Raw genomic sequence first — 72089 nt, 5'->3', positions numbered from 1 at the left:
CGGGGAGTTGGATGCAATGCTCGCTCCCCATGAGGAGGAGAGCAAAACTGACCGCGTGCTCTTCTCGTGCGCGGCGGAGTGCAGCCCCAGTTCTGCTCCCGCACCAGTGAAGAGTAAACCTGCGCGTCGCATCCCATCTCCAGTACGAAGAGTGGAATTGCAATTGCATTCTTGTCCAGTGCGGGAGTAAGCATGGAGATGCACACCTGCCATCTGCGCACACCAACTCATCAGCGATGTTTTATTTGCATACGAATATATTATATAAAGCGGTTGTGTAAAAAGCGCCCGATTACTTCTGCCGCGCATTCTAAACGTGCAAGAATATGAATTCGTGTAACGATTGCGAGCAGCGTTCAGTGGCGGCAGGCGGCAAACCGAAGGAACTAATCTACGGACCGCTGCAGACGGTCGCTTTGGAAGAGTTTGATAGACGTACGCTTGTCCCGCGCCTAGTCGAGCTAAAAAAAAACGGATTGTAAATCTGAGATGGATTGAGAAAAATGGTGTTGCAAGAAGTGAAGTCCGCGCTCTTCTGATAGCTCAAGCTGCAAGCGCAACACGAACCCGACCCAACAACCGTGGCTAGTGTCGCCGAGATAGGCATGTACATACGATAGGTTTTATTAGATTAAATAAAGGAAATCCGTATACATAACTGGTATTAACAGCAATATGGGGACTGTCTGCAAGATCGGAGTGTGAGGAATAGGCGATATCACTGCGAGGGCATCTCAAATACACCCTCTACGGTGAAAACTAGCTCGTCGGCTGACGAGCGACGATAAAAGCGTACACACCGATCGGTTGCTGGAACTCAAGCGCCTTTGTTAAGCAAAGAGAAATGATGACCCGCCCCCCCCCCCCCCCCCCCTGCGGCGGCGCAGGCGTGGATCACGATACGTAACGCGTCATACATCCGGGGGATCAGGTAACGCGAACCGCCCGAGCAAGCGTGAGAAAGGCACCTTCAGCGAGCCACGAAGTGCGCGTGTTCTGCAAAAAACTACACAGGCGGTGCACCCGCCAAGGCCGGACGGGCGACTTACAGACCGCGCCAGACCGTGATGTCAATGTGCTACGAACGAAGTGGGCTTTCAAGCAGACGCTTCGTCACCCTGTTCTGTGGCTTCGTGCAACATGGGAAGTTGGACCTTATCGTCATACTTGCTTCGACACAGTATACGACGCGTGTTGGCTAACTGCTGGCCGCTTGTGCGTCAGCAACAGGGAGGATTTTAGAGAAGCAAAGGTCTAGCTTTGCCTGTAGTGCCAGAAAAAGCGTAGTGGCGGCGTCGTGAGCTACCGAGTATGTCCGCTTGATGGCGCTGTAAACACAACTTTGTAAACATGGCGGATGCTTTTTGCCATAGAGTTAATACTACTGACTCTTTTTGCACAGGCCGCTTGAGCTCCTTAATAACATGGCTGCCCTCGCACGGCGGCCGCCGGCTCACTGCTCCATGGCCGGACTCGACTCTCCTCCTCCCGCGCGCGAAAGGAGCGTCGAGTCAGGCCGTGGCTGCTCCTGCTGGTTCCTGGCTGGCACGATGGCCTCACTTGCGCCGCGCTAGTGAAGTGATGTTACCCCAGGTGACCAGATGGCCTCGACTGGCACAGACCACAGTGAGCAGCAAGTGAGAACAAATCGTTTATTGACATCCGCAAGTTTACAGAGGCCAGGACATCATTTCATTTCGATCGCTGCAATTGTACGTCGCTTTCGTGATAACTTTTTTTTTGGCCATAACAACTCGTTCACTTGCGCTAAGATTTCGAACGAAGGGCACAAATGAGGTATTGACGGCGACAACGGTTTCGTTTGCACCGTCTTTCTAGCTGAGTGCATAACACTCACCTTCTGTTAGAAGAATCAAATATTCTGGCCTCGACAGCTGTTCTCCGATGCGGAATTTCCCACATTTGTCACTCCACAAGCACTCAATTCCCGTGTTATGCCAGTCCTCTCAACAACTGATGGACGCAAAAGCACATAACAGCAATAACAGTCACGAAAACAGTGTTCCGCGCACATAGAAACGGTGGGCCGTTGCAGCAGTTTCAATTTGAATTGGCGGCTTTGTGGTTGCGAATTCAGAAACGAGGTGGTGCACCAGTCGGCTGTTCGTAAAAAGTTGCGTACATTTTTGCTCAACAGATGTTTGATGCGGAACTTGTTAATAATATTTTTAAACAACACATTTTAAGCGAACTTTGTTGGCTTTTTGAGTCACAGAATGAATGTTTTGTATTCTATACCAAAAGTAACTTTTCGCTTGCGCCGTCTGGTGGACTTGATGGTCGAAAAGTGCCTTGTAGGTTGGTCACGTGGGGCGTCGATTTTTACGCCGCCTATAGGGAAACCAGGGAACGTCCAAGCCATAGAGATAATATACTGACTCTAGAGGGAAAGCGCGCCGTTGAGCCAATGCATTGGAACCGTACGACACACGGTGGCAGACATGATACAACGATTTGAAGGTTGCCAGCTGAGCTTTTCCTTACTAAAAACGGCGAAAGCGACGGGTTGTAATCTGGCAACGTGCTACTGTGGCGTTTCCGCGTCCGGCTAGCGAAGCATGCCGGGAGAAATTGTAACATGGCGGACCGCTGGCCAGGCAGATATTGTGTAGGCGGCGTCGACAGCATTGCGTAGTTTATCTACTGTGGGTAGGTAACCGACGTGTTTTCGGTTTAGCGTACGTGCGAGTTGTATGTACTGAGACTATTGGAGCAAGATGTGGCAACGCTCACACAACACTTGCGCGCAAGCTCGAATGCGGCTGATCGCATGCGCGAGGACGCCAAGGAGTCAGCTGATCCGTACTGGGTGCACAGAATAATGAATCTCCGTATGATATTCTTGCATTTTTGCGCTGTGCCGCTTTATTTGCCATTCTGTGACATTTTGCGAGTGGCTCAATGCTTTTCAAACGAAGTGTAGTGAACTGTGGCTTTAGCTCAATGTAAAACCTTTATTGACACACTAAAAAACATGGGCCAACGCTGATATTGCCGGTGAGTCGCGGCGCTTTGAAGCGCAGGAACGAAAGAGCACGGTCGATCGCAGGCCAACGGAGTGGAAGAATGCATGCCAAGGTAGTATGCGAAATACAGCCGGCGGCGTGTCCCGTTTTCCATTCTGTCTGTATTCGTCAAGTTCTAGCTGCTTTCCACCGCTTCAAAGGGAAAGCTTGCGGGACTGAATGCGCAGTATTGAATGGGCAGTAATTTACCGCACAGAGCGCGCGAGGAGAGAACATTGACTGATTAAAAAAGAAACCGCATTTCGTTACCTATTTTTTCGTTCTACCTTCACGAACGTTTGCGCGAAAGTTCGAAGCACTAAAAGCTGCAAAAAGTACCATGAATAAAATAATTCGAACCGAACTATTATAAAAGCTCCTTTTATATCTCTTCCAACGGGAACGATCGCTGGCTGCCACTCCGTAGCCTGTAGTTAACTTGCGGTAGTCAAGGTCAGATCAGAATCGCTGTTCCGGCGTCAGTTCAGGGGCAATAAAGAATGACAGCCTCGCAAGCGCCCGGGGAGGCACTTGCTCAGCGCGTGAATTCGAGTTGTACCGGTTGTACACATTTTGTACGCACGCAGATCTGAGCTGGAGACTGCACACACACACACAGCGCAAGTCAGGCGCAAGGGCCTCGCCAGTTCCTAGCACATAGAAAATCGAAACCAAAACTGAACTACTCAATAACTCTTTCTCCGCTAATAAGAGCTTAATTACACTAAAAGTTTTTTTATAAAGCTAGTTTTAATTACTGAAGCAATTATTTGTAACTATTTTGGTTCAGTTCTTTGTTTTAATTAAATAATTACGGAACAACTTTTTAGAAAGCTGAATACAATTGATCATAAAACCATAAAAATTGTATCATGTCAGCGCCCATGATTCGTACGGTCTCGGAGCTCGCTTTACCCCCCTGGTCCAAGCTTGAGAGGCCATCATGCACACGCGAGCAAGTCGTATATTCGTTCATTCGTGCGTGCGTGCGTGGAACTAGTTTTTCTTTCGGAGGAACATCACAGCGGCGACAGCGCTGAGGCCGATTTCGGAACTACGGAACTATGCGCACTTTGTAACGATGCGCGCGCTATGGCCGGACTGTATCCGCGGCAGTCGCAGGCTTCGCGCCTTGAGCGCCTTGAGCTTGGGATCTTTCGCAGCTATTACGACCTTGAATTTATCTACCGGACGAAGAAACGCTGACGGGAAGTAGAGGTAAGCCATTAGTTAACCTCGTATTCTTGTCTTGTGTATTTAACGAAGCAGAGTTGCTCTCGTTACTTCGGTCCGCGGAAGCGGTTAGTCCTAACGTTTTCGTGACTGATTTTAACCGTTGTTTAGATTTGAAGGGCGGCTTTTGTACCCGTGTGCAAACAGCGTCGATTCTTGCACCGTTTCAATCCCTTTGATTCGTGAAGTGTTGGTATCCTTGCGGAATGTTTTCGCAGGTAGGAAGCATGGTCGCGCGAGTAGTCGCAGCGCTACGCTGTACTCTTAGCTCGGCGGCTAGGGTTAGAGTGGCGGCCGTGCAGTAGCTGTGGCTACCTGCGCGGCTCCAAAGAATTGCGTATAATAGGCTGAGTGATAGGAGCGCGTCTAGCGCGTGGTAGTCACGAAATTACAATAATTTTAGTGACCGCCGCGCGTACAGCAGCAGACTGAAATGCTGTTCAGACAGGTTTTTTACGTTGGGATTGAGGGCAGGATGGACGGAAATGGGACTTTTCGGAGCGTACGCCCCGCACTGTTAAGGGGTAATTACATGCGTCTAAGGCGATGAGCGACGCGAGAAACCTCACTCAGTGTGTACCGCAAACAGGTATTGTGTGCGACACCGACAAGCGAAAATGTTTTACACAGGCCGCTGACGGCGGTGACTGCGGCAGGCGACGGGCCGTCGCCGTCGCGGGTTTATTCCCGGACAGAAGCAGCCCACAGGCGAGCGGCAGCAACGACGACGAAGGGCATTGGCAGCAATTCATTACTTTTAAATGCATAGCATTTTAGTAACTCACAATGTCACGCGGCGTTGGCGTGCCTTGTCGTAGTCCGCAGGCGCGCCTTGTCGTAGTCCGCAGCCAGGCCACTACACTATAAAAGAAATAACAGTTTCCGGCGCCCGGTTTCGAACCCATGACGCCGCGGGCGGAACGCAAGGTGGCCGGCGCACTACCGACCGAGCTACGAAACCGACACAGATTTCGATACACCGAAACCGCCTTATATCCTTCACTCTGGTTTGTTTCGAAAGCGCCACAAGTTGTCCCGCGCCTCCGAAAGATGGCGACACGGGTCCCGCGATCGAGAGACACGACTTGCCGGCGCACCCCCTCGGAAATGCTGTGCATTTGATCGTGCCCCTCGCGAGGGGGATGTCTTTTTTTGCTAGGGTCAGGAGCGGACTGAGGAGAAGAGTTACCTGACCCTATTTTCGATTACATGAACGATGACAATGAGGGGAAGAATTTCGACAAGCATGCCACTCACGCCTTCGCTGGGAAAACTCGCCGTGTATCCGCTCACTTCGATGCAAACATCCCCGAAAAGTCTTCGGCCACCCCTGAGGAGTAAAGGCCTCTGTCCTTTTTCCCGCCCACTGGCAAGCTTTTTAATGCTTCAAGCATAACATTACCCTGCCGTTGTAACTTAAATGTTATGCTTATGTTCAGATTTATTATGTTACCTGACAGTATTACCTCGAGCATTTTAATAACGTTAAATTTCTAAAGTTACTTCAACGTTATGCCGTGAACATTGCAATACTGTTGCAATAAAGGTGTTACCTATAACGTTGCTGTGCGGTTGCTTCTTAACATTACAATAATGTTTACATTTTTACATCACATTAATGTTCTGCCGTGAACATGCTCTGAACGTTATTATAATGTTTGAATTTTTACATTACTTTAATGTTGAGTCCTGAGCATTGTAATAACGTTACCATTTCTAACATTGGTCATAAGTTGTTTCCTGAACATGCCCTGAACGTTGTTATAATGTTTGTATATTTACATTATTTTAATGTTGAATCATAAGCATTGTAATAACATTAGCATTTCTAACATTGGTTTTAAGTTGCTTTCTAAACGTTAAATAAATGTTGGGAACAAAACGTTTACATACATGTTTGTTTTCAACGTAAAAATAACGTTTCTAACATAACATAAACATTGTATGTTTTTTAAACGTTACATAAACATTGTCACGTAACATTTAACGTTATTTAAACTTTCGCAACTTCCAGATACCGTTATTCTAATGTTCTGTGCTACTTAAGTTACTCCACGATATGGGGTGCAGAAGAAATCCGTTCAGGACGAACGCCTGTTTGTAAGTGCAATAAATTTATAGCTTGATCAATTATTTTACGCCTTGAGGTCGCGACAAAATAGAGATATGCTTGCCGTGGCCGCACTTAGCATCGTGCCTTCGTTCTGAGATGGGCCGCTCACGCGTCTGTGTTGCTGGACAATGAACTTAAGGACTCAGTGAATGTATTCTTTTGTTGCGGGTCCCCGGCGCTGACGTATGCAGTTGGGGGGAAGGGGGGGGGGGGGCTGCACGGTCACTAAGTTTGACCACCCTAAAATAATGACTACCGATAATTATTGTACGTGCCACTGTCGCAAGCTGCTCACTAATCATTTGTGACTACTATGTGTACTCTCACAATGGCGATGAACCATTTAGCATTTTCACAGGCGAAGTAGTAGCAACACAATCGGTAACTTCAGTGGAGCACGACATCCTCCTGATATTTTTTATTTGAATAATTTTTGGCTTTGTCATTTTATATGTTTTGTTTTGTTGTCGCCTTTTTCTCATTTCATGCTTTCACGCTCGTTTCCTTTCCCCCCTGTGCACGAAATCGTGCGTACGCCGCTGTCTCCGGGCGACGGAAGGAAACCAAAAACAGCGTACACGCTGCCTGAGGCACCGCGTGATCAGTGTAAGCGTCCCTCAAAAACAAAAATGATTGGGCCTCCCTTTGTGTGTAGCCGACACATAGCATATCCTCTAAAGCATTCTTGGAACACTTCGCAAGAGCACCCACCCTTCAAAATGACCCCTTTTAGGTTGCTCTGTTCCGCGCATGGTCAGATCATCCAAATGATTTCTCGCCGCATACCGGCCTCGCCTTCTTCCTAGAGCACTTCAGGGGCCTGATTTGTTCGCCCGGTCACGGCCGGAGCCCGTTTTATGAAACCCGAGCCCGATCCCGGCCCATCGCACCTATCCCGGGCTCGGCACGATCCCGTCATCTCAAGCCCGGGCCCGCTCTGGGACCGGTCATTTTTTTTTTCTTTTGTCGCTGTCGCCCACACTGTTTGTTGTACCCATTACATTACTTTTTTTGTGTCGGTTGTCGCCGTCGCTCGAGCGTTCGAGCGTTCTGCTCGTTCAATAACGAGCCTATTGGTTCTCATCAAATGTTGCGATCTGCAGCGTGCATCCAACGAAGCGTACTCGAGAATGAAGAAAACAGTAGCTATATGACCCATTAGCAACTTTTCCACGCTGGTCTTGTGAACGTATAATTGGCCCTACGTTGCAGTCGGCTGAGGACAAAATCCAATGCAAATTATTCAGGGATTATAACCTTACAAAAAGAGTTATGTTTCCTAAAATTTTGTGCAATTTTTTTATACTGGGAACGATAGCGCGGTAAACAATTGAAGCTACGGACACGTAAGCACTAATGGGTTGGGGCGCAGTGCGTAGGCAGACAGCTGTAGCGCGCGCTGTCTCACATGACATTGGCCAAGTGGTACAATGAGCGTGGTGGCATCCAAGGTCACCACACATTCGCATCTAGACTGGTTACTGCGCCAAGCAGTATGGCATTCCAATACGGGTCAGTGGGTGCTCTCGGCGCAAAAACTAATCTATCACCAAATAAACTTCATTTAATGTTGTCAAACTCGTTAATATTTTTTCATTGTACAACTTATCTTTGCTGTCCCCCTCTTTCTGTCTATGTAGGAACCACGGGAAGACGCTACTTGCCCGAAGATTTTTTTTTTGAGAGAGAGAGGGAGAGATCCCCGAGGCGTCAGCAGCAGTGGCCGTCGCATTCAAGACACTTCTCCTCACACCCTTGGACATCGTGGATGGGTTCCCATTGCTGCTGTCTGTGTTTTGGCCGTTCATTGTGGAATACGCTTCAAAGGCGAAGCGCACCTTCTTGCTTCTGTAGACGTTACTTTGGCTCGAGCACGGTGCCCTGGTCGGTACTGTTCTGGAGGCCGCCACCAACATTATGAAGCAGTCAGCTCGAACGTGTTTGTTTTTAATACCAAGTTATGCCTTTTTAAATCGTACTAGTGCATCCTTATTTGAGAACCACCCGCATAAAAAACCCAGTGGGAATGTTTCCTGCGGTTTCCTATTGTCCCACCAAAATATATCTGTTGCAAAGTGCCGTGTCAATGGCTTTGTATCTTTGTGTTAATTGCACCTTGTAATGCGTTAATAGTAATCCACGCTGAATTGTTTTAGTCCCAGATTTTTTTTTCGCAAAATTTATTTATAAATATTTTTTGTGTGCTAAATAAGAGCTGGCTTTTCCAGTCCATGTGAAGCACTCACTGATGTACTAAGGCCATTTTGTTTTATGTTAATACTGTTAACTATTCTCCCACTGCTGTATTTCTGCTGACGCTTTTCGTGCTAATGCCAGTACCTTTTTATTTGTGGATGTTAATGTCATTTTTATTGTCATAATTTAATGTTTGTATTTCAGTGTTTTCACTTGCGTTGCAGCATTTTTGTTTGTGAATTTTTCTTGGATGTATCCTAAATAGGAGCTACGTCTCCTGTGTGCATGTGGAGTAGGAACCGTTTTTATGCCGTGATATTGTAATTCCCAATAAATTGCATTTTGTGTGAAATTGCAGAATGAACCGATTGTTGTGGTATTTTGAAAAATAAAATCTGAGCTTGTTTTTTGTTCTTTTCCATGTTTCAAAATAGCTTGTCCTGTTTTGTTTGCTTGTAACTGCCTATAGTACCGTCGTGGGGAAGGGGGGGGGGGGGGGTCTAGTAGCAGGCGGAGCGAAAACACGCTGCCTCGCGGGGAATAGCAGAACGCTCTTGAGGCGTAACGTGATGCTTTCCAAGAGAGAGTAGTAGTACCCGTCTGCAGTATCCGGAAACGCCGCCTATAGAGCTTATTCACGCCTAAAGGGAGTGACGGAACGCTGCCATGGAGATGGCATTGCAATTCTCTCGCAGGGTTCAAGTACTCCGCTTCGAAAGCACTAAGTAAATCCCACGGGGAGTGTTTCGCCTCTCGTTCGGCCGCCACGCGCTACTCCTCGGAAGAGTCGCCCAATGCTTCCAAAGGGAGTGAAATATGAGACAAAAGTTTTTATTCCTAGACAGAGTGCCCAGCACTCCTCGAGTTCTTCGAGTGCAGGCGTCGTGCTTAAGTCTCGTAGCGTGAGCGTTGCACTCAGTACCCCCCCTCCCACCACCCTTTTCGACAGTCTGACTCAGGTGACAGACGGCCTACCTTTGTTGCGATCCGGAGGTATGATGGACGTCGGTTTCAGGGGTGCGCGTCGAACCTGTGGAGGCGCCTTGGACAGCGGTTCCCCGGTGCTCAGCGCCTCGGTGTCTTCGTCGCTCACCTCTGCTCGGGGTCGCTTGCCAACCGAGGAGCTGGCTGCGTCGTCCCCGAGTTCCATGCACCCAGTCTGGTCTTCCTCGAGGTGGACCTTTCCTTCTTTCCCTGAAACGTGGGTACTTCTTCCGGCATTTCAGGCACCTCATCGATAGTTCCAGGTTCCTTGGGCGCTGGCTCGTGTGCCGCGTCTTCCGAGGCCATCTCGGTGGGCGTGGCCCCGCCCGGCGGTTAGTCGCCTCCTCCCTTCGCCGCCTCCTCGGCGTCCGCCGCATCCATAATAAACTCCGACTGCCGGTCGTCCTCCTCTGATCCCGCGACGTTGGCATATGTGCGTACGCACTGGCTCTCGTCGTAGCCGAAGCGACGACAAAGAACGCAGCGCGGCACCCGGCACTCGCGCGGCCGCGAAGACACAGGGGCACCCGCCAGGGCACCACCAGCAAGGCCACCTCGCCGGCGACTCGTACCTGGTGAGGGAGGTCATCCACGCTGAAACCCGTCTTCAGCCGGAGGGTGACCAGGCGCGTCCTCGAAGACTGCGCAGGGCAGCCTGGCACACGCCATCGGTCCTTGGTCACTTCAGTGACCTTTCGTAAAGCCGCAGGGCGCTTCGCACCTCGTCGTCGGGGACGTGGTGGAGCACCCAGTGGAGCTTTAAACGGACATCCTGGTTTCAATGATCGATGACGAGGCACTGACGTTCCTTGACTTGAAGTTATAAGGCGGCAACAAGTTTCCGAGCCCCTTCAGCGTCCTTGAAAGTCACTGCCCACAAATGGTTCATCTGGTACGCCCCCGAGGCGACAACCTCGGGGAGAAGCGCCAGATGAACCAGAATGTCACGAAAATCCCAACCTTGTAAGGTCTTCCTTTGACGTCCGCGTGCAAAAATATTGGGTTAAGGGCAGATTTTCCTGATTGTAGATGGGGCAGAATAACTTGGTAGTCCTGGGTATCGATATCGCGAACAGAAGACCTGTTACCGCTGGCCGAAGGGCCCGCCAAAACCGCTCCTTGCACGGAGCTTGCCATTCCCCGTCCGCACGGTACGGTGGCCGGAAGTGGAATTTAACTGAGCTAACCAGGAGGATAGTCGTCTGTAGCGCGAGAACGAATGGATCAACAACTCGAAGCCGTGGACAGGTGTTAAACGACCAGATTTAGGGGAAATCCCTAAGGTGGAGTAAGTTTCTGCGAAGGAAAGTTTGACACCTACCTAAATGCAGCCATACGGCTACAAAGGAAAGCTATACAGCTTCCTCGGAAACTTCGCAGTTGAAGAAAAATTTGTCCTGGTCAGGATTCGAACCCGGGACCACCGCTTAACCGGAGCAGTCGCTCCACCAACTGAGCTAACCAGAAGGCTAGTCATTTGTAGCGCGAGAACGAATTGATCAACAACTCGAAGTGGTTGACATGTGTTAAACGACCAGATTTAGGGGAAATCCCCAAGGTGCAGTAATTTTCTGCGGTGGAAACTTACTCGCGCTACAAACGACTGCGAAGGAAGTTTCTCGCGCTACAAACGACTAGCTCCTGGTTATCTCAGTTGGTAGAGCGACTGCTCAGGTTAAGCGGTGGTCCCGGGTTTGAATCCTGGACCAAGAGGAATTTTTCTTCAACTGCAAAGTTTCTGAGGAAGCTGTATAGCTTTCCTTTGTAGCCGTATGGCTGCATTTAGGTGGATGTCAAACTTTCCTTCGCAGAAACTTACTCCACCTTGCGGATTTCTCCTAAATCTGGTCGTTTAACACCTGTCCATGACTTCGAGTTGTTGATCAATTCGTTCTCGCGCTACATACGACTAGCCGCCTGGTTAGCTCAGTTGGTAGAGAGATTGCTCTGGTTAAGCGGTGGTCTCGGGTTCGAATCCTGGACCAGGACCAATTTTTCTTCAACTGTTCAACTGCGAAGTTTCTGAGGAAGCTGTATAGCTTTCCTTTGTAGCTTTATGGTTGCATTCATGTGGATGTCGATCTTTCCTTCGCAGAAACTTCCTGTACCTTGGGGTTTGCCCCTTAATCTGGTCGTTTCTTTTGACTTACAGCAGCACCTACAAGTGCTCCACTTTGTATTGTCTTCACGTTAAAATTTTGGCTGTGCAGGTTTATGAACTGGTCAATCAGAGCACCGGACAGCACTCATGATTCCACGGCCTTGAAAATATCAGTCCTGTACAAGCGCAATGACAACTTGCTGCCGCAAGGGTTCAGCATGCTCCGAGGCACAGCCATCCATTTCATGCTGGTGGGAGACCCGGTGTACCCACTTCTGCCAAGGATAAAGAAGGGATAGACGGGAAGACTTTCAAGAGAGGAGAAGTCATTTAATGTCCACCTAAGCAGTGCACGCAATGTTGTGGAACAAGCATTCGGTAGGCTGAAAGGACGCTGGCTCATCCGGCTTAAGCGTGCTGACATATAGTATAAGTTTATGCCAGCTGTTGGAGCAATGTGTGCGCTTCACAACTTCTGCGAAACGCATTCAGAAGGCTATGGCGCTTCGTTGGATCAGTCTATCACTGAAAATGAATCAGTGCTCTTCACACAACTCTCAAGCAAACCTCGCTGCTAGGTGCGGCCAGAGATCAGGGACCTTCTAAAAGAACACCTTGCTGCCAATTTTCCGCTACACAGAAGCACACTCGTATGATTTGGGCTCTGAGAATTGTTTATGCAACGAAATACAGCTAAGGGTTCTCACCCTACTTAAATAAAAAATGCCTAATTTTCAATGGAGTTCGACATGTTAATGATCCGCCTTGATGCAGTGTTGTGAACAGACTTTTTTTTCGTTCAACCTTTAAAAGATATATTCATTGCAAGATAAAGTAATTGCATACTGTTGGGAAGCCAGGGGCTGACTCCACTGTTGGGAATTTCACCGCTGACTCCACTGTTGCGAACCATGGTAGCGTGGTCGATGTGGGCCGAGGTGGGTGAAGTGCCGGGGCAGTCATGATGGGCAAGTTGACGAAGAAGAAAACTTTATATACAAGTATTTACATCTTGGTATGAGAGCGGGCAGTGCGCTCCTGCGCGCGGGAGATTAAATAGGCACGTTGGGTCCCTTCCCCTTCACCCTTTTTCTCCGGCTGACGTCAGGAGGCACCAATCACGGAACATGGCACTGATAGCAGCGCCACCACACAAAACACACACGCGCACACGAGCGAGAGACCCCTCCTCTCCTGGGCAGGTGAGCGCCAGGTTGCTCCCGCCGTGGCAATCCGCCGTGGGTCAGAGCCCCCTTTGTCCTGGCGATGTTGCACTACCACGAAGACGCTTTGCATCCCTCGGTGGTAATACTCTTCGAGTGGCCTATTGAACACAACACGCCACAAAAGGTCAAGACAATGAGGCGCGGGCACGCCACCGAGGCTTGTTGTGCAGGGCGCCCAGCATTGCTTTTGTTAGCACCCCCGCTGGCCCGTTGGCGCTTTTGAGAAGCCACGAGGTCGCTGAAAGGCGCATAGTTCAAGTAGGCGCAAAGTTCGCCACTGTGAATACGCCGGTTCGTGGCAAGTCGATGACGGAGGGTCAAAGGCAGGTTTTCGAGGAATCACTGTCGCAACAGCACCCCCGCCGCCAGACAATGCATCAGGATGACGAGCGGCTCATCGCGGCTCGGCTGAATTGATGCGGATGGTCAGCAGGTCCATCCCGGGCTTGAGGCGCAGTTATCCGAACTGCTGCTTTCTTCTGGTCTCCTCCGTGAACCCACAGAAGGCACGAACACAAGGCTCCTGCAGAAATGACTAACTCGGCAGGACAACCATTGTCGAACCACACTCGATGCGGAAAGCGCCCTCTGAACACCACTCGAAATGCCAGACCATGATAACAAAACAAAACCAACCTGACTGCTAAAACATTACACCCCTTGAAACAATTCGAAGTGCTCATCTCGTGGCACAAGCTCAGAATCAGACCTCAATTTTGGGTGTTGTTAAAACAACTACAACAGTACCAAAGAATCATGAATGGGCTATAGGAGCTTTATGAGGCAGATGACGCAAACGAGCGATGACGCCAACAGGAGCTCTAAAGGCATTCCTCTTTTTGCCCATGACCATTTGTCAAAACTACTCGGCTACAACTGCCGTACTTCGAGACAACCGAGGCAATGCATGCCTTTCGCCACAGTCTACAGCACAAATGTCAAAACTACGAGACCGATACGACGGTACAGCAATATAAAGTATGACTTTACACGTCTCTTTGAAGAACATAACATTTCGCTACACTGACGAAAATGAAACTTGTAATAACATGAAAACCCACAGGTACATGAACACTTATCTGAAAGATAACCTACAGATAGCTAACTCACAGAGCTCGGCTACGTCAATCTACAATAATCTGTAGCTTCCTTCTTTATACTGAACCATAAAATTGCGTTGGGCTCACCATTACGCAAGAGAACCAAACTGGCACATACAAATGCCTCAATATTCAAAACTGACCATAAACACGTAGTACTAAACGCAACTACTTCCGGTGTTTATATACAACAATTTCGTACACTTCATCAGGGTGAGATGAAATGAACACTGACACGAAGATTCCGCCTACCTTAAGTGGCGTTAAATCGAAAACACTAACCCCTTCTCCAAGGATCGACACAAAACTTACGCTTACCTCACGCTGTGTTCGACCTCGAACAATAACTACTTTTCCAAAACCGAGCAAAAGTTCTAACTACGTGGTGTTAGATCACGCACATGAACCACTTCTTCAATTGAAAAACACAAAAGTTACGCTTACCTCACGCCGTGTTCGATGGCGAACAATAACTTCTCCTCTAACGTCTAACAAAAGGTCTAACTACGCGGTGTTAGATCACGCACATGAACCACTTCTCGAACAAAACACAAAAGTCACGCTTACTTCTCGTGAGTTCGATCACGAACAATAACAACTTCTACAACGCCAAGCAAAATTCTAACTACACGGCTTTAAAGCACGACGATTGACACACTGCCAACCAAAAAAAAAACAGACGCTTAACTTCCTCTGTCTTACGAAAACTCAATAAACAATTGACTGGCAATACAGAATCAGTAAAGTACGCAGTTTATGCACGCGCACGCGGATTCGTCTGAATCCTTGAAAACATCCTAGGCCCTCGTCAAAACAAACATTTCCGGGTGTGGCCTGCCGAAACGGTGCTGCCACTTAGGCCCACCGCCTGTGCTCATCTTTTGCGAAGTACACCGCACAGTGTACGGGGGAGGTCTTTGAGACTGAGGGGGAAAATAGGCGCAACGCGGGGGGAGAGTACAGAAGTGAAGGGAACCCAGAGAAGAATGGGACGCCCGACCATGACGAACGCGTCGGCGGGGAACGCACTCTCCCCGAAACGTCCTCCGCTTAGCTCTCCGAGAATTCCTGCGGAACCCAGTCACCCCCTTCTGCCCTTTTCGGCGTAGTGCCCCTCGGCCTCTGTCACGGCTAGGGAGCGGCCTCTTTGTTTCCCTCAGACGTCTGACCTTTCGTGTTGCTCTGCTGCTTCTGGCCATCTCAGCCTTGAATGCAAAGTGAAAAGGCTCGCCTACTTTCTTTGCCTTTTTACGCTGACTGTTTTTCGGCCGCCTCCTTTTTCTTCTTTTGGGTATCGCGGCGCATTCGAGCGGCAATGCCACGGTCCCAGGCGACTTGCAGTCAAACGTGTGTGGCATGTTCTGGCTGCCCGGGTCCACCTGCGCGGCTACTGGTTCGGCTCGCGCTCGGCGATCCGCCGACGCAGTGGACTCGTTACTTCTCTGCGCGCCTACGGACTTAGGTCGCGCTTCGCGATCTGCCGACGCGGCCGACTCGCTACTTTCTGGCGCGGCTACGCAGTTAGCACGTGCTTCGCGATCTGTCGACGCCGCCGACTCGCTTCTAGTCTGAGCGACTACGGGCTCAAGCCGCTTTTCACGATCTCCCAACGCGATCAGACCGCTTCTATCTCGAGCGGGAGCGCATACGGCTGGGGCATCGCGATCTGCCGACCCATTCGGCTGGCTACTAGTCTGAGCGACTATGGGCTCAAGCCGCTCTTCACGATCTCCCAACGCGATCAGACCGCTTCTATCTCGAGCGGCGTCGCATACAGCTGGGGCATCGCGATCTGCCGACCCAATCGGCTCGCTACTACACTGCGCGGCTACCGGTTCAGCTCGCGCTTCGCGATCTGCCGATGCGATCGACTCACTACGTTGTTGAGCGGGTGCGGGTTTAGCTCGCGCTGCGGGGTCTGCCGACAGGCGGTACCCACTCCGCAGGAGAGCTGCTTTGACCCTTTCATACACCTTGGCATCCTTTTTGCTCAACCACCCGATTACATTGGCGACACAAGACGGCAGTAGCGCCAAAAGTTTTTGGGGCCAAACGTCGGAAGAGAAACCTGCCTTCTCGCAAGCGCACTCAAAATCCTCCAGAAAACCAGCGATGTCCTCGCCAACCGTGAACGGCTGCAGAAGGACTTGGTTTCTTAGGCTCGCGGACTCCCGTAAGGATGGAGCAGAGTGTTCGGCGGACATCCGAAACTCCAACTCCTTCATCTTGAGCTCATGCGCTCTCTCGGCAGCTTTTTCTTCCCTGGCCTCCTTTTCCTCCTGCTCCCTCTGCGCCTGGCTGTCTTTTTCAGCCCGCCGCTGAATCTCCTCATGAGCTTCCTGGGCCTCCTCTAGAGTTACCTCATCTGCCTCCATGAGCTCGAGGATCTGTTTTTTTCGCTTTGCGGGGCCAACAGAAAGACCCAACTCCTCACAAATTTCGAGGAGGTCCCGCACTCTGAACTTGTCCATCGTGATACTGCACCCCGAATAGTTTACCCTCGCCTACTCGCTACAACAAAGTAGAAAGCAAAGTCAAAACCTAGAACGCACGACGCTGCGCTAGCAAGGTCTGGCAAAACGAGAGGTAAAACTTCAGGCACTCACCCCACCAAGGTGCTGACGCTGGCCGATCCCGCCGAGCTGCCATCCACTATTGGGAAGTCCGGGGGCTGGTTCCACTGTTGGGAATCCCACCGCTGCCACCACAATAGGGAAGCCAGGGGCTGACTCCACTGTTGGGAATTTCACCGCTGACTCCACTGTTGCGAACCATGGTAGCGTGGTCGATGTGGGCCGAGGTGGGTGAAGTGCCGGGGCAGTCATGATGGGCAAGTTGACGAAGAAGAAAACTTTATATACAAGTATTTACATCTTGGTATGAGAGCGGGCAGTGCGCTCCTGCGCGCGGGAGATCAAATAGGCACGTTGGGTCCCTTCCCCTTCACCCTTTTTCTCCGGCTGACGTCAGGAGGCACCAATCACGGACCATGGCACTGATAGCAGCGCCACCACACAAAACACACACGCGCACACGAGCGAGAGACCCCTCCTCTCCTGGCAGGTGAGCGCCAGGTTGCTCCCGCCGTGGCAATCCGCCGTGGGTCAGAGCCCCCTTTGTCCTGGCGATGTTGCACTACCACGAAGACGCCTTGCATCCCTCGGTGGTAATATTCTTCGAGTGGCCTATTGAACACAACACGCCACAAAAGGTCAAGACAATGAGGCGCGGGCACGCCGCCGAGGCTTGTTGTGCAGGGCGCCCAGCATTGCTTTTGTTAGCACCCCCGCTGGCCGGTTGGCGCTTTTGAGAAGCCACGAGGTCGCTGAAAGGCGCATAGTTCAAGTAGGCGCAAAGTTCGCCACTGTGAATACGCCGGTTCGTGGCAAGTCGATGACGGAGGGTCAAAGGCAGGTTTTCGAGGAATCACTGTCGCAACAATACTAATTGGAACACTGGAGCTACTGAACAACCACGAAGGAGCGAGAGATGTAAACAAGTCAGGCGCCAAAACGTACCGTTGTCATGATATGTAATTGGTTTGATAAGGTCAACAGGCTCGAGCTACAGCTTTATTACAGTTTTTAGGCCAAATGTTTATCGTTCATTGAGACGACTGCATCCATAAAAGGAAGTGAAACTTGTTCGAAAACTATAGACACTATGACAAAACAGTACCACTGCTCGCTAGAGAGAGAGAGAGAGAGAGAGAGAGAGAGAGAGAGAGAGAGAGAGAGAGAATAACTTTATTTCTGACGAGGCTCAGTCCTAGCGAGTGTCCCTCAGGTGAGGGAGGCGCGCCAGGTAATCTTGAGCCCTAGTGGCGGTCAGGAGCTGTAGCTCGGGCGAGGAGCTCCCGGTCACCTCCAGCCAGGTAGTGGGAGGGTTGGGTAAACGAAGCGGGGGTAAAGAGGGGCATTCCCAAATGGCGTGTGGCGTGGTATCTCGAGCGCCACATGCCGGGCAGTTTGGGCGGGGATATAATGTGGGATAGATGTGGTGGAGGACGTGTCTGGTGGGGAGGGAATGGGTCTGTAATTGTCGCCATAATCTGTCCAAGGATGAAGGAAGAGACGTGTGAGGGGGCGGTAGTTCTAGCCGCTCTAGGCGGTAATGTGTGGTAATGTCGCTAAAAGTAAGCAGGGGTTCGCGAGCGTTTCGTGCGCCGTGCTGTGAGACGTCCACGTCTGGTGCTCGGTAAATGAGTCCTCGAGCGGCCAGGTGGGCCGTTTCCGCACCGCCAAAGCCCACGTGGCCGGGGGTCCAGTGCAGGATTATGATTTTGTTGGGAGGAGGGCGGGATAGGAGAATTTGGCGAGCAGGGAAGGAGATGTGTCCCCGCGCGAAATTTCGTACGGCCGTCTTAGTATCGGAGAATATGTGAGATGGGGGTGGTTGGTGTGTTATGGCCAGAGCTATTGCCGCTTCCTCGGCCTCGTGGGGGTGGGCTGTGCGGATGGTGGCTGCCGCTGCTGGGATCGGTCTGTCTTCTGTGATAATAGCAACCGCATAAGCAGGTTGGTGTCTATATTCCGCGGCGTCTACGTAAATGGAGTCAGGAGATGGGGGGAATAGGCGTAAGTGTGCCAAGGCGCGGGCCCTTCGTCGGGCTGCGTGGTGGTTAGGATGCATGTGACGGGGAAGGGGGAGGATTTCGAGGTTTTCGCGGTGAGATAGGGGTAGGGGGTGAAGGTGGGCGGGGGGGCCTGGAGCAGTGAGGTTGAGTTGTTGCAGGACGATCGAACCTGTGGGAGTTGTGGATAGACGAGCAAGTTGGCTAAGGCGGTGGGCTTCGAGGAGCTCGGGGATTGTGTTAAATGTCCCAGTTGAAAGGAGGCGGAAGGTCTAGGTGTTGGGTGGAAGGAGAAGTGCTGCTCTGTATACCCTGCACTGCAAGGCTTCCAATTTGTCGAGTTCCGCTTTTGTAAGCGATAAGTAAGGAAGGGAGTATGTGAGTCGTGAGGTGAAGAGAGCTGTAACGAGTTGTAATCTCTCTTTTTCGGAAGGACCATGGCCGCGGGCGGTGATTCGACGGATAAGTCCTACTATTTGTGTCGCGTGTCGGCTGAGTGTTTGTATTGTGAAAGAGTTGCCTCGATTTTGCTGTAGGGTCAGTCCAAGTATGGTGAGGGATGGCGTAGGTGTTATTGGTTGGCCATTTATGTGGATTTGTATGGGGGGAGGCCAAGGTGTGGGCCGGCGGCGCGGAGTTAGGATGAGCATGTGGGATTTTTCAGGGGCGCATGATAGGCCTGCTGAGTGGGCGAACTTGTTTATGGTGTCCGTTGCGATTTGAAGGGTGGATTCAATGTGGGCGTCACTGCCGTGAGTTACCCACACTGTTATATCGTCGGCGTATAGACTGCTGTGGAGTGAGGGAATATTGATGAGCGCGGTAGCGAGAGGGATGAGACCTATGTTAAACAGTGTGGGAGATAAGATTGAACCTTGGGGGGTGCCACGGTTGGGGAGGTGCAGGGTTGGGGATTGTCTATTGCCGAGTTTAAGGGTGGCTGTACGGTCAGACAAAAAAGATTTAACAAGATTGAAGAGATTTGTGCCTACATTCAAGTTATTTAATGAGGACAAAATAGCTGAGTGGGAGATCCGATCAAAAGCTTTCGTTAGATCTATGGTAAGGATTGCCGACGTGTCTTGATCCGGGAGTGCTTTGAGTAGTTGATGATAAATTTGGAGGTGAATGTCGTTCGTTGCGAGATGTGCGCGAAATCCGAACATGTTATCGGGGAGAAGACGCTGTTGATCGAGGTGCTGATTAAGGCGTGATACTATCATCTGTTCAAAGAGTTTGCAGATGCATGAAGTGAGTGAAATGGGACGTAAATTGAGCGCTGAGAGAGGTTTGTGAGGCTTGGGGATCAGTGTTATGGTGGTATGTTTAAATTCCGTTGGTAGGTGCCCGGTTTCCCAGCAGTGGTTGTAGTAGTCGAGGAATTGTTGGTGTGAGTGAGGTTCTAGGTTTCGGAGGGTGTGTATGTTATGCCGTCTGGTCCAGGTGTCGTGGTGCGGGTGAGAGTATGTAGGGCAGATTGCAGCTCGGCGAATGTGAATGCGGTGTCTAGTTGGGGGTTTGGTGTGCCAGAGTATGTTACAGAAGGTGCTTGTGGTTCTGGCGGCGAAATGTAAGTGTCGGTAAGAATTTGCGGCCACGTATGGTCGTCTCCCGTGATATTGTGGGCTAATAGGTTGAGGCGTGCTTGGGATTCTGTTTTGGATGTAGAGGGGTCGAGTAGGTGCCTGAGTATACGCCATGTTCTTTTCATGCTGAGGCCTTTAGAGAGGCTGTCGCACATGCGTCCCCAAGCGGTGGTTTGAAGTTGCATGCTATGATGCTCGATTTCGCGTTCTAGGAGGGCAATTCTGCGGCGTAGCTTCCTATTGTGGCGTTGCGTTTTCCACCTCTTTTTGAGGCCCTGGTGCGCCTGAAGGAGGTGTGCGAGTCTGGGGTCTAGAGTTACGGAGGGCGTTGAGGCTGTAATCGTAGAGCTATGTTTCTGCACATCGGTGTGTATTCCGCGTATCCACTCCGTTAGGTTAAATGATTGAGGTGTTGGGTTGATTGGAAGTGCTTGCATGCGGGTAGTTCGGAATTGGTGCCAATTGATTATTGTGTGCGGTCGGGTTTTTTTCGCTGTAAGGGGTGCTGTAGTAGTGGTGATGTTAAGTATGTAATGGTCACTGCCGAGGGTATGGTCTAAACGTTGCCACGTGGTGCGGTGGGTATGTTTGGTAATGGAGAGTTCTGGAGATGTGTCTCGCTGTGTGATGGTGCCGTCCCGGGTGGGAATGTATGTTTCGTTTTCAATAGTGAGGCGGTGATGCTGTATCGTTTCCCATAAGAGTCTGCCTTTTTTGTTCTGAGTTGAATAACCCCAAGCTGGGTGAGGGGCATTGAAATCTCCGGTAATTATTAAGGGGGCTTTGTTCGCCTGTCTTATAGCTAGTTTGAACAGTTCGTGGAAGGTGTGTTGCAGTCGAGGAGAGCTGTATACACGTTCAGTATGTAGGTGGGCTGGGTGGTGTGGGTCTTGGGTATGAGGCGTATGAATGTGTGAGGGGGGAGGTCGGGTGGCAGTTCTAGGTATTGTGCTGTGAGCTTTTTACTGACTAGGATGGCGGTGTAAGAGTCCTTTTGAATTGCGCGGAAGTGAATACATTTGCATTCTGGCCCTGGTTCTTGGAGGGATATAATGTCGGGGGGTTCGGGTGTGCCGTCGATAAGGGCTTGCAGCGCTGCGCGTTTACGGTGGAATCCTCGACAATTCCATTGCCATCCGCGCAGAGTATTAGAGCAGGTGGTTGGGTGGGCCATTTGGAATAGGTTGATGGGAGGTGGAGGCAGGGAGGAGACGGGTTAGTGCTTCAAGGTGGGATTGCATGCGGGATGTTTGCTCGGTGAGGGCGCGGACTGTGTCGAGGAGGACACTTATATTCGAAGTTTGTTCTTTGAGTTGTTCTTCCAGATGGGTAACGCGGTCTCGGGGGGATGGGTCGGGGGATTCGGAAGCTCGCTTTTTGTTCTGGTTGAGCGGACTTTGAGAGAGTTGTAGTGGTTGTGTATGTTGCACAGGGTGAGCTCGCAGTTGTGCATTTTCGGCTCTCAGGCGGGCAACTTCTTGTCTCAGTAGTTGTAACTCGTGGAGGATGGGATCCGGAGGGTTGGCAGGGAAGGAACGTTTGTGGGAGGGAGGAGTGGCTGGTAGGTAATGGGAGCTCACCTGGGCGTAGGTTGCTTTTGGCACCTTGGGAGGTCCTGCGTGCGGCCTGTTGGCGTCGCTTCCACCACATCCGTTTTGTAGAGACTGGTGGTGGTGTTGCTTGGGGTGGTTCACAGGATGATGCTGTTCAGTCGCGAGGGGAGGAAAATCCTTCTGGGATGAGTTGTTGGGGGCGGTGGTGTTACGTGAGACTGATTGGAGTTGGTTGAAGTTTTGGACGTCTTCCCCAAAAGCTCGGGTGTCCTTTCTTGGGGGCGGTCTGGGTCGGTAGCGTTAAGGACAGGCAGGGGATCCCGTGGGGTGTGGGCCGGAGCAGATGATGCAGAGGGGGTGACAAATATGCTGATCTTGTGGGGAGCTGAGGCCACATGTTGGGCAGCGTGGAGGAGCATTGGGGTTGGGGCAGACATCCGGTCTGTGCCCGGTGGCCCAGCAGAGATGACATGCCTCAGTCTTGCGCTTGGCGGGGCGACAGCGAAATGTAACCATCTGATAACGGATCCAGTAGGGCACTCTTGTTCCGTTAAATGTAATTTGGAATAGAGGAGTAGATCCCATTCTTCTTGCGTCGATGATCTGTAAATGCGGGTTGTGCTCAATGAGCGTGTTGATGATGTCTTCTGGTGGAAGGTCTAGTGGCAGCCCTGAGATGACTCCGGCGCAGGTGTTCGTCGGTGCTGGCACATGTGTGGCCAGGGCATAGGTCTTCCCTTCGATGCTGAGCGTAGTGAGTGAAGCGTATCGCAGGGCGCGGTCTTCATGAGGAGTACTCACTACGATGAAATTAGACTGGTAATGCAAGCGAAGTTGCTCTTCACGGTTGGGTGGTAGCTGCGCTTGTAGCTGCAGGAGAGCTGCGAGTTCCAGGGGAGAAATGCGGGAGAGATTCAGGCCACCTCGTGGCCTCAGGACTATCTTGATGTCCGAGGGCGGGAGGGGCGATTGGGGGGGAACGAACTGTCGGCCTGGTGGGCTCGGGCTTTTTCGGATATTGCCGGTTGCGGGGCTGTGATTCGGTGGTACCGCAGACGCGAAGGCGCGGTGTCTACGGCGCACTACGATCCAGCGGTTGGAGTTAGGGGGTGACTCAGTGGAACAATCTTCGTCTTCATCGACGGCGACGTGCATTTCGTCCATGGAGGGCTCCGGTATGGTATTTGACGTCGGGGCGTTCGGCATGGTTAAGGCAGTGTCACTCGTAGTTTGTTGGGTAGACATCGCTGGAATCGTAGAACCTGCAGCATTCTGCGTGGCGTCAGTGGTCGGGTCGGCGAGCATCGCGGCGGCGGCGTCCGCCGCTGCGCGTCTGTGGCGGCTGCGGCGGCGTCCGTCGCTACGCCGGGTTGGGCCGATGGCGAAGCGAGACGCGTTAGGCTTAGCCAGGCGAACCACCTGCGGAGATCTTCTATCGCTGATTTTGAGAGTTCGGGTGACCCAAAGGCGATGAAAATGGTATCACTCGATGCCGCTTGACTTGCCGATCACGGTGATACCAAACTGGGACGATAGACTTGGCTTGTCGCGCAGACACGGCGGGTTTGTTGGAGAGCCCATGCGAGGTCCGCTAGACTCGTCTGGCCCCCTGGTGGCCGTCTGCCACTGCTCGCTAAGCACTGTAAGAAGCCAGCTATGCATTCAGAGAAATCACATGTGGACCCCTCAAGCGCACGAGATTGATTGCTCCGCATTTTGTTCAGCTTTGTCCATCACTGTCCCAGCATTTTTCCCATGAAACATTTCTGTGCCTAAGTTACGACTGTACTCACAGAGGCAACATGGGCCAAAACCGCAGACCACAATTTGTTCGTTTCAGCACTGCCATGGTGTGCACTGTTTGATGTGGATAATATCAGCGTACAGCTGGCTTATGCTTGATTCGAGCTACATGGTTTCTGTCTTACTTTATATTACCAATAACTTTATTTCGGACATTCGCGGCTTTTCCTCATTCTCCATTTCAAATATCGGAAGTTTTTAAAGAACACGTACGTTCATTGTAGCCATCCTTTCCTTTGTTAATTTTAAACGGCACTGGCTGAGTGTGTCTAATTGTAATGATTGCTCAATCTTGTAATGTCATTTTCTCATGCTGTGGTGCTGTACTCTCATATGGTCTGATCACTTCAAGCTGACACTTGTTACGATCACCAAACGGTGTTGCGAACATCGTCCTCAATATTATCGTATTCGACCACCCTAGCCTAACGTCGTCTGGTCTCCTCCTCCCCCACCCTCCCCTCATCGACGGGGAGCGACCCGGCTATGTGCACAATGACGCAGCGGGGACTAACACTGCTACTGGACACAAGCGCCTTTCGTACAACTCACGTGCACCCAAGCGCCCGCAGACGAGGGCAGCAACAATGACCGAGAGCGTCGAACGGAGGTGGTGACAAAGGCGTCACGGGGCGCCGCCAGTTTGGCGGCAGGCTAAGTGTTCCTGACTTTTTCGGCGGTGGGCGGCACATCGTGGGAACCCTTAGTGACGTGTCCAAACGCCGCTGTTAACGAGCGCCCGACGCCGGATTATCCACAAGGCCCAGGCGTCCTCCTGTCGACTTAACCTCGGGGGGTCCTAAGGGCTTCGACCCTGGGACGATTGCACCGCCGAAGTCAACCTGACACTGACCGGTCTGAGAGGGAACAATGCCCTCTGTGTGTGTGGGGGGGGGGGGCGACAATTTCAGTGCCACAGATTTTCCTGATTGGTGCGTTCCTGAAAACAGCGGGAGAAAGGGTGACAGGGGACGGACCCAACTTGGTTATTTGATCTAGCGCGCGCAGGAGTGCAAGATCCTGTTCACTCAGTCGAACGCCATGTAAATTTCTGTACATAAAGTTGCTTTCTTCGCCCTACTCTGCCCCAATGTTTGCCCGTTGGTCCTGAGTTTTAACTCAGGACCAACGAACGCCATCACTGGTCACGCTACGCGATCCGCAACACACTGTTTTTATGCCTACTGGTGTTAGCACTGATAATTTTTATACTTTATTGCGCTCCCGCGTTCCCCATGTTCTCTTGCAGGGTGTCAAAGTTGTGATTTCAATTTTGTATGCCAGTAAAAAACTCCAAATTAAGTTCCATGTGAATGCTGCAATACATTTTGGGCAATGGAAGCAAAAATAACTACCATTTTTGCCTTCTAGGGTTGAGACTTAATTCTATTAAACCATACTTAACAAATTTCTGTATTTTAATAAACTTATCTGGATCTCCGCTGTTGCCCGTAGACTTAGTTAATGTTTGTTTCGATTTTATCAAGTTTCTGAATTATGCAATTTAATTAATGGGTCCCAGCGACTTTTGAGTTGCGGTTTAACTGCAGTCATGTCCCACTGCCGTTGCGTGGACACACCCTGGTATAATTAAGTAGTAGAAATCAAGTAGAATTCAAGGCAACAGGAATTGGTGTGATGTGACCATCTTCCACTCAACTCCTAGAGTTCCCTAAGGAGCACAGCCCTAGTTACTCACTACTGTGCCTTGTTTGTTATGCAAGGGGAAGTGGGCCGAGACATTGCACTGTGGCACACCTGAAAAATCAGAAAAAATGGCAAGCACGTAAGCCTAGAGCTGAAATACGGGGGTGAACTCCGTGGCAGTAGGCGAGAAATGGGTAGATACTGAGCGAATTTTTATTTTTTTGCTGACATACAACAACAGGCAAACTTCGCACACAAAAAAATGGCTTATTCCTTGCCTTGGAATGCGACTGTGCCTGGCAGGTTGGACATGAACGTTGGCATTTGTTCCGGAGGGGCCTGCGTGCCTTGCATGCTGCTTAGGACGTTAGCCTGATGGGCAAGAAACTGCCCCATTAGGGTTTGTGTTCTTTGCAGGCAGGAGCTTGTCACACCTGCCAAGAGCTCTTTGATGTTGTCGTGCTCTTTTTGCGGAACCTCCATCTGCATTTCACAACAGATCTTATTAACCCGATAGCGTTGTTAGGCTCATTTTTCGATTTCTCCATGCCTGCTAGCCGACCACTATCAGCCGTGTTCATCAGGCGTCTACGGAAGTACGTCATCGCTGCCAACCGGAAACTAGTGCTGGAGCAGCAAGATACGAGCGCTCACCGGTACCTCGAATATGGCAGAGCGGCAACTGGAATGTGAAAAGGATCGGGGGCAATAATACTACAGTGGAGACGAAGGAAACGATACGTGATTTCCGCGGGGGCCGCGCCTGCGTATTAGGTAGGCTGAAAGGACGCCGTATCGTTAGTCGCATCCTCGGCAGATATATTGTGAAGCCGCTGCTGCAACTTACTCCGTCACCGGAAAGCTCCCCTGCCAACGGAAGTGATGCGGCGCCAACATTGTGTTACCTGAATAAGAAAGGGCGAAATCTTGGCGAAAGATTAACCCCAATCTTTAACGCTAATCTTAAAGATTAACGCTAATCTAGGTGAAATAATAACGTCAAGCTCTCAAAAAGCGGGGAAGGCCTATATTAAGACCCTAAACTAACTAAATGTCTGTTAATAAGAAATGCCACCAGGCACAGGGCGTGCAATAGGCCAATTCTTAGATTACTTTTAACATTTCTCGCGGCCCTGCAACCGGTGCAAGCTCTGTGCGGAAAACGATGGACCCGCCGCGGTGGCTCAGCAGCTAAGGCGTTGCGCTGCTGAGCACGATGTCGCGGGTTAGATTCCCGGCCGCGGCGGCCGCTTTTCTGATGGAGGCGAAACGCAAAAACGCCCATGTGTACGAGATTTCGGCGCACGTTAAAGACACCCAGGTGGGCAAAATTATTCCGCAGCCCTCCACTACGGCGCGCCTAATCGTCTTCGCTGCGTCGGCGCCCTATACCCTACAATCAATCAATCAATCAATCAATCAATCAATCAATCAATCAATCAATCAATCAATCAATCAATCAATCAATCAATCAATGGCGCAGAAGGGATCTCACGATCACCAAGAAATAGAAAATCTTTACCCATTTGGACCACATTGTAATACACCTCACCAAAAAAATACCTAGAAAGAGAGGAGGAGGAGGAATAAACATTTATTGAGCTGTATTAGTTCTGTTGTGGGAGGCCTCCTTAGTCCAGGAAGCCTTGGTCCTTGGCTGCCCGGCGGGCCCTGTCCACCAGTCGTTGCTGGTCTTGAGGGCGTGAGCTGGTCAGCTGGTCCTCCCACTGCTCCAGTGTTGGGTTTGTTTGGGGGGTTAATGATGGCGATTGTCGGCACTCCCAGACTACATGGTAGAGAGTGTTGGGTGTGGGGCAGTGTTGACAAGTCAGAGTGTATGTTGTTGGGTAGATGGCATGGAGTAGTGTTCCGTGGGGGTAGGTGTTAGTTTGCAGCTGTCTGAGGGTAATGGCGTCCTCTCTGGTCATGTTGGGGTGTGGTGGGGGGTAAATGCGGCGCTGCAGTCGGTAATGGGCGAGGACATCCGTGTATCTTCTTGGAATCGCTGGAGGTCATCGATCTGTCTGCCAACGAGGGGAAGGCCCGGAAGGTATGCTCGCGGGCAGCGGCGTGTGCCGCTTCATTCCCCTCGAGGGATGCGTGGCCTGGGGTCCAGACTATGCGGAGTTCGGGTGGGCTTTGTAGATTGTTCAGGATGCGGATGGCTTGACCAGAAACACGACCTAGTTGGTAATTGCGGCAGGCGGTTTTGGAGTCTGTGATCACAGTGAGGTAGTCTGAGCCCGTGGTAGCAGCGAGGGCGATGGCAATTTCCTCTGCAGACTCTGTGTCAGGGACTGGGATTGTGGCCGACGTGAGTTCTGTGCCATGGTTGTTGACAACGCTGATGGCATGCGCAGACTTTCGAGGGTACCGGGCAGCATCTGTGTAGCGGACCGCTGGTTTGTTGTCTCCGTATGATTTTCTGAGGGTGATGACCCTGGCCTTTCTTCGGTATGCATTGAATACGGGATGCATATTTCTGGGGATTGGAGCAACGGTAATAAGTTGGCGAAATTCTCACTGATATCGAGGAATGGACTAAAAAATTATTGGATTCTGTTAATGAACACACTAAAACAGTTCAGCTTACGATGGACAATCCAGCGGCGGACGCGCATCTGCTTCATATCTGGGACGCCCGGCGGAATTTGATACGTCGCTGGAAGAAACAAAAACACAACCGCAAGCTCAAACTGCGAATAGCCCAGCTGACTAAACAAGCTGAGGAATATGCAAACACCCTCAGCCGACAAAATTGGAACCAGCTTTGCGATCAGTTACAAGGTACCTTAAGTAATCGCCGCACCTGGCTCATTCTCCGGTCTCTACTCGGGCGCACGGAAAGCAAAGCAACTACAGGACACCACCTCCAGCGGCTCATCCACAACTATCCCGGTACCGATGAAGAACTCCTCCGCGACATCACGATCCACCATATTGGCGCCTCTCTTAGCGCTTCTTCCCCGACCATGGGCCTACCCGATTACGCTGGAAGACCTAACCCGGACCTAGATGCCCCTTTCACGACGACGGAAATTATCGCTGCTATCCGCAAACTGACCCGCAATACAGCACCAGGACACGATCGCATCAACAATAAAACACTGCGAAACCTTGACTATAAAACCATTGACAGCCTCCTACAATACATCAATGAAAGCTGGGAGCGAGGACAATTACCGGCGCAGTGGAAACATGCAGACATCACCATGATTCCCAAGCCAGGCAAACCCATTAACTTCCGCAACTTGCGCCCAATCTCTCTTACATCTTGCGTGGGCAAACTCTACGAACACATGGTGCACGACAGACTATCACCGTACTTGGAAGACAAGGAGTACCTCCCGCACACCATGTTTGGCTTTCGCCCCGGACTTTCAACCCAGGACATCCTTCTTCAAATTAAAGAAGACTTATTAGATAACCTCAGCAGCCAACACAAGAGCGCCATTCTCGCACTTGACGTCAAAAGCGCGTTTGACAATGTCACCCATCAAGCTATACTCGAAGGCCTGCAATCTACCCACTGCGGAGAGAAAGTCTACCGTTATGTGCGCGACTTTCTCACCGACCGCACGGCCACGATTGGCGTGGGACAACTCCGCACGGCAACTCTAAAAACACCACCAAAAGGCACCCCCCAAGGTTCTGTCATTTCTCCACTGCTTTTTAACTTGGCAATGCGAGGGCTACCGCCACTCCTGAACAAGATACCAGGAATCAGCCATGCGCTGTACGCAGACGACATCACTATCTGGACGCGTACAGGCTCAGTAGGAGAACAACAAGACTCCCTCCAAACAGCAATAAACATCACGGAAGAATACCTCAGGGCTCGCGGGCTTTCCTGTGCCCCTGACAAATCGGAACTTTTACTGCTCAAGAAACGCAGCAGAGGTCGCCCACCCGCCCCCATACCCGACCTTGAACTCTCAGTCAATGGTAACCCCATACCCCTGGTTAATACCCTACGGATTCTCGGCTTAACATTACAGAGAGACGGAGCAGGCCTTGCAACCATCCAAAAAGTTCAAGAAACAGTAATTCAAGTCACCCATCTCATTCGCCGCGTAAGCAACAGACGCCATGGTCTCAAAGAGCACGACATAATACGCTTGACCCAAGCCCTAATCATCAGTAGGATTACTTACGGCACTCCATACCTCAGTCTCAAGAATAGCGAGCGCGACAAACTTAATGTCCTTATCCGGAAGGCCTACAAGCTTGCACCTAGAAAGAGAGAAAAAGAAATCACAACACTTCAGCAGCTTCAGCAGACGCTCATCACGCCTGGAATTCCAGAAATTTACCTGCACTGAATGAAACTAAATTAGCACCATCATGAGGGCCGCATATAATGCCACCCTCAACCTCCATCTTCCCCCATCACCAAATAGGTCGGCTACCCGCCTATGAGAACAACCAAAGATCAGCTTAAAGGGACAAACAACCGATGTTTGTCGCGTATATGTTCTCTAGCTCATATGAAAGCGAGCGTTTTATATAGCCCGGTAACCTCAAGCAATTTCTAAACAAATTGGCGGAAACGATTTTAATTTGGCAGCAAACTTGCTGAAATCTGAAGGGTGGCGATTCGTAGTGTTGAAACTTGACACTACAATATGTGTCCCTGTAACGTGACCTGCAAACGTGGCAGCTACTGCAACTGCTGAAACGTTTATTTACGTATTGAAAACCTTTTAACAGAAGTATTTAAACAAGGTTAAATTGTACATGTATTTATAAACATTATTTTGATAATTTTAAAGACACGCCGCCCGCCGTCACTCGGTAGCTCTCAGTGTGGCTAACTGAGCCTTCATGCCCAGAATCAACGTCAGCGTTCAGTAAACAGACCCAGTGAAGGAGCTTTGATGATTCCGCCTGAGTCAGGGGCGTTTGTTCTGGCAAAATATTTGATTTCAATTTCCAAATACAGCAACGCCAGCTTAAAAAAAAACGTCGCGCCCGGGGAGAATGGAACTTCCCACCTCCACAACGTGAAGCCAGATTCTACCTATCGTCTATCCCAACAGCTGGCGCATTCGTGTAAAATTGACCGTTGCATTAAAAAACATATAAAGAAACAGGAAAGCCCGCGATTCAAACTTTTTTAGCTGGGGACAAGTTTTTAAATATCGTTTTTAATTTCGCATAAAGACAAAAGTATGCTGTCTGGCTACTCTATGTCATTGTTGGCAGCAATATTTTTGGGAGGGACACATACGGCTTGTAGATCTAAAAATTTCGATTTAAAAAGTTCTAGTGCGTTATCAGCAAAAGCGTTTCTCGTCAAGGTGCTTTAAGTGATGCTTTCATTTGGGATAGAGAATATACACTCTAAGAAAAAAGGGAGTAGCGCTTCCTCCCTTGAGGGAGGAAAAGCAATGTATCATATGTTGGGCCCTTTGGGGTCGAAATTTCCTCCCACAGCGAGGGGAGAGACTTTGCTACCTGCGCGGGGGAGGAAAACTGCCGCCGTCAGGGACGGAACTCTCTCCCTCAAAACAAATATGGCGGTCGACAGACGGGACGCGAGCGGGGCCAGCGGAGCATTGTGAGCAGCGAAGCATGTCATCGTTCTAAATGTGCAGCACGTCAAACGCCTATATCGCGTCTTCGGATCTCATTTAAAACGTCGATTCATCAGCACTGCAACAGCATCCCGAGAGGGAGTTTGAGCGCGAGTGTGTATGGCGTACCGCGCCGATTGCTCTCGACTTGAGTCGTGCTTGACCGACCCCGTTTGCATGCTTGGGGAATATTGAAGGTTTTCAAAACAGCGATCGTTTTTCACGCATGCGAGCTTTATTAAAAGAAGGTGTGACTTGCCGTAAGCGACGACGAATTGCAGTTATCGCACAGAAGGAAGGATTTAAGCGGACACTCGTCCACACTGCACAGAACTTCACTCGCGCGAGTCCACTCGGCGGCATGGTTAACGTTGGGCATGGCTGCACCACACTTGCTACGCACAAGAGTCGCCATCAGCCAGCCAGCCAGCAAAGCGATCTCTCCTAAATTCTCCAAAACAGCCAACCTAACCCACACGCACCAAACAAGCCGCAGCAGCACGGATGAAAAAAAAAAAATACTCTAGTGGCTTCTGCCATGCTTTCTGCCGGTAGCAATAGTACTGCTGGACTAATAACGACTGCACTGCTTTCAAAAGCGCTGGATAAATTTGTTTTCCAGTTGCTTGAATTGCGTGGTAGCCACCGCCATCTAGCGAGAGAAAGTTGAGTTAAAATTAAAAATGGCGCTTTCAGAAAAAAAAAAAAACGGTAAGAGGGCATTTATTGCATACATAACCAGAGTTCTTTTTGATGAGCGAAAAACAGCGCGAAGAACGGGACAAGGAAGGACAAACGGACGAAGCGCTGACTAACAACCAAATGCTTTATTTCCGCGCACGGCTATAAAGGCATCGAAGAAAGGGGGGGGGCGACACAAACACACACAAGCTTGAAAATTACTAGGCGAGGGGTTCAGATAGATAACTTATTTCTTTTGATAGTAAGGCCAATGATGGGGCACTCACGCACGTGTCACCGAGCTTCTGAATTCTGTGCGCCTCGCTAATCTCTCGAGTTCGTTGGTCCCTGTACTTTTTTATTATTTCGCACTTTTCAAATAAGGGCTTGCACCCGCATTGTCGACAATGGTCAGAAAGATGACTGGTGGGAACGCCTTTTAGCGTGTTCGCATGTTCGCGCAGGCGGTCATTAATGCATCTGCCTGTTGGCCTACATAGCATCGACCACACGGAGAAAAAGGGATTTCGTACACAACGTTGACACAGCATTTGACAAACTTTCGGGCGTGATTCTTCGTACACGATGGCTTTTTGTTGCCTTCGGCATTTACCCGCTTACAAAGACCAGATAATTTGTTCGGAGCTGAAAAAACCACCTTCACACCCGCTTTTTTCGCTACTCTTTTTACATTGTGTGAGACTCGGTGAATGTAGGGTATAACGGCAAGTCTTTCTTCTTCTTTCTTTTCAGGCTGGTCACTATCTACATTGGGCTTCTTTTTTAGGTCACGAACCAGCCGTTCTGCAACACTCATGATGAAGGCATTAGGAAACCCCGCATCAATTAGACGGTCGACTTGCCTCAAAAAACTAGACTCGACCACATGCTTACAAGAGCGCGTAAGGGCTGATTTTAAGCAGGAATTTGCTATGCCTTGTTTCACAAGTTTAGAGTGCGCCGAAGAGTAGGGTAAAAGCGCCTTCTTCGACCGCGGCTCATACGACCAGCAAACGTGATTAGGGGTGAACGAAAAATGCATGTCTAAAAACCTAATTTTGCAATCTACCGGAAGTTCGTTAGTCAGGTTAAGTGGTTGAAGTTGAGTTTTAAAAACGTCAAATATTAGTTCCGAAAGTTTGCGCGGGTGACGTTTGTCAAGGTTAAAAATTATCAGATAATCGTCAACATATCGGAACACCTTAAGTGTTAACGTCTGGTCAAGGTTATCCATTAGGCTTCTGTCAAAGCGGGCCATTAAAAGATCGCTAAGTACCGGTGCAAGACAGGAGCCTATGCAAATTCCTTCTTTCTGAACCATTAACCGGTTGTCGTGGGAGATAAAAGTAGACTGCAAGTAAAAGCGCAATATTTCTAAAAAATGGCTCACATTCACTCCACACGAGTTCTGGAACTTCACGGCGCCATGGCGGTCAATGCACTCTGACACTTCTTCACAGAGGAGGTTCTTTGGCAGGGAATAGTATAAGTCCCTGACATCGACGGAAAAGGCGCTAACATTTCTTGGGCATTCACTCTCGAAGTACGACGAAACTTCATGTGGTCTCCTGATGAGGTAGGGGTCGTCTAGGCGCAGAAGTGCCAGGGATTTTTGAAGGTAGCCACCCAGAAGGCGTTGCCAAGTTCCCCGCTCAGATACGATGACTCGAAACGGGCATTCCTGCTTGTGAGTTTTTGCAGAGAAGAAGACAGACAGCGTGTTCAACTTGCTCGTCTTCACCGAAGATGCCAGCTTCGACAGACCCAGCCCCTGGCAAAGGTCTGCCGCCCTGGTTTTTTCCTTCGCGGGGTTAACATGCGGTACTTCTTTGAAATGCCCGCTAAGGGCAAGCTGGGCTTTTTCGCTATAGACACTCCTTGTGGCTATCACGAAGCCCCCCTCCTTGTCGGACTGAAGCAAATTCAATTCTGCTTCTTTCAGGGACGATACGACGTGGTCCAGTTTGCGGTGGCTCGGCCCACATTTCTTGTCATCCCGAATTAGACAGTCCACTCCGTCGTGAATTACACGCTCAGAATCTTCATCCTTCGCTCTGGCTGCTGTGCTCCTCACAAGGCTTAGAAGCTCAGTCCTGTCAAGCTGAGGCGGTACACAGAACTTGGGTCCAAGCCCAAGCATACCTTGTGCGGCAGAGGGTACAGCAGCTTCCCCGAGCACCGTGACGTTCTGGACAGCTCCCCTCGGAGGCCGTGCCTTCTTGAGTAGACCGGGAAGATGCTGTCGCCACATGAATTCGGCCGACTGGTCTGCCAGGCGTAGGTCCTGAAGGGTGCGTTTTCTTGCTGTCTCTCTGGGAAACCCTTGATGGTTGATGACCTCTATGCAGTCCTTGAAAAACCTTATTTGGCGAAACGTCTCTTCTCTTACGATGCAGGTGACCTTTCGCACGTTGATTGCAGTGGGAGGTAGTCCACTTGCACCCGTAGACCCGAAGAAGAGGGAGCCCACATTAGGCGGAGGAATCGACCTGTTGATGCAGTAGGTGAATATTCGAGCTTGGCAAGAGGCAAAAGCGAGGAGGGACACGTAACTGACAGAACTGTGGCTAAAGGGGGAAGAGCCCGTTGTTTGGGAAAGATACTTCAACAAGGTGGAAATTTGGGCTGGTTGGTACATTTTTTGATGAGCGAAAAACAGCGCGAAGAACGGGACAAGGAAGGACAAACGGACGAAGCGCTGACTAACAACCAAATGCTTTATTTCCGCGCACGGCTATAAAGGCATCGAAGAAAGGGCGGGGGGGGGGGCGACACAAACACACACAAGCTTGAAAATTACTAGGCGAGGGGTTCAGATAGATAACTTATTTCTTTTGATAGTAAGGCCAATGATGGGGCACTCACGCACGTGTCACCGAGCTTCTGAATTCTGTGCGCCTCGCTAATCTCTCGAGTTCGTTGGTCCCTGTACTTTTTTATTATTTCGCACTTTTCAAATAAGGGCTTGCACCCGCATTGTCGACAATGGTCAGAAAGATGACTGGTGGGAACGCCTTTTAGCGTGTTCGCATGTTCGCGCAGGCGGTCATTAATGCATCTGCCTGTTTGGCCTACATAGCATCGACCACACGGAGAAAAAGGGATTTCGTACACAACGTTGACACAGCATTTGACAAACTTTCGGGCGTGATTCTTCGTACACGATGGCTTTTTGTTGCCTTCGGCATTTACCCGCTTACAAAGACCAGATAATTTGTTCGGAGCTGAAAAAACCACCTTCACACCCGCTTTTTTCGCTACTCTTTTTACATTGTGTGAGACTCGGTGAATGTAGGGTATAACGGCAAGTTTTTCTTATTCTTTCTTTTCAGGCTGGTCACTATCTACATTGGGCTTCTTTTTTAGGTCACGAACCAGCCGTTCTGCAACACTCATGATGAAGGCATTAGGAAACCCCGCATCAATTAGACGGTCGACTTGCCTCAAAAAACTAGACTCGACCACATGCTTACAGAGCGCGTAAGGGCTGATTTTAAGCAGGAATTTGCTATGCCTTGTTTCACAAGTTGTGAGTGCGCCGAAGAGTAGGGTAAAAGCGCCTTCTTCGACCGCGGCTCATACGACCAGCAAACGTGATTAGGGGTGAACGAAAAATGCATGTCTAAAAACCTAATTTTGCAATCTACCGGAAGTTCGTTAGTCAGGTTAAGTGGTTGAAGTTGAGTTTTAAAAACGTCAAATATTAGTTCCGAAAGTTTGCGCGGGTGACGTTTGTCAAGGTTAAAAATTATCAGATAATCGTCAACATATCGGAACACCTTAAGTGTTAACGTCTGGTCAAGGTTATCCATTAGGCTTCTGTCAAAGCGGGCCATTAAAAGATCGCTAAGTACCGGTGCAAGACAGGAGCCTATGCAAATTCCTTCTTTCTGAACCATTAACCGGTTGTCGTGGGAGATAAAAGTAGACTGCAAGTAAAAGCGCAATATTTCTAAAAAATGGCTCACATTCACTCCACACGAGTTCTGGAACTTCACGGCGCCATGGCGGTCAATGCACTCTGACACTTCTTCACAGAGGAGGTTCTTTGGCAGGGAATAGTATAAGTCCCTGACATCGACGGAAAAGGCGCTAACATTTCTTGGGCATTCACTCTCGAAGTACGACGAAACTTCATGTGGTCTCCTGATGAGGTAGGGGTCGTCTAGGCGCAGAAGTGCCAGGGATTTTTGAAGGTAGCCACCCAGAAGGCGTTGCCAAGTTCCCCGCTCAGATACGATGACTCGAAACGGGCATTCCTGCTTGTGAGTTTTTGCAGAGAAGAAGACAGACAGCGTGTTCAACTTGCTCGTCTTCACCGAAGATGCCAGCTTCGACAGACCCAGCCCCTGGCAAAGGTCTGCCGCCCTGGTTTTTTCCTTCGCGGGGTTAACATGCGGTACTTCTTTGAAATGCCCGCTAAGGGCAAGCTGGGCTTTTTCGCTATAGACACTCCTTGTGGCTATCACGAAGCCCCCCTCCTTGTCGGACTGAAGCAAATTCAATTCTGCTTCTTTCAGGGACGATACGACGTGGTCCAGTTTGCGGTGGCTCGGCCCACATTTCTTGTCATCCCGAATTAGACAGTCCACTCCGTCGTGAATTACACGCTCAGAATCTTCATCCTTCGCTCTGGCTGCTGTGCTCCTCACAAGGCTTAGAAGCTCAGTCCTGTCAAGCTGAGGCGGTACACAGAACTTGGGTCCAAGCCCAAGCATACCTTGTGCGGCAGAGGGTACAGCAGCTTCCCCGAGCACCGTGACGTTCTGGACAGCTCCCCTCGGAGGCCGTGCCTTCTTGAGTAGACCGGGAAGATGCTGTCGCCACATGAATTCGGCCGACTGGTCTGCCAGGCGTAGGTCCTGAAGGGTGCGTTTTCTTGCTGTCTCTCTGGGAAACCCTTGATGGTTGATGACCTCTATGCAGTCCTTGAAAAACCTTATTTGGCGAAACGTCTCTTCTCTTACGATGCAGGTGACCTTTCGCACGTTGATTGCAGTGGGAGGTAGTCCACTTGCACCCGTAGACCCGAAGAAGAGGGAGCCCACATTAGGCGGAGGAATCGACCTGTTGATGCAGTAGGTGAATATTCGAGCTTGGCAAGAGGCAAAAGCGAGGAGGGACACGTAACTGACAGAACTGTGGCTAAAGGGGGAAGAGCCCGTTGTTTGGGAAAGATACTTCAACAAGGTGGAAATTTGGGCTGGTTGGTACATTTTTTGATGAGCGAAAAACAGCGCGAAGAACGGGACAAGGAAGGACAAACGGACGAAGCGCTGACTAACAACCAAATGCTTTATTTCCGCGCACGGCTATAAAGGCATCGAAGAAAGGGCGGGGGGGGGGGGCGACACAAACACACACAAGCTTGAAAATTACTAGGCGAGGGGTTCAGATAGATAACTTATTTCTTTTGATAGTAAGGCCAATGATGGGGCACTCACGCACGTGTCACCGAGCTTCTGAATTCTGTGCGCCTCGCTAATCTCTCGAGTTCGTTGGTCCCTGTACTTTTTTATTATTTCGCACTTTTCAAATAAGGGCTTGCACCCGCATTGTCGACAATGGTCAGAAAGATGACTGGTGGGAACGCCTTTTAGCGTGTTCGCATGTTCGCGCAGGCGGTCATTAATGCATCTGCCTGTTGGCCTACATAGCATCGACCACACGGAGAAAAAGGGATTTCGTACACAACGTTGACACAGCATTTGACAAACTTTCGGGCGTGATTCTTCGTACACGATGGCTTTTTGTTGCCTTCGGCATTTACCCGCTTACAAAGACCAGATAATTTGTTCGGAGCTGAAAAAACCACCTTCACACCCGCTTTTTTCGCTACTCTTTTTACATTGTGTGAGACTCGGTGAATGTAGGGTATAACGGCAAGTTTTTCTTTTTCTTTCTTTTCAGGCTGGTCACTATCTACATTGGGCTTCTTTTTTAGGTCACGAACCAGCCGTTCTGCAACACTCATGATGAAGGCATTTGGAAACCCCGCATCAATTAGACGGTCGACTTGCCTCAAAAAACTAGACTCGACCACATGCTTACAAGAGCGCGTAAGGGCTGATTTTAAGCAGGAATTTGCTATGCCTTGTTTCACAAGTTTAGAGTGCGCCGAAGAGTAGGGTAAAAGCGCCTTCTTCGACCGCGGCTCATGCGACCAGCAAACGTGATTAGGGGTGAACGAAAAATGCATGTCTAAAAACCTAATTTTGCAATCTACCGGAAGTTCGTTAGTCATGTTAAGTGGTTGAAGTTGAGTTTTAAAAACGTCAAATATTAGTTCCGAAAGTTTGCGCGGGTGACGTTTGTCAAGGTTAAAAATTATCAGATAATCGTCAACATATCGGAACACCTTAAGTGTTAACGTCTGGTCAAGGTTATCCATTAGGCTTCTGTCAAAGCGGGCCATTAAAAGATCGCTGAGTACCGGTGCAAGACAGGAGCCTATGCAAATTCCTTCTTTCTGAACCATTAACCGGTTGTCGTGGGAGATAAAAGTAGACTGCAAGTAAAAGCGCAATATTTCTAAAAAATGGCTCACATTCACTCCACACGAGTTCTGGAACTTCACGGCGCCATGGCGGTCAATGCACTCTGACACTTCTTCACAGAGGAGGTTCTTTGGCAGGGAATAGTATAAGTCCCTGACATCGACGGAAAAGGCGCTAACATTTCTTGGGCATTCACTCTCGAAGTACGACGAAACTTCATGTGGTCTCCTGATGAGGTAGGGGTCGTCTAGGCGCAGAAGTGCCAGGGATTTTTGAAGGTAGCCACCCAGAAGGCGTTGCCAAGTTCCCCGCTCAGATACGATGACTCGAAACGGGCATTCCTGCTTGTGAGTTTTTGCAGAGAAGAAGACAGACAGCGTGTTCAACTTGCTCGTCTTCACCGAAGATGCCAGCTTCGACAGACCCAGCCCCTGGCAAAGGTCTGCCGCCCTGGTTTTTTCCTTCGCGGGGTTAACATGCGGTACTTCTTTGAAATGCCCGCTAAGGGCAAGCTGGGCTTTTTCGCTATAGACACTCCTTGTGGCTATCACGAAGCCCCCCTCCTTGTCGGACTGAAGCAAATTGAGTTCAATATTTTGAATATGAATATTCAAAAATCACTGGCACTTCTGCGCCTAGACGACCCCTACCTCATCAGGAGACCACATGAAGTTTCGTCGTACTTCGAGAGTGAATGCCCAAGAAATGTTAGCGCCTTTTCCGTCGATGTCAGGGACTTATACTATTCCCTGCCAAAGAACCTCCTCTGTGAAGAAGTGTCAGAGTGCATTGACCGCCATGGCGCCGTGAAGTTCCAGAACTCGTGTGGAGTGAATGTGAGTCATTTTTTAGAAATATTGCGCTTTTACTTGCAGTCTACTTTTATCTCCCACGACAACCGGTTAATGGTTCAGAAAGAAGGAATTTGCATAGGCTCCTGTCTTGCACCGGTACTTAGCGATCTTTTAATGGCCCGCTTTGACAGAAGCCTAATGGATAACCTTGACCAGACGTTAACACTTAAGGTGTTCCGATATGTTGACGATTATCTGATAATTTTTAACCTTGACAAACGTCACCCGCGCAAACTTTCGGAACTAATATTTGACGTTTTTAAAACTCAACTTCAACCACTTAACCTGACTAACGAACTTCCGGTAGATTGCAAAATTAGGTTTTTAGACATGCATTTTTCGTTCACCCCTAATCACGTTTGCTGGTCGGATGAGCCGCGGTCGAAGAAGGCGCTTTTACCCTACTCTTCGGCGCACTCTAAACTTGTGAAACAAGGCATAGCAAATTCCTGCTTAAAATCAGCCCTTACGCGCTCTTGTAAGCATGTGGTCGAGTCTAGTTTTTTGAGGCAAGTCGACCGTCTAATTGATGCGGGGTTTCCTAATGCCTTCATCATGAGTGTTGCAGAACGGCTGGTTCGTGACCTAAAAAAGAAGCCCAATGTAGATAGTGACCAGCCTGAAAAGAAAGAAAAAGAAAAACTTGCCGTTATACCCTACATTCACCGAGTCTCACACAATGTAAAAAGAGTAGCGAAAAAAGCGGGTGTGAAGGTGGTTTTTTCAGCTCCGAACAAATTATCTGGTCTTTGTAAGCGAGTAAATGCCGAAGGCAACAAAAAGCCATCGTGTACGAAGAATCACGCCCGAAAGTTTGTCAAATGCTGTGTCAACGTTGTGTACGAAATCCCTTTTTCTCCGTGTGGTCGATGCTATGTAGGCCAAACAGGCAGATGCATTAATGACCGCCTGCGCGAACATGCGAACACGCTAAAAGGCGTTCCCACCAGTCATCTTTCTGACCATTGTCGACAATGCGGGTGCAAGCCCTTATTTGAAAAGTGCGAAATAATAAAAAAGTACAGGGACCAACGAACTCGAGAGATTAGCGAGGCGCACAGAATTCAGAAGCTCGGTGACACGTGCGTGAGTGCCCCATCATTGGCCTTACTATCAAAAGAAATAAGTTATCTATCTGAACCCCTCGCCTAGTAATTTTCAAGCTTGTGTGTGTTTGTGTCGCCCCCCCCCCCCCTTTCTTCGATGCCTTTATAGCCGTGCGCGGAAATAAAGCATTTGGTTGTTAGTCAGCGCTTCGTCCGTTTGTCCTTCCTTGTCCCGTTCTTCGCGCTGTTTTTCGCTCATCAAAAAATGTACCAACCAGCCCAAATTTCCACCTTGTTGAAGTAACCAGAGTTCAACATCGTAAGTTCAGACAACATACATCCCGCATACAAACACAAACCACATAAACACATCAAGGCGCAAACACATATACAAGTAACGCACATACAGAGCCTCTCAAGACAGTTCTTTCACTTCAGTGTTTGTTTATATAGTCATCATGGCTGTGCGGCACTGAAAACCACTGAACCCTACTGCTCTTTGCAAAATTGCGAAAATAACGAACAAGTATTTTCTAAACATTACATTGGTTACTTTTACTACTGTAACAGTGCACATTTATGTAAATTACGAACGGTGAAATATTGGCTGCTATAGCAGCTATGTGAAAATAAAGGGCGTTTGTTTTTAATGGCTGCCCAGCATTTTTCGTTGGTGACCACATAGTGCGTCTTCGGGTTGGAAACTTCTCATCACTCCTCATTCTGGAAAGTGTTTGACTACTATTTTGTTTCGGATAGCTCGTGGTCCACGCAAATCTAGTATAGGAAGAAAAAAAGCGGTACTAACTCGTATTTAGTAGCGTATTGCCAGCGAATTCCGCCCGCGCGCGATGGCTTTCCCGGCACAACTCGCATTCCTTTGGACTGCTGTGTCGCGTTTATCGCGTTTCTACGCCGCATGGCGTAGCGTAGGTCAGGCTGTATACGACCCAGTGCATAACAAAAATAACCGAGCTTAGCATGTAGGCCCATTCACACTGCGACGAAAGCGACGTGAATTCTGTCGCTTTCGTCGCTATCCCTCTTCTCGGCGCCGACTGCAGCACTTGGTCAGAACTCCGCCTTGATGAAGGCTCTCGCTCTATCTGAGCTTTAAAGCACTCAACATTAAAGCCCGTTCACAGTGCGACGAAAGCGACTGGAATTCAGTCGCTTTGTGGCACGGCGACAAAAATTGGTCCCGATCATTCGTCAAAAACTATCGTCGCGCGACAAAGCGACGAAATTCCCGTCGCTTTCGCTTGCTTTCGTTGCAACTGTGAACGGGCCCTTAGATACACTTTAAACTTGAGAGTTTCAGGTATAACAGTTGGTCATTGCCTAATTAAGTAATTCGGAGATGCTTCTACAGAGAAGCAAACGTGTTGCTTTCGACACCTCTGCAAACCCTTGACTACACAAAGCCTTCCAGGAAATTACTACTTAAATACTTGAACACACACCAGTGGCATAAGCTTGGACAGAAAAAAAAAAGTTCTCACGACTTCTTGAATTGTCTGCTGAAATCTGTTTTCACCTGGCTACTTCCCTTGTCTCATCTAAACTCACTGCTTCTCTCCTCACCTGTACAGGCATTCTCCCCTACTACCGAATATTTTGCCGAAAATTCCCATAACCACATGCACAACTCCCTCAAAACGGGCAGCCAGCGATCGTATTTAGTAACTGGAAAAAACAGGAATAGTTCCACCGACCGACGCCGTAGTGTTTTCTTTCTTTTTTTTAGTGGCGATGCCGGCTTTGATCTTTGTGTTCTACAACGAGATTTCCTTTTTCTAGACGACTGTACGAAGGCTCCCAACCAGGTCAACAGTTTTAATTAATAAATAAAATTCAGAGAAAACCCAACTAGGCGCATTTAACACTTTGCTGCATGTTTCCAGTACAGTTGTTTACGGTTAATTATGCTGATTCCGACATTACAGATTTTGTTTGCAAATTAGCACAGCCTTCGAACCTGGCCCAGGGTTTATAAAAAAAGGTGCCTGTAGACGTCTGCATATGGTGGCCATATACCTGAACGCATGAAGGATTCATACAACAGAATGGAATTTTTTTTAATCACTCACAGATGCACGTCGGACGTGCCGCCTGCACTTTACTGGTGGTACCTGCCGTCTGGCCAAATTAATTTCAAAAAATTAATTCACAAACTGCCTCCCACCCTCCTGCTCCTTTATTGTAGCCTGGGTTGCTGCTTGTTTTTCGGATTGGAGCGAATAGAGCTGACACTCTTCTCGTACTTTTAATGGTCCCCATGGTAGCGCCCTTGGTCTTTTCTTTAATTTTTCTGTAATGAATTGGTTCCACTGTAAATTAGCCCATCCAGATTTGGCTATATACACGCAATTTCACCATTTTTGATAATATCCCGTCCTGGAGTCATGAATGGGTTACGGGATTAAAACCGGATGATCCAATCTCCCTTCATATCGTCGACAAAAAGAATACACTCACATTTTTTTACCCTTTCTCAGGAAAACTGTCGCCCTAAGTTCAGAAATGTACTTGTTTAGCTATTGCATGAACTAGCAACTCGAGTTGAAGTCCCATATAAAAACCAATGTTTCCTCATCTTGTCGTGAAGTCTGTTTTATAAAGTATAAACTCACCAATGCTCCAGCAAAAGTTAGACGACTTTTGTACCCTACTTTAACTTGATAGAAACTTCAGTATGCCTGCATGGTCTCAAACCCCTATAGAGGAAATAATATCGAATTGCTTGAAAAGACTCCAAGAAAGGCTGTTGACTTTATTTATTCTAAATATAATTGCACAAATTCTGTTTGTGAGATCACGTAAGCTGATGAGATTCAAATATTAGTCAGAGAAAGTTTTTACATCTTACATTTCTTTACTGTTCAGATTTATAGCTATAGTCGCACAATATGGTCGCACGGGTTCTGTTTCTGAGCTCATGCAAACTGGTGTGATTCCAGCACTAGGGAAAAAAGGGTCTTAATGCCTTAAATTTTTGCTGTTGTTATCCTACAAACTTGGCCTCGATACAAGACCACGGCATACTCCAAAATATTATTCGTCATTACCATGCCATTCTTTCACCCGTTGTACACACCGGTTTAGAGTTTCTTTTTTTTCCACATGTATTATCGACTGAAAAAATACATCTGAACATATGTCTTGATTCATTTGCATATTTACCTAGTTTATTTTAACCTTCTCATTGCTGCCACATGTAGTATCCTGAACTGTTGGTATCTCTCATCTTCACACCTTTATGCCCCTCCTTCTTGGGCCTCTGGTATGCAGTATGCACTTCAATAAAAATTTAAAAAATAAGTGACAAGGGCAGCTAGAGGTGCTGAAGAAAAATTGGTCTCATACTAATTGCAGAAGGCTCTTGGCAGAACACAGGGTGTTTACCCCACACAAAATGACACTCACAGATTAAATTTTATTTGAAAGCAAGACAGCCATGTACAAAAACAAACATGCCCTAGAGATCTATAGATACATGAATTAAGCTTAGTTATAAGCAAAGATGGCTGCGTTTTGTTAAGAGCAGTGATGTCTGAATGAGATACAAAGGTCTAATTCATTTCCATAATTTCCACCTTTAATGCTGCCTTCTGTTTTGAAATGAAGCCTCTTTCAGCCAAAGTTAGGCAAGTAAAAGCACAACAAAAGGTGTTTGTTGAATGCTACCAAATGTACTAAGTATTACAGACTTGAAACACACAACGTTAAGTGAACAAGGCTACATACAACAATAAGTTAATGCCGACTTGAAAAAAAAAAGATCAGCACTAGATGATGCTAAACTGCAGCACGGTTTATTGACATCTCATCAATGGGCACACAACTCATAATGATCAAGTAGTCCCATGCATGTCGAACCCATTCATTTTGCTCCATTCATATTTTTCTTCTTCTGGGTTCCTTAAATATAAATTGATATTTGAGCATCATCACATACACTATGTTCTTGCAATCAGTAAAAATTATATGCACTCAACACCAATACAATGGCTTAGAAAAGTGGACAACCAGATTAAACTACGTTGAGCGCTGCACATCCTGTTTTTGTGGCGCGCAAAAACTTTGACACCTACTAACAATACCATATACCCAATTAAAAAACGTACACATATGCCAAATTTTTGTAGCTCAAAATGTCCTTGTTTTATCTTGTTGGTTTATTAGCTTCTAGTTAATCCTGTTTCACAACTTTCCTAGGTCACAAGAGGGCAGGAAGAACTGGTATGTTGTTCTGACTGTCTGTCTCCCTTAAGAAACGTGAACACCATGTTAAACAGAAGCTCAATGACTTGCCCAATGTGCTGCTTTGTACATAACATGCATGTCCAACACACAAGTCATTTTCAAACGAGTGGACGTAGTGCAAAAAACCTGGTAGGGTTTTTCAATAACCCCCAGCAACGAAATCATTTGCATTAATATCCCGTATATTTCCTCTACAAAGTAACAAATCCCCTACCTGTTTGATAGCTACGGTTCGCCGCAAGTTCCTGTGAGTCACACACTATATCCACACACCACTATAGGTACACACCAAATCCTGGACCAGGACTAATTTTTCTTCAACTGCGAAGTTTCTGAGAGAGCTGTACGGCTATCCTTTGTAGCCGTACAGCTGCATTGAGGTGGATGTCAAACTTTCCTTCGTAGTCACTCACCTCGCTGCCTGTACAGAGACGTCTACTTGTAATCCACCCTGTGTGGTGTGTACTGTGTCCTCACATAACAAGGCAGACACATTCAACTTAGGTGATTCATCTAAGCTGCAAACATTTGCTACTGGGTCAGGTATGTAGGTTGCTCTAATGTTTTTTGTGGAACTTCTCTTACGTTGAAGGAAGTATACTAGAGCACCTTCACACGAAGTCGTGTGTAAAAAGCACTATTTTCAATGTCATTAAGCAGCAGCCTCAAGTTTAAATTACTTTACTAGATGTACCTTTCTCTGCAATAAGGTCATTCTTACCATTGAAGATAACTAGCCCTCATATAATGTGTGCATCGCAGAAATTGAGTTCGTTATAAGTGGGTTTGGACGTACTTAATTAGTTAACATATCAGCTAAAACAGTCAGCTTCCAACCGTTCTAGTGCCCTTTTCCATTTCTCCCTACGCTTGGCACCAGTCAGAAGACAAAAGTGCTACACCCTTTCATTTGTGCTTCTGCACCTGGAATGGCAGCTAGACACACAGCCCAATCAAGGCATTCTCAAGCTCGGAATGCCTGTCGGTTACTTTATACACAAAGCGCAAGCACATGAGCTTAGTGCAACAGGGTGTAGTGGAAGAACCACGCAAGGCAGACCGAGGCCATTGCTGCATGAAATGGGGCTGAAAGCTGTTACTGCATGGGAGCCTCCCAGATGATGATAGTAATGCTAAATAAATGATTCAAGATAGAGAGAAAGCTTTAATGAATACTGAAGACAGCCCCACAAATGGCATTGCTTGCTGCGTCAGATGGGGTGAACACAGTAAATGAAAAAAAAATGTGGAAAGAGTACGCAGAAAAATGAATAAGAGGGAGAATGAAATAAATCAGGAACATTTGAAAAAATGGCAGTAGTAGGAAAACAGATCTGAGGATAGAACCTCAACCAATCTAGAGCTTTTGTCCCTAGCACTGTGTCAGCGTGACCGCCAAAGTTCACTAAAGGGATTCAGTTCTGAAAAGTTTTTTCGTAGCAATTGCACAAGAGTTCTTTTCGCTGTTTCGTGTTGGTTTGCATGCTGCGTGCAGTAGCACAAGAGGTGACACATGTTCTCTTTCACAGAGTATGGGCCTCCGCATAAGCATTTTGGAAGAGGGTGTTCACTTGGTGGAGTGATTTTTTTAGTTTATTTCCTGATCTTCTGGTGTTGATGGAAGCTAGACCCTCAAGCAGGTGGACAAAAGGCTGAAAGTTGGTATACACATAAAAATTGAGTGGAAGAAAAATGAGAAGAGAGCAAATGGTGTGCTAAAGCCTGGAAAACCTCGATGTCATTAGCGATGATCTTGAGCCCCACTGCCTTTGAGACTTCTGAAACCTCTACCACGGTTGGTATACACTTGTTAATTTCTCTTTTTTTTTAAGTGTGATAGTATGACCGCGTGACCCGCCGCGGTGGCTCAGTGGCTAAGGCGTTGCGCTGCTGAGCATGAGGTCGTGGGTTCAATTCCCGGCCGCGGCGGCCGCTTTTCTGACGGAGGCGAAACGCAAAAACACCCGTGTGTACGAGATTTCGGCGCACGTTAAAGATCCCCAGGTGGTCAAAATTAATCCGGAGCCCTCCACTACGGCGCGCCTCATCGCCTGTGTTGCGTCGGCGCGTTAAAACCCTTCAATCAAATCAAAGTATGACCGCGTGTTAAGCTTTTTTGCACAACTTCGGCATCATGCAAAAAGTCAGTGAAAGAGGGCATGCCATGCAGTGAAGCTAGAAAGTTTGAATGTCATGCGGCAGATCCAACTTTTACTGCTCAATTATTCCCAAATTTTTAACACTCGAAAACATTGAGCACTTTGAATATTAAAAATGCGCTGCAAATTGAATAGCAAACAATATTCGCAAAGTGTTCGACATTTTCAGAAATTACCACACCTCTATTTTATTTTCCTGTGTTTTGCGGGCAGATGAACAATATCTGTAACATACAGCTAAAAACTTCTGTCAGATTAAAAAAAAAAGAAGTAACACAACGAATCGAGAGTGCTGCATGCACGCCTAACATTCATACAGATGAAGCTGGACACTCTCAACGAGATTGAACCCCTCATTTCCGAGGATGACTTGGAGGAAGAATGTACCCAAGTACAAGAGTACACTGACCGCATCATGCAATGCTTGGCACGGCTGCAGCAGTAGTTGTATGGTGACCGAGAGCAACTCTCCGGGTCAAACAGCAGCAATTCATGTAATTGAAAAAACGAACAGTGGCGAACCTCAACAGATGACGTCACAACAGATGAATGTAAAATTACCAAGAATTGAGCTGAGGAAGATCAGCGCACAATGGTAGGAGTGGCAGCCTTTCAGGGAGCTGCGCAGTACACGAAAACAGTCATGCTGCAAATGTCTGCCATCGAAAGAAATGTGGCTGATATGTTGACCAAGTCCTGGACACTGGAATCAACTGGAGTGAACGACATCGAGGAAACAAACAGCCCACATCCTAACATTAAATTTTATTTGGAGACCACCTAACAAATGGATGGACATTAGAAGGAGGCACTTCCTTAGAAGCCAATGTCGCTACACCACTTGATAAAACACTTTCTAAACTCCCCAGAATTGTGTCAGGACTACCGATGCTGTGAGCAGAAACTACGACCAGCTAGGAATAGCAAAACTTATGGACAGTACGAGTGAAGCCGATGCCATTTACTACATGCTGCACTAGGCTGTTGCGCATTACTCTCACAAGCTTCGGGTGGTTTTGATGTCTCATCGCACAGTAACTCACCAAAATATTTCAACAACTTCTAAAGCGCACTGAACCTGACCGCCGATTTAGTCAGTCTATAGGGCGTATGCGATGTGCTTTCGAATGCGTGGCGGTGCAATTTGCTAAGCAGAACCGATGCCATCTGCACGGTTGCATTTTGTCGCATGGGCCGTGCCATTCCTGATGCGAAACGTGGTTCTCAGTGTGGTGTTGGCAAGAACGTTCCTATGGCCAGTGTTTTTTTCCCGAGTGATTTGTGGGTTTGCGAATGCCTTGTTACAAGTAGTAGTCAGCATTGTTTTCGTGTCGAAATTCCGGACTGCGCTGTGCTCGCTTGCTACAACTGCAGATCCAAAGCAGGCCGCATGACAAAAGCAAGCGTGTCACTTTTTTTTCTTTTTTGCTGCTTCGAAGCAAATCATACCTTCCAGGTTTGCCGAGATGGCTTTAGGGAGAGTCCCGGGGGGGGGGGGGGGGGGGAGTAGGAGGGATACAAAAATTAGTAGCAACAGAATGGAATGATTTACATTTACATGCATTTCTAATTTAGTTACAACACAACAGAGTAGTAGCTGAACTGTTTCGTCCAAACTACTAACGAGCTACACGACTGGTCAGCTGCTAAATCTTCGATGCGGCTGACGCCGCCTTTTTTAACAACTCCTGGGAGTACTGCCGAGCATAACAATGTTCGTTCCTGCTACACTTCGCCAAAAGAACGCGACTGACCTCGGATTGTGCGAGAACTTGATGATCGGAACTGGGGGCAAATTTTATTTACCATGATGAAATGCCTCTCGCATTCAGCGTTTCTGTGGTACTGACCAGTTCAACTTGCGTGCATTGCCAACTATGCTTTACAAGTTATTACGATGTCCAGTGGTGTACGATGCGATTGGGTAGTCAGGTAGCTCCAGCACAATGTGGCTAGACTGGGAGAAAGGTTTAGCCAAACACGGGTGTGTATTCGGGAGATTTTCGTTTCGACCATACAATTGTACAAAACCATCAAAATCCGGGAGTCTTCCGGATAATTCGGGAAACCTGGCAGGTGTGGAAAAGTATAGAGCAGTGCTTGACAACAGTCTGACTTCATGTGACGAATTCACAAAGAAGTTGTCGATAATGGGACTAATCAGTACTGAATCTGTTGCACCCGTTTCATTTGCCTAAGCTCCCAATGAAGGTAAGCAATTACGCAGCGGCTCTGGGTGGAAGCGATCGTGAGACATGTATATAAAATTTGGTGCAGCCATGTTGACAAAGATTCCACCGATAATTTTCAAGTGCATTTTTTTTTTCGGTGTAGACGAGGTGGAAATTATAAGCAAAACGAGGTTATGGAACATGCTTTGAATACTTCAAAAACAGCGCCAAGACAAGTGATAAACAATACTGCTCTAGTTTGTCACTCCAAAAGTCTTCACCTCTGCGCTGTTTTTGAAGTAGTTAAATTGTATAGCCAACGTCAAGTTTTAGCACATAATCACAGAATGCACTTGGTCATTAAAGAGCAGTCGAAGACGATAAAAGGGTTGGATGCACACTATTACCTGACCAAAAGTTGCATTTCATGTACACGTATTCACCTAAAAACACTCGAAGTAGACAAGGCTGCGGCAGGATGCCCAGTCGGGTTAGCCTCATCGATAAAGTACGCCAGCTACCTTAACACATCGTGTTACAAGCGTGTGCAAGGTATGAGGTGAAAGCTTTGACGCCCGTCGTCTTCACCTGAAATAAAGTGGGCGCGCCTGATTCGGTACTGATTAGACCCATCATCGATAGCTTCTTTGCGAATTCGTTGCATGAAGTCAGACTGTCTTCAAGCACTGCTCTAGCCTCGCTTCAAAACAGAAAAAAAAGCGACATGCTTGCTTTTGTTGTGCGGCCTGCTTCGGGTATGCGGCTGTGGAAGTGTGAACAGCACAGTCCGAAATTTCGAAACAACAACAATGCTGACTAGTCCCTGTGACAAGGCATTCGCAAACCCACGAATCACGCAGAAAAAACACTGCCCACACGAACGTTGTTACCAACACCGTGCTGCAAACCACGTTTTGCGTCGGGAAGCATGCTGCCTGCACGGAAGAATGCAACCGTGGATATGGTGTCGGTGTCGTCGCGTAGGTAGCATCGTCGCACCGTCAAAAGGCCAGTGCATAGGCCCTATTGCGGAACTTCCGAAGACATCAAGTGGTGCTAGGGTCGGATATCAAACAAGCATTTTTAAAGGTTGGCATAAAACCAGTGGACAGAGATGCATTGGGTTTCCTGTGGTTTCAAGCAATACCAAAACCGGGTGTACCACGTTCACCAGTTTTGACTTGCTGAATGACCTGAATCCCTTTCGGAATGATAGCTAACCCATTTCTACTTTCTGAAACGCTTCAACGCACTTACACAAAGAGCAGTACCCTTAAACTGTGAGACATACACGGATGCCGTGCTCACAGGAGCTGAAATTGAGAAAGCTGCATTGAAGCTCTACAACAATGCAACTGAAATGTTTGAAAAATGCTACGCCAGTGATTTCAACGCGACTCCCAGGCTACCATGCATCTCGGTTATTTGTCGGGTGTGCTGAAGCTTTTGCGACGTAAGTGGGACCCGTGTGCTGGCCACTTAACATAACATTCTCTCCATGCATGGATTGTATTCATGGCATAGAACCATTCACAAATTGGCCCATGTTGCAAACAATGGCGTTACACCCACTAGGGTGCAACGTGAAAACTTGGGAGAATTGGTGATGAATGTTGAACCCTAACGCAAACGACAGGACACAGCAGTGCTTCGTGTGTCGTGTTGCTATCGCACTGCGTCTTGTCGTCTGCACTGAGGTTCAACATGAACCACTAAGGGGGGAGGGGGAGAGGGGGCTTTCTCTCTTTGTTGTCCATGCCAAGGTCCTGTTCCACAAACTGTGGTGTAAAAACATCGACTTGAACACGCTACCTAACTACATCACGGCGGCCTGGAAGGTGTAGCTAGACATACTCCCTATCTCCCTGAGGTTCAAGTACCCCAGTACTACAGGTCGCAAACAAATGGAGGGAGGGCGGACTGCTTTCACATTTCTGCCGATACCCGTCCAATGGCATATGAGGCAGTTGCCTACCTCACCCTGGAGGGTGGAAACGGTACAAGATCGACAACTCTGGTAAGCAAACAAAGGGTGGCACCAGGCAAGGAAATTACACTGGCGAGACTGGAACTGATGGCATGCCTGCTTGCTGTTCAATTGAGTGGCTTTATTTTGGAAACCCTCAAGCAACAGCCTTCAAAGATCTACCTATGGACAGATTCAACAACAGCACTCCACTGGATTCATGAAGATGTTGGCAGCTGGAAGCCGTTCGCGTGCAACTGAGTCACTAAAATTCAATGCCTCGCAGACAAGTTTGTATGTAGACATTATCCGGCAAAAGAAAATCCAGCACGCAAGATCCCGGCCATGCAGCTGGCCAAAAACGTACTGTAGCGGAGCAAAGCACTGTGGATTTGTCCCGCATGCATATTGGGAACGAGTGGTTCCGAAAGCGATATACGATGAAATCGAACTAGGGGAAAGGAAGAAAACAAGATCATTGCCTGCAGCGACATCGCCAACTGCTGAGTCGGGCATGATCAATCTGGAACACTATGGCAAAATCTTAAAGCTAATCAGAGTCACAGCTCGGGTTTTTCAGTTCATCGCTAGAACCAAACAACAAAGCAGCAAATTGGAACCCCTCATATTTGATTAGCTTAATCAAGCTGAAAAATACTAGATACGTTGGGACCAAAGAGGGATTCTCAAAAGAAGTCGTGTGCCACCCACTGAACACGAATTACCCCCGATTCAGGTTTAAGAATGTTCACTGATGATTGACAGTGCTGGCATTTTAAGAGTTCAGGGAAGACCAAAACATAGCCAACTTTGCTGTGGCGCAAAGCAAACAACAATAATAAAAAAGCGTAAATGGGCATTTGAAAAGGTTTATGATAAAAACCATTTTGTGAACATGGTGTGTAAACATTACTCACAGGAATATGTCATGACTGCATGATGATTACATTAACAATAACCACGTGCTTCATTAGTAAAGGTACTTTTTCAAATAGTGGTGCATGGAAGCTTTACCTAGTGCCTATACGCGGCATGCGTAAACAAACAACAGCTGCAAGTGAAATGACCACGAAAACTAGTCCCAAACCGAAACAGCATCTCGCATGAAGCACCCTTCACGTAACCAGGCAGTGCTGAACACGAAAAAAAAAAAGACAGCCTGGACACACACTGCAGTTGCTGCTCAAAGCACAGTTGCCACCAAATCACAAGGCCACTAGAATAGGCAAACTAGCGGAGCACTCACGTCGCTGGTTTGGGAACGCTACAGTCCACCAGCGGCACCCACATTTTAAAACGAAGAAAAACCGCCACACATCACCACCAACGGCGCAGATATACACAGGGGAAATGATGTAAAAGGTGCACCTCTCGGATGCGATGTGTTTCTTGCAGTATCGGAGATTGCGGCGCCGTAGCTCCACATACACACATTCAACTCCGGGAGAACTGCGACGTACCACACACGTCAATCGCATTATCGTGGATTTTGGTGCACACGGCTGATTGCGAGAGCCAAACTTCGATACATCAAGCAAAGATAACAGCACGGCGTACGCACTTGATATGAAAACTTGCACTGTACACAAGCGCTGACCGGCGCGCTGATTTCACGCACAGTGACCGTATTTTGAACGTTGTCGATGATCCCAGCGCGGAGACAGAACTTGACAGCTCCGAGCGCGCGAGAGCCGGGCCACGATGAATTGGACTTATCGGTCCTCTCGCGCTAGCGATGAGCACGATGAGCGTATCTCTACACACTTGATAGAAAATGAAAACACGGCGCACCACACCGCAGACGCTGGTACTGGTGCCTTTTCTGCCTCGGCTCCACACAAAGCGCGAACATTTGAAATAGACCAACGATAAACGCATATCGCACTACCGACTCAGGACCGACATGCTCTGTCGTAACTTCCGCAAGTGCTTGTCGTTTTGATATCACAATCAAGTTGTGCGACGCACGACTTCTAGAGCACTGTAGCACGACGCACACCGTCCCCGCAGGTCGCCGCCGCCATGTTGCCGAAGGCCGATGGGCAGAGCCAACTCGAGTCGCTCGAGTCGGATGGCCGAGCCGGACGGCTAAGCCGGATGAATTCGCTCGCCGAGCGAATTAAGAAGAAAGCAGCCTTTACCATTGCTAAAATCTATCAAATACAACCAAAAAAAAGCATACCCGACACTATTCGTGGGCAACCTCAGTTGGTACACCGGATTCTAGCAAATTTTCTGTGTGTTCGCGTGATCGAGCGGCTCCGAGCCGGACTTATACTTTGAAGGTCCGTGGTTCGAATCCTGGCAATGCTCTTGTCCTTTTTTTCTTTTTTTTTTCGAGGCGAGAGTTTGATCAGTTTTTTTTACAGGGGGGTACAGACAGAGTGCCAGAGTACCTTTCCTTTCAACGTACAAATGACGTTCCACGGTAACCGCAGTGTTACGGCAGCGCTGAAATTTGTTTTGCTTACAATTTCAATTCCTGAACGTGCAGTCGGTACACAGCATGAAGGTTAAATCAAGTAGCAAGTAAAGAAGTTGTACGAGGTGCGTCTTCGTTTATCATCCTATCTTATTTTGTTCTGATTTGACCGTGATGGCTCGAGATACATTTCGCAGCATTTAAATATTTGCCCGCCAACATACTTAGCAATAACTAATGACGACAAGCGATTTTTTTTTTGTTGGGGGGAAGGGGGGGGGGGGGGGCTAAAGCTAAAGTCTGGATAATTGCAGTTCAAGAATCGACAATAACTGCTCATAAACGACTTCAACAGGATGTCATACGTGTCCAGCAACGCCCGTCGACGCAGCGACTTGCGCGCGACTTCGCCGGTCTCATGCGGTTACTCGCCCTCTATTGCGTGTCAACGCGCTGCCGCCGAACGACGCAGCCGCTCGCGCTAGCGTCACTAAATAAGCTACGCTAAAAAATTATAAATAAGCTACGCTACGATAAACGAGAAAACGCCAAAAGCGTACGCTTGAACGCTGAAGAGTCGTCCACACCCCACTCCTCCCCGTTCTCCCCGTGCCGCCGGAGGGAGGAAATTCTCTCCCTCTGAAGGCTTCCGAAAGAGGGCGCGCAACGTCTCATCATTGGAGGGGAGGAACGGACGGGCGCAAGGGAGGAAAAGCAGGATTTCCTCCCTTTTCTCTACCTTATTTCTTAGAGTGTATACTCGAAAAAATCGGTTGTCTGTCCCGTTAATCATCATTACACACTCTCAAAAAGTCATTTGGACTTGTTCCTGCAGGCAGAATACATAAATGCTTCAGCACCGTTCTTCTGTCTACAGTGATGTTGATACCCAGACTTGAGAGTCTGGAAGGTTACGCCGCAGCTAACAAAAAGCACGCGAACACGCATCATGCTTCCCCGTTGCAAATATTATGTTATCGTCGAAGAATGGCAAGCTCGGCGCCGGATACGAACCAACATACATATTGAGAAATCTAGGGGGTCGAAGATGTTTTGTAGGAAATGCCCGACAATACTACAAAACTGCTATGTAAAGGGAACCTTTCAATTTCTTCAGCGCAGCTGGTTATATTTAAGTGTATGCAAACAGGACAAGTCAAAGATTGCATGTTCCACTTCCGTCGAAAAATAAAAGCATCCCTCAACATCTCCTCACTACATCAGCGTGAGCTTATTCAGAGAGAGCCAGGAAAAGAGCCGCTGCGTCTGGGGCCTTGCAATCGGGGCTCAACCCTTGACCTCCTTACTATTTGTTCACCTCCTATTCCAAACCTCCAACCACATCTTACACAATCAAAAACTTCTCATTGCCCGCCTTCTGCTGACAAAGAAATGCCAAAAAGTTCACGGTGGTCACGACGCTAGAGAATAAAACTTCGAAACACTGGCACTGTCGCCTTCTCAAACACCATGAAGATGCAACTTTACACGTCAGCTTCTTCGGCTACACAAGCGCAGGTGGCCTCTGTTTTTCCTGTGCCTCAGCAAATGAAAACCGTTGCCGCTAGTTTTGCTTTCTTGGCGCAACATTAGAGCCTGGACAGCATACGTTGTAAACAGAGCAACTCCGTTTCAAAACGCTTATCAAGATAGAAGTAACGTTATCATGTCGTAAATCTTAAGACCTAGGGCCCTATTCTCAAATGCATAAATTGCCGGCATTTCGACCATGTTTTTCTGCGTAAGCACGACGTAAGCAATCAGTGACGTGCTGCACCTATAGCTATGACGACATGCAGTGTAATTTGACGAGTCACTCATAAAGATCGCTACCAAGGTACCAAATATTGTGCAAGAAAGATATAAAAACACTTGGCATGTAGTATAAAAATTAAGACGGTAGCTGAGGCTGACAAGAAAAACACATTTCTGGAGGTCAAATTTGGCGCCAACACCACAAGGTGATCGAGTAACGTTGATCCAAAAGCGAGCGAATGGCGGATGTCGAGCTAAAAGAACATCACGCAATTTTTTTACCGTATCTATTTATTTCTTTCAATCGCTTTTATTAACATAGCTGGACTCTCTGCTTCAATGCAAGCTTTGTAGCGTTATCACGTTCCCTGCCGCCACCGCCGCCACGCCATCGTCTGCTGCTATGTTACAAGTTTATGGCGTGATCACAGAAAAAGACGGCCGCGACCATCGCTTCTATGACACTTATAAGAGCAGCGAAGCGCTACGCCTGATAACCGCGGAGCGCACCGATGTCGCCGATTCACTCATTCGTCAAGCTCGACTGCAATCAGCGCAGTAATGAACTAAATAGTCACTTTTCATTGTTATTTTTCTCTTGAGTTCGATCATGTGACCCAACAGCTTACTAGGACAAGTATGGACAAATGCCATGCATTGGGTTCTCTTTGTCATGGAAAGGCTTGTACTGCCCTCTTATGTTGCGGTTACGCCAAACAAATAATTTTTATTTCATTGCCAAACATAAAAGCAAAATAGTGCTTGTTATTTGTATGTTCCATGATCGCTGACTTGGAAGCAGTTGAAACTATAATTTGTTTCGGTAGGAAACATGCTTTAAACAGCGCGCATGCGAAACTGCGCCTGTTGCAAATTGCCGCACATTTCGCGGCGCCGTAAGCCGGGACAATATTTTGCCCTATTTTGCTTGTATTTTGCGACAAAAACAGCCGCCATTTTCAAGCTGTTACGTAGCATTACGTCACTTTTACGCAGACTACAGTTGCCAATGCATGACGTAATCGTTCCCGCCAACTGTTTAAATTGCGTCATGCCTTCTCAGCCAATCACAGAGGGGGTGTATATTACAAGCAGTATTGTTGTTAAATAGCAAAGACAGGCTTACGTTGTCATGTCCGGTGCATTTAGTCTGGTTTTTCATTGCCGGCCAAGAATTATGCGCCTTTAGTAACGAGAAATAAGGCAAACTTTAGAACTGGTGTCCGTAAACGACATGAAACGTCAAAATAACGACAGCACACACAATCGCTTTGTCAACCGGAAGCACGTGACCAAAATTGAAAGCCAATCAGAAAAGTCTTTCGGAAAATTGCCTGAATTGCCGCCAATTTGTGCAGTCGAAAATAGGGCCCCTAAACGTAGATGCCTTCTGGAACTCTTTTTGGTGTCTCTTTCTGCTCAACATTCTTTCCGTACATCTTGTCGAGCGCCCTCTCGAAACGTTTTGTCCTGTGCGGCTTGGGGGTGGACTTGCATCCAGGGTCGGGGTTCCACCTCGTATGCCTGATCTCCCTTATGTTCCTTGCGGTGGCGTATATGTTCCAGCTGAAAATAGAATGCCCATGAAATGCCATTCGTCAAGCTCAGCAAAATCTTATGACTGGAATAGCATTTTCAACTGGCAAGAGGTGTTGTGACTGTGACTTTTTATGTTTATTTCGCAGCCTCTTCCGTGTTTTTTTTTGTGTTATGTAGTCGTTTTCTGATCAATTCGGCAGGGAGATGTAATCCACTTTGACGCTTCATATATGCTGTCTTTATTACATGTTTAGAAATAAGTGGTCTGTCTACTCGTTGTCGTCGATGGCTCTGAAGTGTGTGTAAAAAAGGCTGCACCTTTTTTACTTCAAGTGCAACAGGCGTTGTTTAATGCTTCGTATTTTCACACATGTATTACGGCCTGGGGCTTCAGCGGGAACAGAAGGTGTCTAAGGATCGAGAAAACTGGATAATATCTCGAATACATATCAAACAAAAGAACTGTGGGGTATGTCCTCTAAAAAGTGACCTGTGTCTTAGGGAAAGCGTGAAAAGCATATTCGTTAAAGGGGTCCTGAAATACCTTCCGCCGATGCGTGGATGTACATGTAACCAAATAAAGCAATGTATTAGCAATCTCCTCCAGCAAGAATTTTGTTAAAGCGATGAGTATTAGCTGAGAAATCGTAAATCAAAAAGCGCGCATTATCGTCGCTCCGCGTTTCCTCCTCCTTTCGACTTCTCCCACCGGGCACAAAATAAAGTTGTTCTCTCGCTCTCTCCGCTATTGACGGCGCGCGAGCCTTGCCTCGCATGATGCTGCGCTCCTCAGAGATGACGTACTTCCGCTATTGCGCTGTTCATACTGCCATCTGCTACGAGCAAGCTTTGTTGACACCATGAATCCCGCACTCCGCTCAAGGCTGGAAAAGCGAACGAAAAATCTGGCCGCATGTGTGCGGCGGCCTGGCCTTGCCCTTTCGCAATGTACGTTGCTGGGCGGTGAACTCGTAGCCGCACGAGGAGCACCGTGCGCTCGTTCTCTTTGATGCACCGCGCACTGTTTATCCAAAAAGCGCCGTATCAGATGTGGCCCCGCTGGTGCCGGGTCTTATTTATCAGCGGTGGTAATTCCTGCCGGCGGCATGTGAAAAAGACATTTTAAAACGATACAGAACCCGTCTACAAAACGCTTCAATCATGTGACCAGTTCAGTTTGGGGCGACGCGTGGTGGAGAGCGGCTACGTTGGCAAGACATGCTCCGCCGCGGCTCTGAGCTTTCTAGTAGAGTGTACTCTCTATTTCTAGCGCAGGAGCGAGCGCCATTTATTTGACAATCTCAAACATCGGTTGCCTTGGAAACAAGGCCCAAACCACTCTAGAAGTCCGTTACGGTTCTGTGATCCCGGTTCAGCTTGGGGCCCCACCTCGCAACATGTGGGCACTGCAGGCGTACCACGCACTCCCATTGGGAACTGGGAGATGCGTTTGGCATTACAGGAGGCGATGGTGTGTGGGTTGTGGACGCCTTTGTTTCGCGATGAAATGCGACGTTGTGCTTCTGCGGGTGAATAGTGCTTCCCATGTTCTGGATTATCTTTCTCAAGCGACGTACGACTCAACCTCGCTTGGGGTATGCGCAGTGTGCGTGGCTAAAAGCCATCTCGGCTTGTGCGCCAGAGTAAAGTGACTTGCTGTTCGTCCCCGCAAACCGCGCGCGAGGTGAGTGCCGAATTTACGACGGGCACGAGGAGGCAACCCATCGTCTTTTAATCGCGGTTCAGAATTGCAACGCATGTTGTGACGTTGTGTTCGTTCGAAACGCATCTCTGGATTGTTTTGAAGTTGAATAAAATGTGTGCGTCAAACCGTGGCATTCGGCTCAGGGCGTTCTCTGCGATTGCACGAAAGAAGTGCCACCAGGCTTCAACGCTTTTTATATGGAACGTACTCAGGTAAGAGAATATCCATGTCGTGTTATGGATGTGTTGCATTCAATACAAACGGTTAAGCGTTTGTTTACACTTGTTTCGTTTGTCGTAAAATGTCCAAGCACTCCGGCACTACGCTGGCAGATCAGCCGGCGACCGACGCTTAGCAGACGATTCATCTCTTTGCCGGAAGTGCGTGAAAAAGTCGCCCAATAGCAGGATGCCTAGCTCATGACGAACATCTGGGAAGCGATGACGTAGACATGTGAAGATGGCGGCCTCCAAAAAACACGAAGGGAAGGGTAAGAAAAAGGGCCCATCTCCCCGCGAGGGGGACTCGAGTAAATGCGTCGCAGAGGGGGTGGGTGTATTGCGTTAACGTTTAGTGTTTGGGGAGTTGGTTGTAGTGAATGCGTTGTATCAGCAGCTTCTTGACGTAGTTTGAATGAGTCAAGGAGATAAGGCGCGTTCGTAGCCTTTCATTCTGTGTCGGTTTTGTGGCGCAGTGGGAAGAGCACCATGTACCTCGCGTTCCGCCCACAGGTAGTGAATGCGTTGTATCAGCAGCTTCTTGACGTAGTTTGAATGAGTCAATGATATAAGGCGCGTTCGTAGCCTTCCATTCCGTGTCGGCTTTGTGGCGCATGGGTAGAGCACCATGTACCTTGCGTTCCGCCCACAGGGTCGTGGGATCGAAACCAGGGGCCGGAAAGTATTATTTTTTTATATAATGTAGGGGGAGGGGTGCGGACCTGTTGTTGAGAGCGAGGAGGGTAGCGTGATGCGGGAGAGGAGGAGTGGGGGAGAGGGCGCCCCTGGAACGGCTGTTGCGGACGCCGAGGCACGCCAACGCCGACAACTCCGGGTGACATCGTGAGTTAAAGAAATGCTCTGCATTTAAAAAGCGACAAATTTTGCAACAAAAGTGTGAGCTTTCCGCTGCGCGTAAAAGAGCAATACTTGGCACAGGTGACGTTGACGACCCAATCTAACGATTGCGCTAGTTCATTTAGTGTGCTCAAAACGCCTTTCAGGGCCCCTTTAACACACCATACCAGGCATGTTTTGCTGGGTATTTTGTTCCAAGGGTAGAAATGACGTAGTATGAGCTGATGTATAGACCTTTCCTTTGCGGGCTCCATGTGCGCCGCCATATTCTGAGGCGCGCACCCGCAGCGACGTCAGGCGTTTGCTTGGTGGGATATTCCATCTTGGACTGTTTCAAGGTCTCCTCGAACGTGTGTTCTGCCTGTTGCGTGCCTAGCTGGCCCGTTCTATTGCGATATTCCGGCTGCAGAAGCATCCATTATATATGATGTTTGGTCCAGTGTATGTGCAGTATTTCTAGGTATTGTGACCTGACATTGTACCTGCGTTACAAGCCGCAATTTTGGGATCGACGATCACGAGCGGCGGATGTCGTCGAACGACGCAGGTGGCTACACGCCGTGGACTTCACCAGCCGCTGCACTCCCTGAACCGGTCGACCTTTGAGGTAAATCAAACCATTTTATTACCTAAAACACTTCGATTCTATTCGCCACATGCTAAGCTGTACGTGAAACAATCGCCAATCGCGATGATTTTGAAACAGTCGTGCTTGTTTACGTTTACCTTCGAACTTATGCGACCCAAGGACTCTTGCTTGTTTCATCGCAACCGGTAAGCGCGCACGTTCAGTGATGACGCTTGCTGTTGGCTTCTTGCTCGACGTGTAGGCGTTGCATTTCTTGGACGATACATTAATGTGTCTACGCGTCTTTGTTACTGTAATTTTGGGTATATGCGGGGTGCTGATTCCACTGGCGAACATGAGCACGGCCGACGAGGGCTTGCTCGAGCATATCGCAGACAAGTTCAGGCGCCCGCGCGGGCGCTGCTGGTGACAAATAGTTGGTGACAAACTGATTGATCCACGTTTTTGTCGATGAGAGCGTTGCATGGGATCGGTGGAACGGCTTCGAACAAGGAATCGTCACCAGTTCCCCCGGCAACGCCCGCGTCACAACTAACAGTGGTAGCAACAACCGTGATTCTAGCTAGTGAGTGAGCGGGAGCGGTTTTTTCGGGTGGGTGAAAATCAAAACAGACTGCACCCACCGTGCGTTGTGATGCGGGTTGGGTTGTTGGGGGTGGTGGTGGCGCTTACTAGACCCTGCCCGACGTCGCAGTGTGTCGGCGGCAGTAGTCACGAGTAGCAAGTGGATTTTTGTTCTCTTGTGCTGGTCACTGTCGCTAATTTTTAGTTATCAGTCGACGTGAAATCAATCGATGTGAAATCAATTTCTAAGCAACTACATGCAAATTGGTAGCGATCAATTGCTAACTGCAGGCATTGAATGTTTATGAATTTCACCGAATCTGTGCTACACTTATGCAGCCGGACTGTCGTTTTTTAGGGGGGGTTACAGCTATTAGTTGTAAACGGCCCAACTTCCATTGTAATACTGCATTTTCACTTACCCACTCAGCATTTGTTAGAATAAGCGGTGTCGTAGACCACATCTGCAATGGTTTTCTTGTGTGTTTTTTAGATGCGACGCTGAGAGGAGCATCTTTTGCCGGCGGCCCTGTCCTGCGTGCGTCCTTCGTCCGCGTCTGCACAGCTGCGTCTCTCCTCCGCTCGCCTAATCTCCGATAGCGAACACTCTCTCCCAACATCTGCGGTCGCGCTTCGCGCGGCGCGGCGCGCGGCTGTGCACTGTGCGCATGTGCAGTACTCTCTCTCTCCGCGGTCTCCTCTCCTTCGGGCGCGCTGCGCATAGAAACGGAGTGCCGCGCTCGGGCCGGTCTCTCAGTCGACGGTCGTCCGCACTTGCTCTCTTGCCGTACCCGACGATTGCTTGATGCGACGCCAATGGAACCCCCTTCAGCGTCGCATCACACCAGGGTTCCCGCGAGGGGAGGTGGGCGTAATTTTTTAATCATGGCCTGAAAAAGATTTTTCTTGCTTCGGTCTTTTAGACAAGCAAGTGTACAGCCATCCTGATGAGATTGCCGTATGGATTGACGACATCCGTCAATGGCCGTGAGTGCAAGCACCAGATATGCTCTCCTATCTCAGCCAGTCCAAGGCCTGTGACCTGCAAGCAATGAAGAATTACAAATCTTCGGACGCATACAACTATGTGCAGAGTGGCAGGGTGGGCAAGTTGCTGCTGCACAAGATTTCTGAAGATTTAAGTTATGTCAAAGGAACCGTGTGCCCATCGCAGGCTGTCCGCTCTGCAGGCCGAAACGCCTAGGTGTGCGTAAAAAAGTGGCGAGGTGGTCACGGCTGGCTACTCCTGCATGACAGGAAAGGGCAGGTCATGCAGCCATGTGGGAGCCATCCTCTTGAAGGTATAGGTGGCTGTTCGGTTGGGTTTAACAGCAGTAAGCTGTACGGACATGGCCGCACAGTGGAATCGAGGCACTAGACGGAATATGGAGCCAGCCCCGCTGGAAGACATCAGTTTGAGGCTCCAGAACACAACTGAGCGACAAGCGCAGCGCCCCTGCTCGGCCGCGCGCCCGCTCCGGCCACGGTCGCCGTGGCCCACAAAATTTTGACAAAGACTGTACATGAAAATACAGGCAGCACTTTACAGGTGCGCTTTTGGCTTGTGATAATTTAAGAGAAATCTCCTGGCTGAAATTACGTTATGTTGATTTCACTGCCGTTAAGCTTTCAAAGTGTGTCGATGCTTATTACTAAAACAAAAAAGGGGGCTACCAAATGCATTCAAGAGCTCGCATTTGAACTACCAGACCCAGGTACAATGTTGTCATGGCAAAGCATCTTGCTTCGACATAATTATTTATTATATTCAGTCATGAATCTATAAACGCATGCCCACATTTGCTTCTCGCATTCGCGTGGAAAAAGTTTTCATTTGTTTTTCTATTTAAAATAAAAGCAAGCGGATTGGAAAGCCTCTGGTGCTTATATATTTGAAAGCAGTAGAACTGAGCCAATTGAACAACAGTGAAGATCGGTTGACAAATTATGCGGCAGTGAATGTAAATAGTATCCGAAAAAGACGATCACAACGTTAATTATACAAAAAGCCTACAAAATCGGCGCGCTCACAGCAAAGAACTATTAAATGTGGCAGCTGTAATTCCGTAAAGAATAATTTAGGAACCACGTACGCATGGGAGGTGGCGGGGTCGGGATGATTTCCGTTTTTCTCCACAGCAGACACTGATGAGTTTAAAAACTCTTTCATTTACCTCCAGGGGTGTAGGCCCGTTTGTCACATGGAATTTCGTGATAGGCTGGTTCGTAATAGGCCGTTTGGTCACATAGGTACATTCGTCATATGCCAGTTTTTCACTTAGTAAAGTTGGTCAGCGCAAAAACAAAATTCGTGGCTTTTTTAGACGTAAGTGGTGATGAGGCATGACTATAACTACTTTGCACACCTTTTCGCAGTACCGGTACTCTTAGCAGCCGCCACGGCGATCCTAAACTGGCAGTAAGGCACGCCCCAACACATGTTTGGCTTTCGGGGAACCCGTGCACGAATGATCCTGGTCCTGCAGTCCATACCGCTCCCATCCGTCCCCCTTGCCTTTCACATGAATTTCACTGTAGCAGGCGCACGCTCGCGTGACTAACTTGCAGTGGCCGTAGCACGCCGTTTTCACCACTTTTTTTTTAATTTCCGTTGCTCCCTCACTGGTAGCCAAGTGCTCACAACGTCGTCATTTTTGCCCCTTCCCTTGGAAAGCCTTTTTAGTGTGCACATAAGAACTCACTCGAACTGTCCGAAAAGAGGATATAAAAACGTGCAGCCCTATAGGAGGCGTATCCGCTCCCCAAGCAGCTAGCTGAGTGGGCGCCCTTTTGTTTATTTTGCCCGAGAGCTACTGCCAAGAATGGCGGACCGGCGCCTCGCGCATGCGCAGATGGCTAGTGGAGAAAGGTCCATCAAATAATTAGTTGCACCCCTTGTATTAAACCACTAACAAGTGACACGAAATGCCCATGTGAAATTTCCAAGAACGAGAAGGTCGGTGCTACCACTTTCCCTATTACGGGACCACCTAGAACGAGACGCCTGGCCCATCTTCCAAGAACTTTGTTGGGCTACCTCCCTGTCTCACTTTTCTTTCTTGGGTTGTTGAACTCGTATCTATGATCTTTCCCGAACACGTCACCCTACTTGCCCACTCTGGCTTGCATTCTTTGTAGAGCTTTGCTAGATGTGCGGCCCAAAGTACAAAAAAATAACTAACTAAACCTGCGCCTCGCTTCTCTCTTTCGAGTCGAAAAAAAGAACACGTGGACATTCGTGTTGTGCACCTGTGACGGACTTTCCGAAGGGACAAACTGGCCTATGACTAATGGTCCTATGTGAGCAAACGGCCTATTATAAACCGGCCTATGACAAATGATCCTATGTAACCAAACGGCCTATTACGAACCGGCCTATGACGAAACGCCATGTGACGAACGGGCCGTATCCCACCTGCAGCTTCTGTAGCTTCAATAAAGTTGAGGGAATATGAACGCTCGTTCAGTCTGTATTTTGGATTATTCATACGGCAATTTCTGTTACTATACTTGCGATTAATATTTTCCTTTCGCTTCTGCAAGGCGGCATGGATGCCGCCGGCCGCCTCCGCCGGCGCGACCACTCCGCCGATCACCGTCTCCCGGCTTCGGACAAATTCCGCGCGGCGTCACTAGCGTCACTGCAAACAGCGAATATAAACCGCTTGGCTTACCAAGCCTCTGGGTTACGCCGCGGCCAAGGGACCGTGACAGGCTACACCATAACGCCATGGCAATATGCTTGGTTCCAGTGTTGTACACGTTCCTCTAAAACACGAACGAAAGCTTGTTCCCCGTTCTTCCCAACTTTTGAAACAAGTTCAAGTTACAAGTTAATATATTGCGAAAGGAACGCGTTCCAGTTCCACTTGGAACATTGGAACTTGTCGTTACTTTAACGTTACATTACATTACAAAACAAAACCCAAAGATTTGTACACAAACAATCACGTGATCCACCCCCTCACTCTCACTCAAACTATCAGGTACTCATGAAAGTAAAAGTATATATATATATATATAGCAGAACAGAGAGATACGGGACGAGGGACTCGGTAAAGATACATATCAAGGTTGCAGTCGTCATTGCCAGTGCTATTCGGCTTTTTTCTAAATTCGACTGCAACCTTGATATATATATATATATATATATATATATATATATACATAGCGAATCAGAATAGGAAATGAGGGGCTCGTTGAAAATAAGACAGAAATAGAAATTGGCAGTCAAGAAGACCTCGGAAAGCAAAGGGGAGGATGTAGTAGCTCAAGATAAGGAATTTGGAAAATAAGAAAGTGGAGAAAAAATGCCCGACAGGTGGGATCCGAACCCACGACCTCCAGAATACCGGTCTGGTGCGATAACCACTACGCTACCGGCGGGGCTACTTTAGCCTCCACTTTCTGGGGTATTTATGTTCAGGCGTTTTTTGTTTCCTGCGCTTGAAGGTGGTAGCCAGCGCCACTCGGACTACTCGGGGTGAAGGGGACCTTCTTTTTTTTAACCCCCGGGCCGTGACTCGAGTGTCTACGGCATTGTCAAGAGTGGTCGACCAGCGTTGAACCCTCTTAAGCTCCCTATGGCACCAAGACTGCCAGAACAGAGGCCCTCGCTATGCATGTAGCGAATCAGAATAGGAAATGAGGGGCTCGTTGAAAATAAGACAGAAATAGGAATTGGCAGTCAAGAAGACCTCGGAAAGCAAAGGGGAGGATGTAGTAGCTCAAGATAAGGAATTTGGAAAATAAGAAAGTGGAGAAAAAATGCCCGCCAGGTGGGATCCAAATTCCTTATCTTGAGCTACTACATCCTCCCCTTTGCTTTCCGAGGTCTTCTTGACTGCCAATTCCTATTTCTGTCTTATATATATATATATATATATATATATATATATATATATATATATATATATATATATATATATATATATATATATATATATATATATATATATATATATATATATATATATATATATATATATATATATAACACAGGTTGAAACCGACCAACTAAATCCGCTCTGAATGCTGGACGCCGACCTTCGGGTGGCCTCTCTCAGGTATTGTCCGTACGGCGTGCGAATAAATTAAGGCCAACCATGACGAAATTCCTGTCCCTTGTCAACACGACACGTGCAATACAAGAGGACCTGGCACTCCCGTCGACCCGTTCCCGCCAGGTCAGCGACAGACCACGCCGTGAGGAACTGCGCGCGTACTCAGTAACTTCAGGACAATTTCCCGAGAGACTGCGGTGCGCCCAGCTCTATTGATAGCCGGTGACCCTTCGAATGACTTCACAGAAAGCGGAACTCCCCCGACAACAACGCACCCGCACCTCCCGTGCACTAATGCAGTAATTACCCGTGACAATGTATAGATACCGGGGTTTCACAAGTGATCGCTCGGACTTCGACGACCTTTCCCATGACGGGAAAAATTCTATCGTAGCGTCACTAAATAAGCTACGTATTTATTTAGTGACGCTATTCTATCGGCCAGACGCGCATCCTGGCCTCCCCAGACAAATGGTAGAAGGTGCCATTAGAAAAATTTGAAATTGCCTGTATATGTTATTGATAACCAAAATTTAACTTAAAAACATAAACACCTGAATATAATAAGTAGGTAATAAATTAGGTCATGTCCTAATCCTAAACAGGTGAAAAGCATCCTCGCGGCTGCGCTATTCACCCTTTCGAACGCCGCGTAATCTCAACCGGCATGAAAGCAAGCACAAGCCGCAGCCAGCTGTGTGATTACTCTTCTGCCTTTGACCTTTGGGGAAGCACGTACCAGTGAAGGGCGCGCAAATTGGCCAGCTTATAGGAAGAGCAAGACAGTAGCGACTTGTGGAGTTTTATACTCGAGCCTTGGCATCAAAAACAGCCAACGCCTAGCGAATTAACGTTTGCAGAAGGAACGCCGTTCCTGCCGTTCCTTCAAAAACCTAACGAGTTACCGTTACAGTTACACGGACCCTTACTGGAACGGTGGCGTTCCTCCAAAAAGGAACTAGTTCCTTGAAACGCCGTTCCTTGAAACGCCATTCCGTACATCACTGCTTCGTGCCAGCAAGCGAGCTACAAGTCGAGCGCCTAAAGTGCTCTGCATTTAAAAAAAAAACACTGAAAAAACGGCGCAGTTCAAGCGGTCGTGGAGGGAGATAAGCTATAGTACACGATGTGTATCCTTGTCCTCAGTCGCGTCTTCCCTGCCGACCGACTGGTTGAGCACGTTCCGAGCGGCGGGCGATATTATTCCCGCTCAAGTAACAACCAAATGGGCTCGAGGGGGGATTTCTGTCGAAAGTGCACTGGATTCGTTGGGAACCCAAACAAACCTCTGTCGCACTACGCGTCGCCTTGAGGGGAGGGGCAGTTCTGCCGAACCCGCCGCGGTGGCTCAGTGGTTAAGATGTTGTGCTACTGAGCACGAGGTCCTGGGTTCGATTCCCGGTAGCGGCGTCCGCATTTCTGACGGATGCAAAACGCAAAAACACCCGTGTGCATGATATTTCAGCGCACGTTAAAGATCCCTAGGTGGTCAAGATTAATCCGCAGCCATCCGCTACGGCGTGCCTCATCGCCTGCGTTGCGTCGGCGCGTTGAAGGGACACTGAAGGGAATTTGTCAAGCTCGCAGTTTTGCTTGCACTGCGTAGACTGGCTCAAATTACCACCCTTTTTATCGTTTATCCCGTTGAGAAGTCGGTAATTATTTTATAAAGCGGGAAAGAAGAAAAACTACCATGCGCGGTCTGTGGCGGCCGCACCAACCAAAGGCTGGACGACACGAGGAGATGTACCCTAATTGTACCATGTCCAAGCTTGTTAGCATTCAAACAAGTTTCGGTTTCGGTTCTGTAAAACAACATGCTTCACATCCGACGGCATCGTTGGATGGGCATTCTCGATATCTCAGTAATCGTCATACCACGCTTCTGCCATGTTGTTGGCTGTAAAATGCAACAGATAAGCCTCCCAGGACGGTTCGGAATCGTAGCAATCACTAGCCGAGGCTTACGCAGTGTAGAGGGAGAGACAGAGAGAAAATACTTTATTCAAAAGCCCGGTTACGTGCGTTCGGTGACCGACAGCCACAGCCTGCCGGTGACCACGGCAGCTCTTTCCGCGAGACTATTCTTGTATGCTCTCCGCGTCACCAAAGACGCTCAAAAGCCATGCGCTTTTCCCGCATATTCGGAGCTTGCCTCACTTATGCCTGTTTCGTAAAAAGCGTGTTCGCAACAGGCCAAGGGTCTGCTGATTCAGGCCTGTGCCCACTGCCCGCAAGCAGTCGGTGCTTATGGCAACAGCACTCCAACGAGAACTCGCTAGCGCGTCAGTGTCAGCCTGCGCACGTTCGGTAAACTACTTCGTGAAGCAGTGAACGTTATGGCCCAAAAAAATGGTGAACTCAGGAAACATCGGCCGCAAACGAAAAAATCAACTTGCAAAAAAAAGCACGTACCCTCGGGGATTCGAACTTGCGACTTGCAAAATAATAATCCAAACGCTTTAGACCACTCGGCCACGGGCCAGCGCTTACGAGGATGGATATGTAAGGTATATAATGTTTAACCACTGTACGCTTTTATTTAGTTTTAGCATTTCAACTACTTTTAAGTGACTATTTGTTGTATAGCGCTCGTGCAGTAAGCTTCCCCCAATCTTCCACAATATCTCACGTCTAGCACTTGCATTTCTTAGACGAAAAAGCGTTCACAGATGTGTGGTCGTGCTGCTGACCGCTGTGCTTTTTCACCCGGCGGAAAAAAAGTGGTTCCTTCTTCCTAGTTTTGCGCAGTACGGTAAAACTTTCAGTTGAATATATTTCCTTAGTACCTACATTGACTTCCCTGGCTCTGCTCTCGCCTTCAAGTGGCGTTAGATTTTCCTACTAGCGCCGTAGTCAGCGAAGCGTGGCATGTGTGCTTGTGCAGCACGTGTGTGGAGCGACCTTGACTTGGAGCTTGACGCAGTGTACAATCTAACGAAGTAAATAAAGGCACATTCTTCTATTTACAAGCGTGTAGTGGCTTAGTTTCAAGTGAGCGAACGAATTGCGACAACCCGTCGGCGGCGTCAGCGCTGAGCCGACTGACTCTGTCGGCAGGTCGGCGAGCCGTGCAGTAGCGCAGCCAATTGCCAGCTCATCTCCTCCTGACGTCACACGAAAACTCCACAGAAAATGGGCGAGGGTGCAGAGAGGAGGACAGCATTTGCGAATTGATTTTTCTGCTAAATAAATTCGCGTAAACGCGCTCAGAGTGGTTGAAACAGGGCCTATGGACTCCGGACTACAATATGCGCTAGTAATCCCGCAATGTTTACAAATCCCTTCAGTGTCCCTTTAAACCCTACAATCAATCAAATCAGTTTCGCCGAGGGCGCACCGCGGAGCCGTACGTAACCACCCTCACTACATTTTAAAGGTTTGGGAGTTTTCTTAGGCCTTTCCACGGCCTGGTTGGTGACACAAAGAATGGCACTTTTGGATTGCGCATCGATGACAGTGTGGTGAGTGGCCTCATTACGGCGTTATTTATCCTTTTCCCAGTTTGCTGATGTACGAGTGTTAAGATCTCTTTTAGACCCGAGCCTGCAGTTTGAGTACCCCTACGCTATTCCCTCCGCTCGGGAGCAGCGGCAGGCAGTTTGGGTTTCGCCCTTTGTCGTTTCCCTTTTTCAGCACTCCCCCTTGGCTCGGCCCCAGTCCAGCTTTCTTTAGCGCCTGCGGCCACACCACACGCCGCCTCCTGTTGCAAGCGAGGTCGCCATGCGGACGCACCATCACCATTCTTCTAAGGCGATGCACACACCTGCTGGCGGCCTGGGAGGCGTATTCGGGTTTCGGCGATGAACCGTCCACGAAAGGGAGAAAAGGAGGAGTGCGAGAGGAAAGGCGAAGGGTTGTGGGGCTGTTCTGTCAGTGTACACACTCCCCGCTCTTGCCCCGGTGGCTCGGCCGGCAGTCAATACCGAAGCGTGCGCTCTTTTCACGCACTTTCGCGAAGCGGCAAGTGTTTCAATCACGTGTTGGATTTCGCCTTCTGGGAAGGCTGAACTGGGAATCAACCACACTCCTAGATCTAAATATTTAACAAAGTTAAAAGTGCTTCAACTGTCCCTGTGTTAGATTTCGCGTCCCCTTGTGATGCCCGCCGCTGTGCATTTCGAAGTGCCTCAACTGGGTCGTTTGATTAAGTTTTACGCAGCAACAGTGTTCTAGCTAATATTACTAAATACTTTGTCATCCGTGCTGTTTTGCAATCGCAGCTGTTTTTTGTTCGCAAATCGTCGCGTAGATTGTATGGGTGCTGCGCAAGCGTGCATCCACCGTTCACCCTGTGATCGGCCGCCGCTGTGAAAGTCGTCAACCTTTATTATGGAGGAACCCTCTAGGGTGATAAGTACAAATTTAGCTTAATGCCCCATAAAGTTGGGCCTAAGTCACGCTGGGAATAGGCGATAAGTATATTCACTTCTCGCCCACCTAGAACACGTTCGTACTCGGACTTTCTGACTTGATTGCTTTCAACCTTGCCACGAAGGTTGCACAATTGTGCCCTGCTTTTTCTGCGATGGTACAAACAATTGGGTTGCTGGTTTTTTCTTTGTCGTATCTAGCGCTCCGCCCGGACGAAACGGCAGTTGGCACTGAAGTTTTCCAAAGACAGAATTAAAACTGGCAAATCCTCCTGCTCTGATCTCGCCTCTTAGATTTATACACGCACGACAACCTTTGCACCGGCTCCTCTTTGCGATCGTGTGTTCACGGGTTTTTTTCTTTTTTTGCTTTTAAGCCCGAATGGTGCTAGAAACAACATTTTCGAGTTCGACTATGAAGCCTCCACTGGGAATGGCATGGTTTACGTTTGTCCACACTCCGAACAAAACAAGCCACAAGGGGCTTTGGTATCCAGTATTCTTATGCTGGAGCATGCTTCAAGGCATGTTATCGAAAAATCACTTAAGTTTACAGCAAGTACAGGTTCTCAATTGACTGAAAAACTGAAACATAACATTAAGCCTTTTAAATCTTTATAAATCTTTACCTAGCATGTTTGTGCTAGTTCTGCATCATATGCTAAAAGAAGAACCCGCAGTACATGCTAATGAACTGATCATAAAAAAGTGACGTATTAATAGCAAATCTGGCTGCTGAAAACATTTTTGTAATAAACCTAAAGATTTGAATATAGATTACATGTTCCAACGTACGGGCATATGAAACAGCAGAAACCAAGTCCCAAAGCTTGACAATTCTTTATTAAATGCTTTATAACCTCAAATATACATACAACATTTTACGTGCCCATCATGGTTTACGGCTGAAACACCTTGGCTCGAAACTTCCCACAATTTCTCAGTCAACACCTGCAACACCAAAAGCAACAAATAAACACTTCCTTTTGCAACAACACCACAAACGTCAAGTGAATCTAAATTCAAAATTGATGGTGTATTTTCTCCCATATGTGGCTACATAATATGTACACAAAATTAGTTTAGCCGGCTTTTGGGCTATTCTGAATTTTTTTCTACGTGACACCAGAGATCCTTTGCTGGCGCAGTCTTGCGTCCAAACCCTGCTTCAGTCCCTTCACACCAAACGGTATTTTTGACTTTCTTGAGAATTTGTTCAAGGCCAAACAATGGCTTACACTAGTACGATTTAGGTTCGTAGCTAGACTGCTTTGATCTCTGATCTCATTAACAAACTGCACTGTCTTTCGCAATAGCTAAGCAGGTGCTTACAGCGTATCTGACAGAACAGCTGTCACACAATGGCCATACAAGACATTGTTAGAAAAAACTGGGTCAGCTTATCAGTCAGAAATTATATGAGGGTGGCACTAGGCCGAGCCCAGCTGATCCCACCACTGCTGCTAAGGTAAAGTTAACAAAAAGGTTCTATTTTGGAGGTCGAAGGTGTCGCGGCTACTCTCGGGCTCTGAAGCGTTACACAGTGCTAGGTTCCAGGTTAATCCCGACATTTAAGTATCTTCACTCGCAGTGGAATCTCAACACACGGGCGTTTTCGTTTTTTTTTTTGCCTTCACTAAAAAAATAAAAAACAGGAAAAGAAAAAAAGGTCCTTGGGCTCAGCTGCACAATGCTTTGGAAACTGCGGCTGTGCTCAGGCATAAGTTGGAGCCACTACTTGACTAGGCACAAATCCTCAAGAGTTGAAAGCTGATTTCAGCGCAAAGCGGCAAAATAGCACTTTATTAAAAACAGAAGTGTGAAAGACCTTATAACAACACTCGCTGAAGAATTGATTGATTGATTGATTGTGGGGTTTAACGCGCCGACGCAACGCAGGCGATGAGGCGCGCCGTAGTGGAGGGCTCCGGATTAATTTTGACCACCTGGGGATCTTTAACGTGCGCCGAAATCTCGTACACACGGGCGTTTTTGCTTTTCGCCTCCATCAGAAAAGCGGCCGCCGCGGCCGGGAATCGAACCCGCGACCTCGTGCTCAGCAGCGCAACGCCTTAGCCACTGAGCCACCGCGGCGGGTTCGCTGAAGAATTACTTCTTTGAATAAATACAATTGGCTGGGTGCAAGTACAAGGCTTGCAAGGTTGCTGCCTTGCAAACCTTGTACTTGCTGCTTCACCTTAATATTACCATAATTTAGGAGCCAAGTATCTAAAACACCCATCCGTTTGATGCTCTGAACCTGTCATGTAGGTGTTGTAAGTGTAGTAATCCTCATTCGACGACGAGAAAGAATGCGAATTAAATGACGCACGAGCGAAAAATGACGTTACCAAAGCTGATCAGTTCGCGACTCTGGCACCGCTTTACCATTGAGCCCCTGTTGTAAACTTCTTTGTAAGCACCCTGTAACCTCTCCGCGCCATGTAACTTCATTGACAGTGGTTGCGGACTGAAGTAGCGTAGAAAACCGGGCTAGATACATCTTCGCAGCGCACAAATAACGGGACAAAAAGGAGGATAACACTGGACAAGCGCTGAACCAAAACTAAATTTTTACTGAAGAGACACAAATATAGAGCCATCGATGGTATAAAACGAAGATAAAAACATGACAAATGAACCCAC

Source organism: Haemaphysalis longicornis, unplaced genomic scaffold, assembly GCF_048455015.1.
Source record: "Haemaphysalis longicornis isolate Haplotype H1 unplaced genomic scaffold, Haemaphysalis longicornis Haplotype H1 scaffold_1, whole genome shotgun sequence".
NCBI lineage: Eukaryota > Metazoa > Arthropoda > Arachnida > Ixodida > Ixodidae > Haemaphysalis > Haemaphysalis longicornis.
The sequence above is the reverse complement of the archived record's forward strand: the minus strand, read 5'-3'. Positions refer to the sequence as shown.